The sequence below is a fragment of the Benincasa hispida genome, chromosome 5, assembly GCF_027475165.1.
Source record: "Benincasa hispida cultivar pf3 chromosome 5, pf3_genome.v1.1, whole genome shotgun sequence".
Classification (NCBI taxonomy): domain Eukaryota; kingdom Viridiplantae; phylum Streptophyta; class Magnoliopsida; order Cucurbitales; family Cucurbitaceae; genus Benincasa; species Benincasa hispida.
The window spans coordinates 20,764,358-20,836,446 of NC_143482.1; the positions used below are offsets into that span (position 1 = coordinate 20,764,358).

Here is a 72,089-nt window from a genome sequence, read left to right on the forward strand (position 1 = left end):
TTATATTCACTATTTCATAAAGAAAAATCAAACAAATCACTGTTGGACAATATTTTCGGATAAATATAATTCACCGAATGAACTTGATTTTAAGTATAATAGGTACAATCTCTAGTATATGCTTTCTTGATCCTTTCTTTTGAACATTGAATAGAGTATTAATCTCTTAACTCTTCAAACTTATAATCTTTAGATAGATTAGAATTTTAGTCTTCTGAAATTCGTTTTAATCTTTCAACTCCTCAATTTTTATAAAATTGCAATCTTGACATCAATCAAAGCTTCAAAATCTTGAAAGCTTGAGAGCTTTAATTTTCAAGTCTTCAAGGCTTCAACACTTCGCCTTAAGTTCTTCCAAACCCTCAAAAATGAAGGGATAAAGGTTCTATTTTTAGATGTTTTCATAGGTCTTACATGGGACTATGGGCCCACCTACTCTTGGGCCAAAGATTGGGATTGGGCTTAAGTTCGACTTGGGCCATTTCTTTTTTCTCCAAATTTTCATTATGGTACTTTTGAATTGGATTGGACTTTAAACTCGAGCGACTTTAATTACTCAACCCAATTCAATTTGTAATTTCAGGCCCACTTAGACCTCACCCAAATTTTTCGGTTGTGGTCCACACACTTAATCACCATTGAATTCGATAAGCCTATTATTATGATTAAATAACCAAAAAAGAGACACGTGACATCTTTTAGTTTGCCATTCATTTGTCTCCAAATTCTAATTTAGGGATATAGTTTTTAATTTTTGACCCTAAATTTAATAAAATTGACTTCCATTGTAATGATGTGATAGAATTTGATTTGCCAAAATTTCTTCTCCAACAATAACTATATACTTTTAAAAAAAAATATTAGTACTGTTACAAACCTATCTTTAATTTTTAAAATATTAATTCCTCACATCTGGTGAGTTGCACATAGTTTTAAATATTTTAAACTATCGCTTTCTGACAAAATTATCTCAACTGCCATAACACAAACAATATAAATCTTAAAGTTAAAGAGTTTAATTCTCTTCCCCATATTGTTAAAAAAAAAAAAAAAAAAAAAATCACTTTTCACTTTAAATTAAAGCTATAAAACTTGTGGTGTATGTATAATCTATAATCTATAATCTATAATCTATATCTATATCTATATCTATATCAATATCTATACTTTATATAAAATGAACTATGTCCTTACATTATCATTTTGTCCTTGCATCTTTTAATAAATACCTATTTTGTCCTTCGTTACAACTATGTGGATTGAAGTTGGTTATCTCATGGATGTGTATGATCTAGATCTCAACAAATATGAAATATCACGATCTAACTATGGATATATTTGAGTTGGAGTGATTGTAAGATGAAGTAGTATATCCTTTTATGTATGGGTATGATCTAAACCATATATATGAAGTATCACAAATCTCACAATAAAAATACATTTGAATGGACAATCACGACTTTTGCCTCATTGCAACAATTCAGGTCGAAGTAATGTATTTTTTCTCTCTCGTGTATGAGTGTGATTTAGACTATACATATGAAACATTAGGATCTAATAATGGAGATATATTTGAACGTACATCTTTTTCATTTAAAATTTCATAAGTGCCTTTTTTTTCCTAAAATAGTTTTTTTTAGTACAATAGTTACAACTATGAAAATCTTTTTAAACTATTTTTATGTACTAAATAAAACTATAAATGTCATGTATATCGTATGTGTTATGGACTAATATATTGGTTATAAAGGAGAATATTTTGTTTTCTCTTTTGCCCCTACTTTTTTTTTAATAAATTTCTATTTTATCCTAAGTATAGGTGTCTGTCAAATCCAATATAATTGATGCCTACGAGATGCAACTCTTCAGAACGTGGAACATGATTCTTCAAATATTTGTTTGTTGAGTTCCAATACATACAATTTGATGTTAATGAGATGCAATTGTTCAAGTGGAGGTGGTTACATATCGATTAGTATATCATTTATATATAGGTGACCAATCGATACAAAAGAACAAAAAATTTAGAGATAAAAAATGTTAACACAAAAATTTATAGAAAACAATGAAGTAAAATAAATATTTTTTTATTGAAAAAATTATTAATTAAATTTACGAATATAGAGAGTAACAAAAGTTTGAAAGAAAAAAATTTACAGAGACAAAATTAGAAAGAGAGAGTAATATTTGTGAGAGGAAAATACAAAGATAATTAAAGAAAAAGATTTAGATTAAAATATTAAAACGAGATGAAAAACTAGAGAAAAATAAGATTTAAAAAAAAAAGAAAAAAAAAAGAGTTAACCTAGAGAGATGAATAAATTGAGTTACTGTTATGGATATTATTTTACTTATCTTATGACATCAAAGATTATTTACATTCCACATTTACTCTAGGTAAATTTGGAATTTAAGATGTTTATAGTTATAACATAATTATATTTCTTATAGTTTTGAGCATTACAGTTTTTGCTTTATTCAGTAATAAAACATGAGTTTTGTTTTTTGTTTTGTTTATTGCATTATAATTTTAGAAAAGACAACATTTGTATAAGTTATATCATACATTTGCATTATAGTATTTGCTTTTAGATAATTGAATGTTATTTTTAAATTTTAAGCAAAAAAATTAGACATTTATATAGATGATATTAAATATAAACATAAGAATAGTGAAGTTAAAAGAAATAAATAATAAAATAAAGGAAGAAATGTCTTTTATCTTGAGGTTTTAGGTTTGCTTTTAAAATCATTTTTAGTCTAAGTTTTGGGCTTGAGTTTAATTTAGTGTCTGAGTTTTTAAATGTTATAATTATTTATCTGTAAGGTTTGAATTTTGTTTTAATTTGGTTCAGTTTCAAAATAACACTTTTAACCTTGATTTTGACTAATGCTCACTTTCAGTCTTTAGTGTCAATGTATATTACCTAATTTAAAAGAATTGTAATTAATTAAGACCTTTTTCGATAACCATTTTATTTTTTTTTATTTTTGAAAAATAAGTCTATTTCGTCTCACTTACAATAAGTTGAATACTCTTAAGTTCAAGAGTTGAAATCTTAACCAAATTTCAAAAACAAAAACTAGTTTTATTTTTTTATTTTTTTTTTATTTTTAAAATTTGGCTTAGTTTTTTAAAATATGATAAAAAATAGGTAACAAATTAAAAAATTTAGAGATAGAAGAAGTATTCATAAACATAATTTTCAAAAACAAAAAATAAAAATAAAAATCAAATGATTACTGACCAAGAGTTTCACTATTTTTTTTCATCATTATGAATGTTGTTGAATTTGAAATCTAAGATAAAAGTTCAAAAAATAAAAGTAAATAAATAAAATAAAAACCATTATATATACTAAAGACGATCGAGGGCCTAACTGAAAAGTGGCAACTGTCACACGTAACCCTTCATGATATCACATAATTCCCCAACCAAAGACAACGCCTATAAACTGTATTTCCCTAATTCCCCTTCCCTAAATTTTCAACCAAAAATGACAAAAACATACGCAATTCTACAGAAGAAACTCCAAGAACTCGAACTACAACTCTCTCACAACAACCTCACCACCATTATTCATCCTTCCCTCTCCCAAGAATTCCACCAAAAGTTGCTTTTCGTCGCCAATCTCCTGTCCGCCGAGATCGCCTCGTGCCCGACCAAGCCCCGACACTTGAAGCACATTGCCCGCCGCCTTGCCCAACTCGAGGCTGCGTTCCACAACTCGGACTTACTCAACAATGACGACCATGTCGATTATTCGTCTACTTGTTCATGCACCGAGTCATGCCTGAACGACGACGGCGAGGTAACGAGTCAAACGTCGAGTAGTTGTTTGGAGGATGAGATGGAGGGTGGTGGGGAGTATTTTTATGAGTGTGTGGAGGGTGAAAAAGAAGAGAAGGAAGAGATGATGATGATGAAGAAGAAGGAAGAGATAAAATTCGTGGGAGTTGGAAAATTGTGTGGAGCAATGGCTAGTGGGTTTCTCATTGGTATGTTTCTAATGGGTGTTGCTGTTTTTTTCATTGAGTTTTTTGGTTATTTTCAAGTCCAACAAAATGGAGCCTTTGTTACTCCAACTTAGAGTCTTTTAATTACATGCTTAAAAATTTATACTAGTTTTAGCCATTGTTGCTGCTTTATGTTAATTACTTTGAGAGTTTAATTATTTGTTATTTTGGGTTGAAAGAGAGGAGACTAATGATATGATTCTTAATGTAGTGCAACTTGTAGAAAATGGTTGTACATGATTAGTGTGTTTGATTATATTTTTGTTAATAAAAGAGGAAATTAACCTTTTCAATTTGATTTTTTTAAAAAAGAAAAAACTTTAGCAACCAATTTGATAATATTCTATTATTTGTTGTATAAAATTATTTTGATATTCTTTTGTCTTTAGTAGTAATGTTGATTATTGATAATAATTTAAATTATTGTAAATCTTGTTGCATCCAGGGGTAAAGAGTACTTTAGATACTATTTGATAATTATTTCAATTTTTTTTTTTTTTTTTGGAAAAAATAATGCATGGTTGATAAGTATATATCTCTGGTTCTTCTATGTTCTATAGTTTTGGAAAATAAGAAACAAAAATATGTTTTAAAATTGATTTTAGTGTTATGCTTTTTATAATGAAAAAAAAAAAGTTAAAAAATACTTTTAGTCTCTAAATTTTTATGGAGGTAATAGTGTAGTCATTCAACTTTAGTTTATGACAATTTAGTATTTATACTTCTAAAATTGTAACAATTTAATCTTTATACTTCTAAATTCGTAACAATTTAGTCACTAAACTTTAATAAGTATCAATTTTTAATCCTTATACTTTCCAATTTGTGATGATAATTTAATTCCTACCATGAAATATATAAATAAAATTTAATGAAATTTCTTACACAATTAAGGATCAAATATATTTATAAATTATAAGTACTAAGTCATTACATTATCAAAATTAACAAAGTTTAATTAGATTTTTCATAATAAATTGACATTGTTTAAGGAAAAAATTGTTACAAATTTGAAAGTATAGTAACCAATGGTTACATACTAAAGTTCAATAACTTAATCATAACAAATTTGAATTTAAGGACGATAGTTGCTTAATGTTTATGGACAAAAAGTGATTTTGAACAAATAAATAAATAAATAAAACCATTTCTATAAAATTTTAAATTTAAAAAAATTTGCAAAAACTACTCCTAAAGTATGGTTGTGATAATAATTATACCCTTTAGAAATTAAACCCACAAACTTTAAACAGTGTAAAAATATACTCTAAACTTTCAAGTATAAAAATTAAACCCTCAAACTATGGTAAATATAAAACTAAAATCCTCAAACTCTTGTAGATGTAAAATTTCTCTCATATTTTTTTGGAAGATTTTGTTATTTGTCGTTTAATGGATTAGTTGTTATCAAACATGCACATAGAATATTTGTATGGTTTGATGAACACTCAAAAAATTAAAAGAAATTATAATTTCATAATTATAGTATGTTAAATTAAAGGCAAATCTTAAAAATCGCCTATGAAGTATGATGTTGATGGTAACATTTACATCTTTAATCTTTCGATCGTAAAAATTAAATTCTCAGACTTAAAATAAAATGTAAAAATTGTACTCCTAAATTTGCAAGTGTAAAAATTAAAACCTCAAATTCTGATGAATGTAAATTTAAAACTCTTAGAACTCTTATAAATATGAAAATTAGATCTATTTTACTCAAAATCTATCTCCTATTTCTTCTTTCTTGCTTTTCTTTCTCCCTCTACCAAATGTGACATTTGGATACAAATTTAAATCCTCAAACTCCGATAGATGTGAAAATAACTAAATAAAACATGCCTAGTAGCTACGTACATATAATAAATGGTTGAATTTTTCGACAAAATATTAGAAATGTAGGTTGTTCAACATTAATTTAATTGATGAATGGGATGGACTCCAAGCTTATAAAATTACAAAAAACATTTGGTTACCACTCGATTTAAAAACATTCATTTATTTTCCCTTTCCCACTTTTCTAGATAAATTTCTTAATAAGATTGAATATATATATGTATATATATATATCTTAAATGTTATAATAACTAAATTATAACTAATTAAATGTTAAGCATTATTTTAACGCAATAATCAATCAAAATTATCTATCTTAAAAAAAATACTTAGAAATTTCAAACTAATTTGTTCAAGTTAAAAGATAATGAACCATGGATAATGCGATTATAATTCAAGGAAGACAATAGATATAAGGAAAAAGTGCACTAAATTAAGATCAGTAAGGGTTTTTTTTGTGTGTAAAAATAATTTAAAAATTAAATTATGACAATTTTTATTTTAATAATAAAAATAACTTAACACATTAATTATATATTTTTATAATACTTTTAATTGACAAAAATAACTTAACTAACATAAAACATACACTCGACCAATAGACAGACCAATAGATTCAAGTTTTTGTGTTACATACATACATACATATATATATATAAGCCCATATTTAAATTTAAATATTTTTATTTTATAATTTAACTATTACACTATTTAATTAAAATAATAATAAAATGACCTATTAAATTTCAATCTTATAAAAAATTGGAATGAAAAATCAAACTAAAAGAGAAAAAAAAAACTCTATCATCAGTGTGTTTAATGTTGGATATATATAGGGAAAGAAAGTGAAAGTTTGGTAAAAATTTGAAATATAAAATAAATTTAATTGTGTAGATTAAATTAATTATTTAGAAACTTTCAAATTGAATTGAAATTTCAAATTAAAATGATGTTTTATGTGCAAATTTAATATGTATGAAAGTTAAATTTGTAATTTTTTTAATTTGAATGAGTTATATTTGATTTTTGTCAATTAACTACTCAATTAGGTTAAATGTAACAAATGCTTCAATTTTTGTATTTATTTGATTTAATTTTGTAATTTGGAAAGTTATCAAATTACTAGCCTATAAATGGCAATTTGGTTCTTCATTTGTAGCATTCCATTCCAAATTGAAGAGTTCTCTCATTTCTTTCTTTCTTTTGTTCTTGAGTTGAGTTGAGAGCAAGTATTCAAAAGTTTTGCTAGATCCGAGTAGTTCGAGGTTGCAATTCTACTGGAGTTAGTCGTTGTATCCTACTGAGACGATTGTTGTATTCTGCTTGCCATCTATAAAGCAAATAATTGTCTTTAGGACAACGCTTACCAGAAGTATGTCTCGACTACGTTTTGAGTCTCCAAAGGTTTTGAAGTTCTTTCAAGTCTTTGATTATTTTCATATCTAAGTCTTGTTACATCATGACTTTCTTTTGAGTTTCAATATTATACATTGAATGTATTGTTAATATATTGTTTCAAGTAATTGAGATATAATCAATTTGCTAGTGTATTCAGTTTTATATATATCATTTCCTCTCAACATTTAATATAAAAGAAAAAGGGGGGAAAGGAAGAAAAAAATTGCAAAATTGTCACACGGGTACATTAAATATGTAAAATGTACATAGAAATGTGGTCTCTTGAGGAAACAATTTCGTCCTTTTAAGAGATTACCTTGCCTTGAATATTGAATTTTGAAGAAAGTCGTATCGGCTAGATGATTTTCTTTAAAATTATAATATTTTCTTAGTAAATTTTAGAACTTATATACACGACGTCTATTGCACGTATTGTGAAACGTTTAAAAAAATAATTTAACAACAAAAGTCTAATAATACTACTTTAATCTGTGAACAAGAGATGGCTTTGTTTTCTAAATAAGTCATGTAAAAAATGTTAATAAAAAAATTGAAAATTGAGAGTAAAAATAGTAGTTATTTTATATTAACTATTACTAATTAAGTTTAAAATTTATTACAAAGAATTTCTAAAAAAAAGTTTTTAAAAGAATATATAAATTAGGCACACATACAAGAAAACATTTTGGATTAAATTTTAGTTTTAAAGTAAGCAATTCGTTATTATTGTAAATTAGTAACCATTTAGTTTTATTTTTTATTTTTGAAAATTAAACTTATTTATTCTCAATTGTTGCATCTTTCGTTAGTAAAATAGTTGAATTCTTAGCCAATTCAAAAAACAAAAACAAGTTTTTAAAAGGGTTGTTTTTAAATATAGAAAATTGAATCAAAATATTTACAAAATATAACAAAATTTTAGAACTATCAATGATAGATACTGATAGTGTCTATCAGTGACATTGATAGACACTAATAGAAGTCTATCAGTGTCTATCAGCGTCTATCAATGATAGTTTTAAATTTTGCTATATCTTGTAAATATTTTCAACAGTTTTACCATTTGAAATAATTTTCCTTTTTTAAAAATTATTTTTTTAGTTTTTCAAACTTGACTTAGTTTTTGTTAGTATTGGTAAAAAGTAGATAACAAAGCAATAAATTTAGAGGTGGAATGTGTATTTATTTTCTTACTTTTCAAAAATAAAAAATCAAATTAAAATAGTGATAGACAATGATAGATTATGATCAACAAGTTGATAGATATTGATAAATAGATTATGATCGACAAGCTAATAGACATTGATAGGTGGGTGATAGAAGACGATCATTGACCTAGTTAGTAGAAAGAAGCACAAAACTTGGTAAACTAATTTTGTGCAATATCACGTATGTCTAGAGGCAGTGTGCCCAAGGAAAGATAACTTCACTAATATGAAGTTAAGCAAATTAAAGTGTTTTACTTTTATTAAAGAAGAATCCACTGTGAACGAGTAGCCTAACTTTAGTGAATAATGACTCAGGCCCCTCATAAGTGTGAAACTCCCTCTCAACTATAATCTTGATCTTTCATTGTCTCATATGAAATACTTTTTGTTAGAGTTTTGCTAGTTGGCTCTATATTTTCTAAGGCTGCTTGTGGTGGTTTTGTAGTGGTCACAAATGTTGTCTCAGCAGATGTCTTAAAGATGTTATTTCTGCAGTATAATTTCTTTTCTTATCTAAAAAATTATGTAGCTTTATTCTACCGGATATTTTCCTTGTTCAAGACTAAGCTTGCTTTTTTCAAATGAGGATTTTGTTTCTTGGCCATAGTTTTTAAAAGAAAAGTGGTATTCATTTAGGGTTGCTGCATCTGATTATTGATTGAGTGTGATTTTGTGCTTGGTGGTCGAGCTATGTAACATTTTAGTTTTCTTATTTTTGCTCACTATATTCCGCTATGCGATTTTGTTAATTGAAAGGTGCAAGACCTAAAAGATAACTTTTGTCTTAGGGAGAGCCTAAGGCATTGTTTTTTAGAAGGAATTCTCGGTCTTAGGGGGAGTCTAAGACTTCGTTCTCGAGAAGGAGTTTTCCATCTTAGGAAAGACCTAAGATTCATCAGTGAAAGGAGTCCATGAGAAAAAGAGAAGATGATACTATGTTGGATGTATGCCTTAAAGCCTCATAGTTATTTGTTATTTGAAATGATGGTTAATTATTTTATATATGCAATAATCCATTAAAGAAAGATCCAAGGTTATTTTATGTAGATTATGTTAGGATTGGTATCTTAAATCTCTTTGTTCTCGTAGTTTGTAAACTTGCATAAATAAATTATTATTAATAAAACAAACGTTATTTTATATATGCATTAACTCAATCCAATAAACTAAGATCCTAGGTTATTTTATGTAACTTAAACATGTATGTGGTTGACATACAAGTGGATCATGTTTAAATAATAACTTAAATGATGTTAGGTTGTATGTCTTAAAACTCGCAGTTTGTAAAGTTTAAACATTTTCTATTATCAATAAAGATGTTGTTTGACATTTATTCAATAAAGTTGTTATTGAATTTGTAAATTGCACTTATAAAGACTAAATCCAATAAAATAAGATCCATGACTATTATATGAATATTTGAACTTTATGTGGAGACATTAAGATGAATCAAGTTCGAATAAATAGCCAAAACAATCTATAATATATGAATAAGGTTGGGTGCCTTATTCTGGTAACATTATTAGATGCGACCCACTCTATAGTTGTTACAATTTGTTGAAAAGTGCTACAAACGAAGTGATCTTAATTCCTTCATGTATTGACATGAGGAGTGAGGGCGTCATATGCAATGAGTTTGCATAAGATCGGACCAAGAAATAAGTCACTCTTACTTTATAACGTTGTTTACTGTTTAAAACTGACTATTTCGCTTAGATGACCTAGGTAAATCAATCCTAATTCTGAGCTAACTATGAACTCCTATTTATTTGAGGTTATCCTTAGGTTTACATAGGTGAGGGTTGACTCAACAGCACCGGCTCAATAAGCCTCCCAATTGTCACACCCCGCCCCAGACCACCCTCCGAGCCTGGGAAAGGGTGTGATTGATAGTAGTTATCAACCTTTTGGTCGATACTTATTGCCTAATAACTCTTGCGGAAATAACCCTGATACCAATATACAAATTCATATATAGCCGACCGATTAAGTCAAGGAGGCAAACTACAACGATTTAAGTAGGCCCATTTCATTACACCAATGTAACGTTTATACAACTCTAAAACTTAATTACAAGTTTACAACAACAACCGTAAAACCCTCCGGGAGTGTAACTGTGGCATGTGGCAGACCTTGACCATAGCAGCACCCTAAAACTCCTCACCTTTCGCTATCTGGAAAAAAGAAAAACATTTGGAAAGCATGAGTTATAAAGTCCAATGAGTTACCAGAAAATTTATTTTTATCAGAAGAACTACCCCACACTTGGGTACTTTTGCTTAGATACCATCTCAACTGTGTCCTTCAGTATCGTGCTACTCGGATACCTTCTCAAATGTCCTTCGGTATCGAGTTTTAAGTAAAACTAGTCATAAAATAACTTTCTTTAATAAAACTTAGAAAACATGTCTTTATCTGAAAGATATTTCTTTAGCACATGGTTTCTTAAGACATTGAAAACATTTTAGTCACTCACCTTGATCGTTTAGGAACCTTCCTGTCTAGAAGTTCCTTTGTCACCTCGGGCTCCTTTTTGAACCCTAAAATCCATATTCAATTTAAAGCTTAGATTACTCATAGTTATAGTCTTTATCTAGAGATACTTCCTTCTACAAATATTCTCTAAAATGTCTCAGAAATCTTACCATAAAATCTTAGCTCAGACCTTCTCGTGGTTTGGCCAGAATCATCAAAATATTTAGACTGGCCCAGCTTACTCGACAGCTCGACCCTTCTATTTTTTCCTCATTCTCCAGCCCGATTCCTTGGAGCTTCTTCTCCGGCAGCCCCACCATGAAAACTAGACTCCTTTATCTTTCTGATGGCTTTAGAATCACATCAAACGCACAAGTATTCTGGGAGAACTCCTCACTCCAAATTGATGCTACTTTCCAGACTTCACTGTCCAATGCGTCCTCTTTGAACTTCTATGTCCAACGCATGGATTTTGCTCTCAACGCAAGGTTTCCTCAAATTTCCCACCCTTCTTTATGTATTTTGAGTTTTGATTTGAAGAATTAAGTCTTTGGTCCTATTTATAGGTGTCCAAGATTGCTCCATGGCCGACACCTCCTACTTGGCCGCATGACCAAGTGTCTCTTCCTTACACTATCAACGCAATCTTGCATCAGCACAACCCAATGTGTCTTCTTCTCCTTTCACCAACGCATGGCCCTTACCTTTGTTTGTCTTCTTATGTTGCCACCCCTTTTACTTAAGGCTTAAGAATTCTTCCTAACAAGCCACATGTCCAGATGACATCCTCCATGAGTTCATCCTTCATATGCGTCCACAAACTCTTGGATGTTCAACGCATCACTTCCATTTTCTTTCCTTCAGCTGCATGCCATCACCAACAACCCTTCCAATGCATCAACATGACTTCTTCCAACGCATTGGTCCCTTCCAACGCATCAACACAACTTCTTCTAACGCATTGGTCCCTTCCAACGCATCAACACAACTTTCTATACTTAGCCAAATTTCCAAATTTTTCCTTTTCCCAAGTACTCTTTCCAAGATCTTGTGGTCATTGCATAGCAATGCCTAGTCCAACACTTAGTCAATTTTCAGGGATTTAAGCTTAACCTAAAGCTACTCAAGAAAAATATATTCAACACTTAGAAATTTCCTTTTTCTTCAACATAGGATTTAACTTTCTCCTAGTTAATCCCTTAATCACCTGCTTAAGTAGGAAAAATGAAAATTCGGGTTTCACATTTTAGGGGTAAGACTGGTAGATAGCTAGGGATATAGGGTGCAAGATAGAATTTACGCCTACCCGATTCAAGGATAGGAGAAAGATTGTTCTCTCAAGTATTGAATCCAGGTCTTGAACAAAGGGCCCCACCCTCTCATTGGCCCAAGAAGGATCCGATTTAGTGATTGGATCACAAACCAATTGTTCATTGGAGGATCAGTGAAACTTAAGAAGCAAGATGTAATTTTGGGGGTAAAACAGCATATTGACCCAGTCGTTATTATGAACAGCCTGTGAAGGGTCGACTTACTGATTATGGTTAAATCAAGTGGACACAAAGATATCTACAATGAGAAGATTGCAACTATCTGATTGAACACGAGATATATGCAGCGGAAAAAGGATCGAATTACACTCTAATTGCTTTTAATTTAAAGAAAAAATGCATGCATTTGAAGGAAAAAACAGTAAATTAAAAGGATAGGATACAACCTTTGTAGCTCCCGAAAACCGCTTTTCCTCATTGAATCTTAACCCTAACTCTTCTGGACCACAAGTAGAGTTGACCTACTATCCTCTGGACTCAGAACCGGGTTGTGGGACCCGATGAATGAAGAAAATCGAGAGAGAGAAAAATATGAAAAAATAAGAATGAATTTGAGTTTGAGTTTTTAATTTTTCAGCCCAATTATGAAAAATAACTTTTTGCAAAAATTGGCAAAAGTCTTTAATCCATAATTGAAAGCTCATTTTATAGAAAAAACCATGCAACATTTGAATGAAGCAAATCCATAAAAACCCAACACCTAGAATCCACTATCTAAGTGGGTTTAATGTCTCCAAAATAAGCCAACACCTAGCCCACTATTTTGTTATTGGAATTATCCAACAAAAGTTTGGATTTTCCCACTAACTTTAGTCAAAGGGCAAAATAGTCATTTGGTCAAAGTCAAACTTTGACCAAAAAGTCAACATTTTTTACTTTTTATGATTTTTTTCGTATTGACTCATTTTGACCTCCCGAGCATGAATCCGCATTCATTTTCTCGAAATTCAAATCACATTTGAATATAATGTTGGTCAAAATTTGACTTTCCAAAGTCAAAAGTCAACTCTTTGATTTTTTCTATCTTTGACCATTTCCATTATTTTCGAGCTTTCGAACATGAACGTATTCATATTCTTGATATTTAAATCACATTTAAATATTAAAACTGTATCTCTAAACTGAAAAATTTGACCACTATATCACATATACTTGTCAGTTTCTTTCTCTTCACCTAATTTGAACAATTCGAATTATTCTATCATACTGTTCTAATTTTATTCCATATGAGCTAGTAGGGGAACCTAATGAACCTACAAATCATGGGCTCCAACAATCCGAGATTAACTGGTAAAACTCTTTGACCTAATTAATCAACATTTGTTAACTAACGGGTCATTCCACTAAAGTTCCATAGTTGCACTCCCCTCACTATAGATATATTTCTATCCATTTGATATAACCATAATCAGTAAGCTAATCCTTCACAGGTTGTTCGTAATCTCAGTTGGGTCATAAAAACCGTTTTACCCTCAAGACCACATCTTGTTCCTTAAGTTCCACTGATCCTCTAATGAACAATTGGTTTAAGGTCCAACCTATAAACTGAATCCCTCTCGGGCCAAGGAGAAGGTGGGGCCCCTTGTTCAAGACTTAGATTCAGTACTAAAGGGAACAAACTATCTACTTTCTCTATAATGGGTAGGAGTGAATTCTGTCTTGCACTCTATGTTCCCAGCTATCCACCTGATCTTACCCCTGAAATGAGAGGCTTATTGGGCCAACGATGATGAGTTGTCCTCACCTATGCAGATCTAAGGATAATTTTGAGTGAACAGGAGTTCATAGTTAGCTCAGGATTAAGATTAAGTTACCTAGGTCATCAATTAATGAAATAGTCAGTTTTATACATAAAATGACATTTAGAACGTAAAAAGTGACTATTTCATGGTTCAGTCTTATGCAAACTCATTGCATAGGATACCCCCACTCACATATCTCTATATGAACGATTCAGGATCACATCGTTTGTACTAACTACAAAGTGGGCCGCATTCATAGTGTCCCCAGAATAAGGCGCCCAACCTTATTCATATACTATAGACCATTTTGGCTATATATTTGAACTTGATCCACCTTTATGTCAGTACATAAAGTTCAAACTACATTAAATAGCCTCAGGACCTTAGTTTATTGGATTCAAGATTACAATTTCAATAACAACTTTATCGAAAAACAAAACAGAATATATTTATTAATTTACAAACTACGAGTTTTAGGACATAAAATCCAACAAACTCCCACTTAGACTAAAACTCTTAGTGGAGTATCACAATGTTGAATTTAAGTGAGAAACATATGAGTACAATATACATATAGATAAAATAAACTAGGGCATATACCCAAAAGTTCTCCAACTTGTCCTAGTTTACAAACTTTGTAGACCTAAACTCTGTAGGTGACCTTCAAATATTTTAGCCATGAGGGCCTTTGTAAAAGGATCAACAATGTTTTGCTCAGAAGATATCTGGGTTACTACAACGTCTCCACGATGTACAATCTCTCGAATCAGATGGTATTTGCGCTTAATATGCTTGCGGCGCTTGTGGCTTCTTGGTTCCCTTGAATTTGCAACTGCACCACTATTATCATAATGTAGGGTGATAGGCAGATGCCTATTTGGAACGACTTCCAAATCTATCAAGAATTTCCTCAACCATACTGCTTCCTTTGCTGCTTCGCAAGCATCTATGTATTCAGCTTCCATTGTGGAGTCAGCTATACAGGTTTGTTTTACGCTTCTCCACACTACTGCTCCTCCGTTAAGAGTGACCACTGATCCAGATGTAGACTTTCTAGCATTTTATTAGTTTGAAAATCAGAGTCAGTGTATCTAGTAAGGATCAAATCCTTAGTACCATACAATAGCATGTAGTTCCTTGTTCTCCTAAGATACTTGAGGATATTCTTAACGGCAGTCCAATGATCATATCTAGATTGGACTGATACCTACTCTTATCCCTACTGCATAGCATATGTCAGGTCTAGTACATAACATTGCATACATCAGGCTCCCTACTACAGAAGCATAGGGAATGCGTCTCATATCCTCAACCTCTTGAGGCGTCTTAGGACATTGATCATTTGACAAATGAATTCCATATCTTTAAGGTAACAGACCTCTTTTGGAATTCTACATCTTATACCTAGGCAACATTTTATCTATATAAGTTGCTTGAGACATAGCTAATGTTCTGTTCTTGCGGTTCCGAATAATCTGAATCCTTAGAACATACTGCGCATTTCCCAAATCTTTCATTTGGAACTGCGTTGCTAGCCATTTCTTGATGTCAGTTAGGTAATCTACTTCATTCCCAATGAGTAGAATATCGTCAACATATAAAACTAAGAATGCTATAGTAGAATTATGATCTTATTGTAAACACAAGGCTCGTCAACATTCTGTTCAAAGTCATAAGATTTGAAAGCAGTATCAAATCTTATATTTCAAGATCAAAAAGCTTGTTCAACCCATAAATGTATTTTTGAAGCTTATAAACCTATTGTTCTTGACCCTGTGCAATAAACCCCTCTAGTTGAGCCATATAGATACTCTCCTCAAGATCGTCGTTTAAAAAGGCTATCTTAACATCCATCTGCCAAATTTCATATTCATAAAAGATGGCAATGGATAAGAGTACTCTAATCGACTTAAGCATGGCAATGGGAGAGAAAGTTTCTTCATAGTTCACTCCCTCTCTCTAGGTATAACCCTTTGCCACAAGTCGAGCCTTAAAAGTCTGTACTTTACTGGCTTGGTCTCATTTTCTCTTGTAGATCCACGTACAACCAATTGATTTTATATCATTTGGTTGATCTACAAGTTCCCAAATAGAATTGAAGTACATAGACTCTATTTGAGGTCCATGGCTTTGACCCACTAATCACGGTCCATATCTTTTATCACTTGTTTATAGGTCGATGGATCCTCTATGCCGTCATCAGGTATAACGGCTTGTGTTTCTGTTAAACCCAAGTAACGGTTAGGCTGATAAATAACCCTCCTACTATGTCGAGGCATTCTCAACTCTTGAGAAGGATATGACCGACCAGATGTACTAGTTTTATCTACTACTTTATTAGAGGAACTAGTTCTATCTGTAGCGTCTTTGGAAATTTCATTCAATACTAGTCTATTGCGAGATTAATGACTTCTTATGTGGTCTTCCTCTAAGAATGTGGCATTTGTCGATACAAATACCTTATTCTCTTGAGGATCGTAAAATAGACCACCTTTTGTTTCTTTTGGATAACCTATAAATATGCATAGTTTTGAACGACGTTCCAATTTTTTAAGATTTTGCACCAACACGTGTGTCGGACATCCCCAAATCCTAAAGTGACATAAACTGCCTTTACGCTCTTTCCATAGCTCATAAGGTGTTTCTGAAACACTTTTAGAGGGAACGTTATTCAAAATATAGACAACAGTCTCTAATGCATGTCCCCAAAAGGAATCAGGTAACTCAGTAAAGCTCATCATTGAGCAAACCATGTCCAACAAGGTTTTGTTTCTTCTTTCAGATACACCGTTCTGCTATGGCATATTAGGTGCAGAAAGTTGTGACTTGATTCCGTGTTCTATCATATAGTCCTGGAATCTTAAGTCCATGTACTCCTCACCTCGATCTGATCGTAGTGTCTTAATTGTTTTACCTAACTGGTTCTCAACCTCAGCCTTATATTCTTTGAACTTTTCAAAAGAATCAGACTTGTGATGCATTAGGTAAATATGACCATACCTTGAATAATCATCAATAAAACTGATGAAATATTCATATCCACCTCGAGCTTTGACATTCATCGGTCCATAGAGGTCCGAATGTACGAGCTCTAAGGGTATTGTGGCTCTGAGGCCTTTTCCAGTAAAAGATCTCTTAGTCATTTTTCCCTCAAGACAAGACTCACGTGGAGGTAAAGTATTGTCTTCTAACTGATTTAGGAGTCCATTCTTAACCAATCTCTCAATCTTTTTGAGATTTATGTTGCCAAGTCTTAAGTGCCATAAATAGGCATTAGAAGAAACTTTTTGTCTTTTATTCTGAGTTTCAGCTGTTCTAAATATCTCAGTATTTAAGAAAAATTTTGCTTTAGTTGGTATTAACTTATATAAGTTATTTTCAAGTATAACAGAACAAATTTGAATACCTTTTTCTGAAAATGAACGCTTCATTAACTTCAAAATATATTTTATACATTTGTTCCAATATACATGTGAGAGACATTAAATTTCGTCTCGTTTTAGGAGCATACAAAACATCTTTAAGTATGATATATCTATCGTTGAAAAACAATTTCAAGTCTCCCACTGCTTCGGCCAAGACAACCTCTCCTGTTCCAACCTTGAGGGTGATCTCGCCTTCTTCAAGATTTTTCCAGGAACTAGTTTCATGAAAAGATAAGCAAATATGATTAGTGGCTCTTGAATCCAATATCCAAATTGAGGTATCACACTCTACTAAACATGTTTCAGCAACTAGTAAATCATATTTACCTTGTACCTCTTTCGAGGCAGGGGCCTAAGGACATTCCTCAGTTAAGACAAATCTCAAGTCATCTATTATTAGTGTTGAATTTAGATTTTTTTTCCATGTTGAGTAGTTTTTGCCGTTATGTTTTTCAGAAGCTAATAGTTGATCTAAAGAGCTAGTCATGCTGAAAAGAAAAACACATCCTTTCTAGTAAAAACATTAATCTTTTAAATTCAATCAAGTTTAGCAAAAAAAAAACTAATAATGTACCTTTCATTATTATATTTTGCAACGATATTTCAACGGTTTAACATAACCTTCACCGATGGGTGATCGACTATTCCTCCGTGGAACAAAGACTATCTTGACTAGATACTTTCACTAGAATAACTCTTATTCCTATAGTAACTCAGTTATCACTACTTTGGTCAAGAATTTACTAACACTTAGTAATTCTCATGAGTGTGACTCTCCATTTTCAGACCTCAAAGATCGGAATCATTATGCTCCCCAAGTTGGAAAGACAATAGTGAAAACGGACCTGAGAAACCCTATCAATTTCTAAAGTTCGTGGAGTTCCGAATCCTATAATATAACCCTCCGATTGGTAAGGTCGCTCCAGCCCAGACATGCAGGCGCATTATAGGAATCTCACGGTGCGACCTAATGGAAGAGACCGTAGGATGTGTTGACACACTTCCTTCTCCCACTTACTATGAACAACTTCCCCTATTCACCTTGGTATTGACTCATGCAAACACTCTCCGAATGGAGTCCGCTCCCAGGGCAGCTCAAAGCCAAGCATGAATCTCACGGTGTGAACTCTTAGGGACACTAGAGCTAAAAGTACATTACTTCTCTCCAGCTGAAGTGTTCTAGACGATTAGGGTATAAAATACTTAGCGATACATTTTGGCTAACTAAACATATCCTAAGTCTAGGTGATTCATCTAAGTATAACTTTTATACTAGATTTTTAACCTATGATGTCTAGGTGATAAAAGTAAAGTGCAATAAAAGTAAACCTAAGCTATGATGATACAAGATACAGGTTACATGATACAAGATACCGAGGTTGAGACTGACTATGAAGATTATACAAAGAATCGTGTTATGCAATGGCAAGGCTTATGTGCCAAGCAGAAATAGAAAAGATAATTAATATAAACATCGCAAGTTCCTTAATTTCTTTAAAGAGATAAGTGTGGTTCTGCTTTCCCTTGGCGTACACCTCTCAGTGATCGACCGTGTTTCTCACATCTCTGTGGTGAAGCAGAGATGAACATACTGAATGCAAGGTTGCTTCCATCTCTAGAATTACTTCTCGCTTTAGTTAACGTATTCTTTTAACCTTCTCTCGACAGATCAGAATGGCATCTTCACTTCTGCTCTCACAGGTGAAGATGTCGTCTAGCATGCCTTAGCTAAACATCTTTATTTATTTAGCACAGATTAATTAACTTGTTTAATTCATATTAATCGCCACATGGAGAAAGCGATTAAGGGAGGAACGGAAGTAGACAGGAAAGTGGAAATGAAGATGATCATGACAATTAATTATAAAATCAAGCGTCTGATATATGGTTGTGAATGATTTAGACTAAGAAGATGAAATATAATTGATGAATGAGAGTTAGAAACAAATACAAATGAGTGCCAACATCTTGACACAAATCTGGATGGAGAAATCGCTTGCCGGCGTAGATGGAGTGAATGGAAGGATGAGTTTCCCTCTTAGGCTTGCTCAACATGTAGAAGGGATTTAAGCACAGAGCTTCACGACGGGGATTTGCCTGAATTGCGCTGAGACTCATCTCTTAGCCTTATCTCTTTTCTTCCCGGATCTTCTCCCATCAGCACTCAGATCAACCTCTCTCTCAATATACAGATATCAGAATAGCCTCATATGAAGTATATCCTTCAGTGAATTCTATGAGGGTATTTATAGGCTGAAGGCTTTGACTCTCTGACTTGTGGTCCCCACTTTATTGTTATGGAAATTCCGAAAATGGTGGAATAAATATTCCTTCTGTTATGCAATCAGTTCGTCAATAATGCACAACGGTTAATTGTACATGTGTCATAATCCTCCGCGATTACGTTGCTCATTTGTATCTTTCGATTGTGTTTTCGCATGCGATGTTGTTTTTATTACCGCATGCGGTTGAAGTTCAGCTCTGGATCGACTGTTGCATTGCGCCATCATTGCGTTGATCGTTTTTTCATTGTTGATTGACGGGCGCAATGCGACGGAGATGCGTTGTTCAATTTCTCTCTGAGCCTTGATCGCAAGTGGTGACTTGATTTCCTGCAAAACAGACTTGAAATATTCTTTTCTACCATCTTGATGGTGTTAGTGGGTGTATTGGCGATAATTTACAATTATTGTATTTCTTAGCCAATTTCCATACAATCGGCGCATATTTTCTCTCTTTTAACCACAATATCTAAGTAAGGCAGCATAAATAACTTGTATTTCTACAAGTTATCATGAAGGATATTTGAAGAAGTTCTACAAGAGGTATGTCTTGAAACTCACTTTTTATGCAAAAGCATGCTTTATATTTTGCCAAAATTAGTGAATTTGAATGCTTAGATGATCCTTGTGCTTTCAATGTTGTTGATACAATCCTACACTTTTAACCTAGACATTAGCGAGAGCGACACTAAGAGAGAGAGAGAGACATTTACAGAAAAAGTCATAAAAAAATATAAACATGTTAAGTAACTTTACTAGAGAGAATGAGATTAGCGAGAGCGACATTAAGAGAGAGCAAGACATTTACAGAACGAGTCATAACGAGTTATAAACATGTTTAGTAACGTTACTAGAGAGAGCAAGATTAGTAAGAGCGATACTAAGAGAGAGCAAGACATTTATAGAAGGAGTCATAAAGAGCTATAAATGTGTTAAGTAAGGTACTAGAGAGAGCGAGATTAACGAGAGCGATACTAAGATGAGCGAGACATTTACAAAAAGAGTCATAAAAAGTTATAAACATGTTAAGTTAGAGAGAGTGAGACTACCGAGAGTGATACTAAAAGAAAGCGAGACATTTATAAAAAGACCACAATCCATAGAATTCAATCCTGCTGATCTCTCATTATCAACCACGAAAGGATCACACTCTTCTAAAGAACCATAATCCATTGAAGTAAATCCTGTTGATCTCTCATTACCAGCCACGAAAGTGAAGAAACTCTTATACAAGAGTACCTATAAGCGGAAGTGGATTTTTCCAATTTCATTGTGATAAAATTTCCACACATACATTATAACATACAGATATGCATTGAAAACACCAATTATTGGCATGCTTTAAAAGATAAAAACAAAAGACCGAGAGAACGTACCAGTTGAAAACTTTCTTCACAAGGACTCGGTTTCATCGTGAGAGAACTCTTATCACTCTTTCTCGTCCAACAAGCAATCGCCCAGCAACACCACGATCATCTACACGAACAGTAGCGCACGAACAACAAGCAACGGGGACGACACCACCATTCAAAGCCCTCAGTATTCTCGGAGCGAGAATACAAAGGGTGGACTTTGATGAAATTGATAGAGGGGAGGAGGAAAGATGATCGTGTACTACGAACAAGCAAGTGGGAGATAAGGAAGACTATTATATAGTTGGGTGCTTGATCGTCTGGGTCGGGGTACACGATCATGTAGTAATTGCTAAGTGGTCGTCTATTAAAAGGTAAGCGATTGCTTAGATAATCACGGGCAATCATAGGAAACTCGACGATCGTTTAGTGGGCAGGCGCTATCATATAGACTCTCAAAACTAAGCGATGTAAGACTTTCACACCATGAGCGATTTAGCGTGTCTTTTGAAAAATGAAAACAATTTTCATTTTATTCTTCAGTTACTAGAACAAAATTCAACTTTTCACTTTCGCACGAATTCGAAGAAAAATTCAGCCAATTATCTCATAACTGCCCAATTAATAAAATAATGAATATAATCATATTATATTCTTAACCTATAGTTTGATATCATATATTAACTATAGGTTTTATCCTCTACTTAATATAAATCATATTTATATCTAATTTCCTCCAAAATAATGTATCTCATACATTTAGTCAATCATATCATATATAATTAACCAGTCTAATTATATCATATATAATCGAACTCCCTCTTGTCAATTTGAACATTTCAAACAGACCCAAAAATTGATTCTCAACTTGTATCCAAGCTACCAATGGGACCTTATGGACCTATGGCTCTAAGCTCCAACGGTACGTGAATAGCTGACTAAACTCTTTAGCCACGAGATCCACCATCCGTTAACTGTCAGACATTCCACTAAAGACCGATAGCCGAACTCTTCTTACCACAGATATATTTCTGTGTCCATCGGATATAACTAATCATGAGTACGATAACCTTCACAGATGCTCGTAAGTACAACAGGACCAATTTATCGTTTTGACCCTGTAGTTACATCTCACTCCTTAAGTACTACTGATCCCTTTAATGAACGATACAACATAGTCCAACTATATATGAACACCTCAGAAAGTGTGTGACGCCACATCGTTCAAGCTTGGAATCAGTCTTTAAGGGAGCTATCTATCTACTTACCCCTGCTTCAGGAAAAAAGTTAATTCCATCTTGTGTAGCTGAGTTCCCAGCTCTCAAAATCAGACGAATCCCCAAAGTGGTAGGTTTGAGTTGACGACCTAGCCACTCACACCCATACAAATCAAAGAACCGCTCCCAATGGTAGGATTTCCCAACTCACTCAGGATTGAGGTCATGCTACCTATGGTCATCCTAGTGAAGTGAAATCTCTGTCATGAATGGTGTTGTATAACGAGACATTAACACTTCGTGGTTAAGTATTATACAAACTCTTTGTATAGGACGCCCCCCCTCGCATGTCCCCTACACGAATAATCATGATCAGACCATCTGTGACAAGTCACAATACTTGTAACTATTCCACAAAGCGGGTCACATCCGTAGTGTTACTAGGATAAGGTTTCCCTCCTATATCCATATACTACAAACCATTTTGGTTATCACTCAAGACAAGATTCACTTGTATGTCACCACATATATGCTTAAGTTACATAAAAACAACTAGGGATTTTAGTTTATTGGTTTCATTAAAATGAGCAAAATCAATAAGTGAAGTAAATATCATATATTATACATCATAAGTGTTCGTACAAACTGTTTACATACTACAGGACATGAGACTTTAGGGCATCAACCCCAACAGAAAGGATCACGCTTTTTTGAAAGACCACAATCCATTGAAGTAAATCCTGTTGATCTCTCGTTACCAAGCACAGGTCCGCTACATTGAGTTTCTCTTACCAAGTCCCATGGATTAGTGTCGTCACTGTCTAATGATAATGTTGATGGCTGATTGTTCATAGATAATAGAATATCACCCTCTTCTCGATTAAGTTCATATGATTCCTCATATTGGTTATCTACCCCCGTATCATCATAACTCATATTCACATTTTCTGTCATGGTTCTATTTTAGCATTACAAATAGCTGAACTCTACAAAGATCTTCCCAGAAAGAAGGGAGCGAACATCCCCCTCATTCCGTATGTACTGTGGAGGGACTTTATAGTCAAGCTTATATTTAACTTTCATGATAACATCAAACTCTGAAGAACTTACATTTGTAACCTTATAAATGTGAGCTTTAAGTTCTTCATACTTTAATGTAATAGGCACAATAATTCCTGTTAGCTCGCCTCAAATATACAAATTTTGGTTCTCTTCCCAATCATATCCATATTGAATTAGTACATACCTTTCTGTCATCCTACAAAGCAAGAGAACATTTTTCATTAAGTTGTACAAGTAGATGAATATCATCTTATACACATGGATCTCTTTAACTGTTGCTCTCTCTTACTCCCTCTCTCGTCACTTTCGCTGTCACTACTTCGTGCTCTCATGCTCCCCTGCTCTCGTGCTCTCTCGTTGTTGCTCTCGCTCGAGCTTTCTTGTTGTCGCTCTCTCTCGCTCTTTCTCTCAAAACTCTAACCCCATGGTAATGATCGTTCTCATTCAATAAGAGCGAGATCCATTGTTGCGAGAGCGAGAGCGAGACCAATATTGTGAGGGACAATTCTTGTAATCTCATATCGTGATGACGTCAACAGGGGGTCAATTGACCTTTTTTTAAAAAAAAATAGTTATTTAGCATTATAGGCCCAAATTTTAGGTCATCGGCCTAAATGTCCCTTTATTAATTCGTTTATTTGCTCAATTTATTCTAAAATAAAATCAGGGGTACCCGAATAGTGTTTTCAAGATCTTAATATTTGAATTTTACGTAAAGAAATAAAAGTTTTATTTATTTTATTAAATTTTTCTTTGTCAAGTTTATTCTCAAGCCTATACATGCATATAGTAGACTCAAACTATCATAGAAATTTAGGCCGATACATATTCACCCTTTTGTACCTCAATTTTCTACTTGACACAAAGTAGAAAGGGAGTTTATAATGTCGAGAAAGGGATTTTTTTTTTTTTTTTTTTTTTTTTTTTTTTTTTTTTAAGGTCAAATGAAAAATGGGTACCTTTTTTTAAATTGAATAAAAAGTGGTCTTTTGCTTATGTCAGCATCTTGTGAATTTACTCATTTGACTCTACAACTCATTAGTGTGCTGTGAATTATAAGTTTTCTTGATACTTGATACTCAATATTTGATACTCGATAATCGATCCTCGATACTTGATCCTCAATACTTGATGCTCTACCTCTATGATTTATGTCATATGATTTATGCTATATACTAGCTACATGCTACTTGATCCTCGATACTTGATATTTCATGCTCGATGCATTACATTTTATGCTCTATATTATATACTCTATGCTATATACTAGCTACATGCTACTCGATCCTCGATATTCTAGGCCTATGTTGTATGCTTTATGCTCGATTAAGAAGTTCACTTGATGCTCGATGCTCTAATGTTATATACTCTATGTTTGATGCTCGATTCAAAGAAACACAAAAAAAAAAGTAAAGAAAGGGAAAAAAAGAAGAAATGCACAAAAAAAGAATAAAAGAAAAAAGGAAGAAGAAATGTAGAAAGAAAAACACAAAAAAAAAAGCATTGTAGAAAAAAAGGAAAAAGGAAGAAAAAATTCTAAAAAATGAAAAAAGAAAAAAGAACGTTGCAAAACAAAGAAAATAGAAAAATAATGCATAGGTTAAAGTGATAATTTAATACAATGATAACATAAACAGAAGATCAAATTTCATTGGTTTTCAAAATGATACCCATTTTTCATTTATGTCTTTTATTTTGGGCCATCCATCCCATGTTGGTCCAAATTTTAATTAGGTGAAGGAGGCTTTGCGACAATGTGGCCAGATTCATAAATGTATTCAATGTTATCGAAATTCCCAGGCAGCGAAAACCATCAAAACCACTGATTTAATTTCATCCGAGAAGTGCATGTACTCGAAATTTTAGTTCTTCGCTACTCATTTATGATTGGAATCAAATGCTAATCAATATTTTGCTTAGAACTCAACTATATTTGCTGTTGAGGACTAAATTGTTGCTTATAACTCATGTTTAGGTTCGTTTTGGTTGAAGCTGACTTCGCCAAATAAACCAAGAATGGGGTTTGAGCCGTTTGTTTGGTATTGTCGTCCAATTGTTGGTGGTGTTTGGACAAATGCAGTGGAAAATGCTTTTGGCGCTTACACACCATGTGTCATTGACTCACTGGTGGTTGCTATTTCTCACCTGCTTGTTCTAGGTCTATGTATCTACAGAATATGGCTGATGAAAAAGAATTTTACAGTACAGAGGTTTTGTTTGAAGTCAAAGATATACAATTATGTGCTGTGTTTGTTGGCTGCTTACTGTGCGTTTGTGCCTTTATACAAATTGATCATGGGAATTTCAGTCTTGAATTTAGATGGGCAGACCGCACTTGCTTCATTCGAGGTAGTGTTTACTTACAGTACTTAAGAATTATTCTAATCTTTTATTGCTTTCCTGAAATTTACATGTTCACACACTGCAAGCATAACAAAATGGAGAAGGGACAGTTTCTTAGTACATGGAAATATGCGTTCATTAGGGACTGTAGATGTTTCATTAGTTGCAATTGAAGGGGGAAATATTTGCCTTTACATAATAATTTGTTTAGCCAATTTTTACCTAGTTTACCGATGATGATGAAATGGTTTTGTTAATTGTTGCTTCTTAATGTTGGGAATATTTTTTAAAAAGTTAATAAAGATATGATCTGCAATCTTGGTGGGCCCTCTTTTGAATCCCAATTCTCATCTTTTATGGGGTAATTGGGTGAAAGCTATTCTTTCTGAAATTTGGTTTGAATGCAACTAAAGGGGTTTTCAAGACAAGTCTTTTCGTGGTCTGATTGCTTGGAATTAGCTCAATTTAAACCTTCCTCATGGTGTTCAATTTCCAAGTTGTTTGCATGCTTTTCTATTCATATGTTCAAATTGGAACAGATTTATATTTCCGGAATAGGGTTTATGTTTTGTCAAGTTTGTCTTCTTTTTATTTTGTGCCGTTGTATTTTTAGCATTACTCTTTTTTCATTTCATATTGAAAAGTTTGTTTCCATTTTTAGAAAAAAAAAGATGTGATCTGCAGTCCGATTACAGGGGGTATAGGAAGAATGGTGGTTTAGTTTGTATTACTCTTGAGAACGAAGGGAGATTTTAAGTGTGAAAAAGATTGAGATCTTGTCTTCTTAACTTGATGCACTAGGTAAGAAGTGGTGTACTAACTAAGAAGTAATTTTGTTTAGCTCTGGAGATGATGAGTGGATTTTAGATTGAGTGCTCCAATAGTAAGCCTAAGCCCTTTCGTTTCAGGTTGTTGCCCTTATAATTCAGGCCCTTACTTGGTCCTCAATGGTTGTAATGCTTCTTGTAGAAGCCAAAGTTTATGTTTTTGAATTTCGATGGTTCACCAGATTTGGAGTTGTTTATATATTAGTAGCGGACGGTGTAATGCTCAACCTAATTCTTTCTGTGAAGGATTTGTACAAGAGGTATTTCTTAACCTTTCTTTTCTAAAGGCATATATCCAAATTTTGAGTTACAATCATTTATGAACCTGGATGACACTTTACTGTTATGTTACTGCTGTTGTTTCTTTGAATAATTAGAACTTGTCATGTAAAAAATCCATTATGCCTTTTGGAGACGTGGAAAGAACTAAGAAATACATTCTTCATATTATTTTGTTTGTCATAAAAAAAATGTAAAAAGAGAGAATAAATTAAGATTATTCAACAGAACGTATATCTAGATAATTTTGAAATTTGATGACAATATCTCAAATTGTCAGTTCCTTCGAAAAAAGAAGTTTGTAGAAAATCAAGCTGTAAATTAGGAATAGATTATTTCATTGTATATGTCGTCGAATTATATATGTAGCTATTATTGTTCTTTCCCATATAAGCATAGATTCATTGATTACTTTTACATATTTGTTTGAAAGTCTTCTTCTGTAAATTTCATCATTCTTCACTCAATGAATTATGAAATTATTTTCTCTAATACGTAGCATGAATATTAATATCTTTAATGAAAAGTTGGTTTCTTGTCGTAAAAAAAAAAAAAATTAGCAAAAGACTTGGAGAGAACACAAGGATGATGCTACAAGACGAACTGAACCCAAACGATCAAGCCAATAAAGTGATTTGTCATAAAAAAACCTGCGATTGCATTCATACCAAATCTCAATCAGAAGAGCTTTGATTGCATTGGACCATAACAGCTGAGAGCTAGATGCCAAGTGAGGACCAACCAGAATCTGTAAGATATTCTCTAGGAGTTGCCAAAGACCAAATGAAGATGAAAATAAGAGAATAATTGTCACCAGAAAGATTGGGAATAACAACAATAAAAAAATAGATGCTACAAGTTTTCATTTTGAGCCAAGCTCAAGGGGCAAATAGAGGAAGATAAATTCTGCGTCTGAAACTACATCAAAGGAATTTGAAATCAAATACTTGGGACACCTGATTTATCTTTTGAGTACTAGCCTCTTTCATTACATCAACGAAAAGTTTGTTTCCTTTTAAAAATAAAAAAAAGTTGGGACATCTAATATACTTTCTAGGAACTAAAGTAGCAAGATCCATCCAACAAATAGATTTCAATCACTCTATGAAAGTACACTCAAGATCTCTTAAGAGAAATTGGAATAAGTGGTTGCAAATTAGTTGACACATCTACAAATACTAAACTTGAAGTTAGTTCTGACAAGATCTCTCGAGAGAAATTGGACTAAGTGGTTGCATACTAGTTGACACATCTACAAATACTAAACTTGAAGTTAATTCTGAAGATGAAGTATTTGATCGTGGCAAGTATCGAGGACTGGCAGGTATCGAGTTGTTGTGCCTGTATATGGGGATGCTTATAACTTGGAGAAGCAAGAAACAACAAATTATAGCCCAAAACAGTGCTGAAGCATGTCGAGTTAGATCGTTACTTTATCAATGAGAAATTTGAGACAAACATAAATCATCTAAGACATGTGACTTTCCATCAGCAAGCTGCAAACAAAATAAACAAGGCTTTGCAGTTTGCATTGAACCTGTCATGTGAACCAATTGTCAAGTTTAGAATGACTAGCATATACCATTCTACTGCCCAATGGGTCTGTTTTCGACCATTGGGATATTTTGATACTTTGTCATGGGATATCTCCTTCAGAAGATTGTTGAAAGACCAGAAATTCTTGAATTTGGTCAGGTGTTTCAAATTTTGGCTGGAAAAAAAGTGGAGGCTTGTGATGATTCTTATATTTGGACATTGGATTCATCAGGAAGATATTCAGTTGAATCAGAGTATTTCATATGAAAGAAGACATCCTTCAGCAACTCTTGGACAGCCTTGGTAAATTCCAATTTGCTTGAAGAGTGCTGCAGCCCAAATTCCTGGGATCAATGTTTAAAAGTCTAAAAGCAGCCTCAAGGCGTTTTCCCTTGGAGAGACGAGGCATAAGCCTCGAGGCGGTATGAGACGGAAGCCTCATTTTAAATTAATAAGACATAATTAAATCATAAAATATATACTATTATATATTTATAATGTTATAATATTGCTTAAAAATACCTAACATACTCAAAATTAATCACGACAAAGAAAATAATCCCAATAATTAATCACAACAAAGGAAAACAAATCTCAATGTTCCATCTAAATCTCATTTTCAATATCATTATCATTATCACTACTAGGATCTTCCATAGATTCATCCTCGTATCTAATAGCTTCATCCTCATTTTCGTTGTCACTCTCATTTTCAATATCATTATCATTATCACTACTAGGATCTTCCATAGATTCATCCTCGTATCTACAATCAGTTCTTTCTGTCGAGGTCCATTCCTTGATGAAACGGGAAAGAAGGATCCACCTTATTCCCAATAACATCACTTCTTCTAGGAATAGGTGTTCGCCATGGGGAAGTCAAATATGAGGAAATCATTTAATCAAATTAGCACGAGGATATCTAGAATGGTTGGAAGACTTGTGGTGGTCCCTACCTTAGAAGCCCACCCTCCTTCAAATCCAGATCGGAAAATAGCGTTGATTAAGATGCAACTCTTTGATCTCCACTTGGGTCTGCAGTTTCACTCGTTGCCGAAGACCTTGAAGCTGCTCTACCTTTCGGCATTGCAAAAAACTTTTTACAAAGCAGAGTGAAAGATACCACATCTCTTTATGGGCAGAGGGCGGGCATAGACTAGAGCTTCAAGCTGGCATTACATCGATCTAGGTCTCAAAATCCTATAGATAGGGATAGATTGACAGCAAATAGAGATGAGGAGACAGTGTCAAGTGTAATCATTGACTGAGCTGGACCAGGAACATCAATTAGAGCTCTTTCTTGTTTCCCCTAGCTACAATACAAGAAGAAAACTTCATCCAGCAGGGAAGAGCCGTAGCGGGAGAAACCTCCCTTGCTGCTGCCAAGTTGATTGATGTAGTTGCTTATCCTTCAATCCCATCTGTCTATTAGTGAAGGCTCCATCCCATCTTTCGAAGCTCGTGGAAATAAAGTAAAGGACTTATGCTTAGTTAAGACTACGTTTCTTTTATTAAGCCAGCCAAGGAATTCTATTCTATAGTAGCGACTTTTGACTATTTGCATCTTTCTCTTAGTTGGCACTACTTGGTACTTTCCTCATTAAAAACCTAACAAGTGCACTCGTAAAGGCCGACAAATGGATGGTAAGAGTCTCCATTTTCCAAGCAGCAATGAGAGCTGCAGTTAGTTAATTCCTGCACCTTGAAAGGGAGCGAAGTGAGTCCCGAATAAAAAAAAAAAGAGAATTTTGAACTTTTAGGAGAATGTGGCTAGAATAGAAATCGTTAGCTTCAACTCACTCTCAGCAACAGTCTTCAAGTATAGGGGGACTCGATCGGTCCATCCAGGGCAACATGCCTTCCCTAGTTTTAGAGCTATGTAATGCTAATGAAATTCCATTTGGCGACTGTAGCGAAGGCTTTGTTTTGGAGATTCACAAGACAATAAGATCTCCGATTTCGTGCCAGTCAGCTAGTAGGCTTTTTTCTAGCTTCACTAGAAGAGCAGATGTAGGCCTTACGATTGAACTATTGAGAGTCTCCACCCGCATGGAATTTGATTCTCAATTTAGGAGTAAATAGGAAAGGGCTTTTTGCCAAGTTTCGGGGGGGGGGGCGCATTGGCTATTACACTTTCTTTCTAAAAAGGTTTGAAGAGATCTGACTCTAAAGGGAAGGAAGTACAGATTCAATCCTCTCGGATTAAGAAAGAAGTTCTCAATGCTGAAATCAAACTCTACTGGCCATTTCATCGATAGCTCAAAGAATTCTTTGTTGACCTCTTTATCTCGAGTATTGTAAATCTTTAAATCTTTCTTCTTCTCCTCTTGGTTTTGCTTTAATAGAATCTATTCGATTGGAAGAAAAGCGCACCTTGACTCATGCACTCATGAACTCATATGCACTCCTAAACAGTCGTCGGGAACAAGCGAGAAAAGAGAAGTCTACCTTTTAAACTAATGGCATCCCTTTTCTTGCTTGCTTCGCTAGCAAGGTCTTCCCGATTGTCATCAAACAAAAAGGGGTTGGAGCAAACCAGCTAAGAGATAGATTTGAGATTCCGATGTGACCGCTGTTACAGGACAAAAGACCGGGAAAAGGAAAATCGATATTTACAGGAAAGAGGGATTTGTGTCGTGGACAGCTCAACCGAAGAGAGCATATGAGCCTTTTCCACCCTTTGCAGAAGCAGGAAATCGATCTTTTTAATTCGCTTTTAGCAATCGAGATGGCGAAGTCTTTGATCTTCGAGTCGATTCTCATCATGCCAAATCGAGCAAACAATCAAATATATAACGGGATATGTATGCGACTATAGACATTTTGATGGGATCTTTTCGAAAGGAAGGTTTTTTTTTAGTGATGATGAACTGATCCCTAAGTCTGATAGCGCGCACAAAAACTCCGTTTTGAAGCACAGGTGGTGGTGTTGAAATGAGGGGATCAAGAATTCACGTGATGCAATGGATGCCTGATGGGACAAAAAAAAAGAAGCGATACACTTAGGATCTTGATAAAGTCAAAGAGCAAGACGTTTTACAGCCGGGGTTTTTTATTGTAGTCTGTGGAAGCCAGACTTCTAGGGACAAAGGCATTTATTTATCCATCAAGGGATCGAGCTATGACAGATCTTGCTCTGGCTGAGCCGAACGAGACGGACCTGACACGTGTTGTTTGAAGGCCTGTCCCTATCTATGTGGGTTTGATCGTCATGGATTGTCTTCGTCGCAGGAGAAATTCCAATTCCCAGGCAAAGATTACAGGTTGAAGTAAAAGTACCAGGGAGAGGGCCTATCACGACTTTTCTTCCCATACTAACAAGCACAGCAGAAAGAGATTCACTACCATTGAAAAAGAGACTGTAAAGCTATGGACGTGGATTCGGGAAGCTTCTTCATCCCCAAGTAGCGAACACAGACCAGAAGAGCTTGACTGCCATGGATGAATAGACACCGTCTATACAGGTTCAGTTACGGGTGTACACTATTGAGAACTAGCAGTTGGGATTGAGACAAGAAAGGCCAAGCACCTTTCTCTTCCTTTATTTACAAAAAGCTGGTACATCCATTCTATGCTATTGTTGAACCAGTTTTCCTCAGATCTCGTTACTAGGAAAGTAGATCCACTAATCCATGTAGTGAATCTATCTCTCTTTCTTTGACATTTACATCTTTATCAGGACCGATGGAACTATCAAATTAACATGTCTTTGAAGAGGGAAGGAAAACAACCATGACGTTATATACAACGACTTTTGTTCGGAGGGACATGGAACCATCTTATAACGAGAGGAAGGGACAATTTCCCCGATTGAGGAATTCTAACGCTCCTTCATCGATACCTAGAGCTGTCTATTCCTTATATATGTTGCCTCTTTGGGCGTATGGGCCTGTTGGGTCGTATATGGGAACAGTCTTTATTCACGAGTGACTAGTTCGTGTGTCCTTTGGGAGGACCATGCATCCGCTCCAAATGCATCCCATAGCCTATCTTTCATCAGCATCTGTTACTGATCCAGGCGTACTTCCTTCTATCTCGATAAGAACCCTTTCCTCTTTTTTTGAAAGCTGAAAGCAAGCATTCTAGTCCTCAACCCAATAAAGTAGCTCGGCTAAGAGAGAGAAGACAAAGAAAACGACTTTCTTTTTTCATATATATATGGAGATAAAATCTCAGCAATTTCAATCTTTGTCACCGAGTTCAAATCCCTGGATACCCAAAAGACGCTGTTTTAGCAAGAAGTTCGATTTCAATCATCATCTACGAGGGAAATTGACTTGACGCCCAAAAAGACGGGGGTTTTTCAACTTTCACAATCTTGATGTCTGTCTACGAGCGGAAATACGTTGATACCCATTTTGACGGGGTTTCCTAAAAAATGCAATCCAAAATGATAGTCTACGAAAGAAAAGTCAGTTATGCCCAAAATCACGGGAAAATGAAAGTGGAATGATTTCAATTGTTCACACCTCTGTCCTAAATCAAAGTTGTCCCCAAGGCCTCTACTATTGTGGCTACCTCTACTCTTTTATATGAAACAAAAGAGGAAATAGGATGAATACATGTACGTTTACCTTTACGAAAAGCAATAGGAAGATCATCACCCGTTTCTAGATCCAATGACGAAAAAAACTCTGGTACAGGAAATGGAACTGAAGGAGGTTGTCGTCGAGTATAGACCTTAACGATGGGAGGAAGAGTAGAGGTAGCCACAGGTAAAGATGAATCAGGAAGAGGACCGGAAGGAGAAATAACTGTATAGACAAGGAAATTATCCTCTAATTCCTCATGCTCCCCTTGACTCTTATTCGAAGAGAAAGACGGTGATGAAAAAAAGGGGTATGTTCAAAAAACGTGATATCAGGAGAGACTCAATATTTATTTAGACTAGGACAATAACACTGATACCTCTTTTGGACACGGGAATAACCAAGGAAAATACATTTTAAGGACTTTGGATCCAGCTTGGTATGCTGAGGCCGAACATCCCGAACAAAGCAGGTATAACCAAATATTTTGGGTGGAATGGGAAACAAATGTTGCTTGGAGCATAAAGTACGAAAAGGTATCTCACCCTTAAGAATGGAAGAGGGCATGCGATTTATTAAGAAACAAGTTGTGGAAACAGCATCAGCCCAAAAGGATTTTGGAACATGCATCTGAAACATCAAAGCTCTGGCTGTCTTAAGGAGATGACGATTCTTTCGTTTTGCAACCCCATTTTGAGATGGAGTATCAACACAAGAAGATTGATGAAGAATGCCATGGGCATCTAAATAAGACTTGAGTGTATGAGAGAAATATTTCTTAGCATTATCACTTTGTAGGATTTTAAGAGTACCACTAAACTGAGTTTGAATTTCAGCATGGAAGTTATGAAAATGAGAAAGTAACTCAGAACGACTTTTCATTAAATATAACCATGTAACACGAGAATAGTCATCGACAAATGTAACAAAATACCTAAACTCTCCTTTGGACTCAACAGGACATGGATCCCAAACATCAGAATGGATTAATTCAAAAGGAGCACTAGCTCATTTATTGACTCGAGGATACGAACTCAAACGATGAAATTTAGCAAACTGACATGACTCACAATCTAAAGAAGACAAATGTTGAAGTTGTGGACGAAGACTCTTCAACATAGAGATAGACGGATGACAAACGACGACGCATGTGCCTACACGCACCGGCGCGTGGACGGACAGCAGGTTGGAACAAGCGATGCGTGAGCCTCACGCACTGGTCAGATGGAAATCGGACTTTGGAGTTTTGTAGATTGGCGGCTGGACTCCTCGTTGGATTGGGCAGTGTCGAAAAAAACAGCTTTTTTTTTTCGGCAGCGGCGGCAACGACGGCGAACGAACCAAAGACGGCGACTGTGAGCAAAACTGTAAACTCACCTCTCCACAAAACCCTAAACGTATCACAAACGGGTTCTAAATTCTCAAACCCCTGTTCACAAAACCCTAAGTTTGTTTAGAGAGCTCTGATACCATGTAAAACTCTTAGGTTTGAGAAAGAATGAGAATGATCTATTCATTCACCAAAGATATGAATATATACAAGTGTACAAAGCATAGAAAAGGAAAATATCACAAAATATTTACAAGGATGGAAAACCATAACTATAGAATTATAACACTAATGTTTTTCAGGTTTTCAATGTTCAGTTGCAATAGTTAATCTCCTTAATGTTTAATAGGTTCACTTTTCCTGCATATCAATTTGTTTTGGTGGCCATTTTTGAGTGTTGAAACAGGTTTTCGATGTTCAGTTGCAATAGTTGATCTCTTTAATGTTTAATAGGATCACTTTTCCTGCATATCAATTTTTTTTTGGTGGCCATTTTTGAATGTTAAAACAGTATTTTTGCTAATCTGCTATACATAGCTATATAACTTAATAACCCCGAAGGAATTTAGATAATGGAATTCATGTGAACTTTCTCTATTTTCCACTTCTGTATTTTAACAAATTTACTTGTTTTTGCAGTTAAATAGTTTCATATTGAATAGCATTCCTGTTTTGGTGACTGTGACTGCTTTGGATTATTTACGGCTTGTGGGGGAGACTTGACTCCATCTGGGGCATTTACGTCACTTTCATTATTTGCAGTGCTACGGTTTCCTCTACTCATGCTTCCTAATATAATAACTCAGGTTCTCTACTTATATGCTTTTCAAAATTTTGTTCTTCAGAATTTCCGGCTTGGATATGAGCCTTACATTTACTTGTATATAACCTATACAATGATGGCTTTAGTTGTTGACACTTGCTTGTTTTCTTATTTATTTTTTATTTTTGAAGTATGGATTGTGTATATATTTACTGATTTGTGTACAAAATATAGGGAAAGATATACTTTTGGACTTTGAGATTTGACTTAGGTTGCATTTGGATTCCTGAGTTTTCAAGCTTAACACTTTAAGCAAAAGGCATAATGATGTTATTGTTTTATTTTGATTGTGTTACTTAAGTTGCCATCGATTTTCAGGTGGTAAATGCAAAAGTATCCCTAGAGGAGCTGCTTCTTGCAGAAGAGAGAGTTTTGCTTCCAAGCCCACCATTAAATCCAAAACTTCCGGCCATCTCAATCAAGAATTGAAACTTTTCCTGGGATCCAGAGGTGTACTCTCTCTTTACCAAGGATTTTTTTATTTTATTATGATATTATTATTATTTATTTCTTTTTTCTTTTTGCTGTATATTGTGTGTGTATTTGGGTAGGCATCAAACATATTTTTGATTAATTAAATCTAACTTTCATATAAAGTAACGTAATAAACAAACTACTATTAATATGTTTAATCTTATTGCTGGACTTCATCATTATTAAAATTACTTAATGAACACACTACTACAAAGAGTCTTAATTCTTATTCCGGCACTGCATCATTAGTTGAGGTAGCTGCGGGTATTCTCTTTAGGGGCCTTAGTTGGTGATCGGGCTTTTCCCTCAAGTAGGGGCAAATAATTCTTAATTATTGGAACCAGAATAAAGCAGCAGATCTAGAAGCCTGGGCCGCAACAAGGGCTCAGTCTCATTAAATCTTATCTCAGTTGAGCTAAGCCTGGACTTTGGTATCATTAAATCTTATCTCAATTAAGCTAATAACTTTGCACACTGATAGAAGCTTGCCTACAAAATGCCTTAGTACCAAAGAGAGTTATGATTGAATGAGATTCTTTTCTCGGATAAAATTCTAGAGATCGTTTTCATTTCAACATGTACTTTCTATATATTGCTTTCCTATGGTTCAATTTTTCATCTTGGTCATTGTATTACTTCTTAACTAGGCTGAGAAGCCCACATTATCAAACATCAATTTGGACATACCAGTCGGTATCTTAGTCGCAGTTGTTGGAAGTACAGGGGAGGGAAAGACATCACTAATATCAGCAATGCTCGGAGAACTTCCAGCAGCTGCAGATTCTAGTGTTATTATTTCAGGAAGTGTTGCATATGTTCCACAAGTTGCATGGATTTCTAATGCTACAGTAAGTTGACATAACTTGCCATAGGATATTTCATGCATGTACGTATGATTTAAGTTTTTAATGTGCTCGAAAATAATGACGCTTATAATTTTGTCTTTCTCAGTATGCCACACATTTTCTAAACATTTGTTTAATGTGGTCTAAGGTACCTTTCTAGCTTCTTTTATGGGATTGAATTTCTAGTTTTATTTAAAAAATTTTCTTTTTAATAAAAAAGAAAAAAACAAAATCTATTTGTCATTACTTCAGACTGTACATCCTAATATCGTGTTGGTTGCAAATATATTGATTATTTTTAAAATCATTCAGGATATTATGTTATTCTTGTTAGGATACTTTCCTTTTATATATTTAGCCTTTCTCCTATGTAAGAAGGCTTTATATTTTATGGTTAATTCATTGGAATGCAAAAATATTTGACTCCATTCAAACTTAGATGATATCAGATCTAGGAAATAAAAAAACCGTAGCTTTTTCAACATCAAACTAGGGGTGGAAACGGTTTGGTTCAGTTTGGTGGTCAATTTTCTAATATGTGAGAATGATATCAAATTCCATCCCTAGGAAGTATTTCAAGGTTCCTAGGTCTTTAATTTGGAATTCATTAGCTAGCTTGCCTTTGAAATTGTTTATCTCAGCTTCGTCATCACTTGTAAGAATGATATCATCAACATAAACTATTAAAACAACCATTTTATCATGACTAGTATGTCTATAGAAAATGGTATGAACTGCTTGACTCTGATGAAAATCATAACCTGTCACTGCTTTCTCAAATCGCCCAAACAATGCGCTAGGAGATTGCTTAAGACCATAAAGAGATTTCTTTAACTTGCAAACTTTGTTGGTTCCAAGGGTGGCTTCAATCCCCGGTGGTAAGTTCATAAATACCTCCTCTTCAAGCTCACCAATAAGGAAGGCGTTTTTTACATCAAGATGATAAAGATGCCACTCATAATTAACTGCAATAAATAACAATACTCTAATGGAATTGATTTTTGCAACAGGGGTAAATGTTTCATGATAATCAATCCCATAGGTCTGTGTAAAGCCTTTAGCAACCAGCCTTGCTCTGTATCTTTCAACGTTCTCATCAGCTTTTCACTTTATAGTAGACATCCATTTACATCCTACTATTCTCTTATTTTTTGGAAGCTCAACAACTTCCCACGTGCCATTTTCTTTTATAGCACTCATCTCTTCCATAATTGCTAAGTTCTAATTCGGATCATTCAAGGCTTCCTGTATATTCCTTGGCACAAATAGATTTGTTATTCTAGATGTGAAAGCTCTATAATCATCAGACAATCTATGGTAAGAGAGAGAATGCTACTAAAAGGAGGTTCAAAAGTTGCAGCCGTTCAGCATCCCCTCTGAAAGGTGCCAAAGATTTATTTCAAAAGAATTTGTCAATTGACTCTTCATATTCTCACCAGGAAGACAAAACGGCACCAATCATTAATGAATTGCTTGACTCACGCATTTAGAGTGGCTACTCCAAGCAAGCATCATCCTCGCTTTTTGAAGTCTCTAGCCAACCCAAAAGTGAAGAAATCAGACCAGACTCTCTCATTAAAGAACGCATGGAATCAGGCCTCAATAAAATCTCCCTTCTCATTACTAATCAGAAAGTTTTTACAAAGTAGCAGAATCTTGCACCCCTAATCTAGGATATACAGAATTGTAATAAAGAACGACTATACATATTAATTTAAATATATCTTATAACAAAAATAACCCCTTCATCTATCGTTACCTGATGTAAACGTGATAAATCCAAGGGGATTTGAAAAGTCTTTTAGAAGTGTATAAGCATTATGCAAAAGGCTCATCCAATAACTTATTTCCTTATTATTGTTAATAATAATTGTTATTAGCATGGTAATCAACGTTAAGGACAGCAGCCTTAGTAATCTTCAGTTTCCTGTTTTCCCTATTTTAATTGGTGGTAGATTCAGTTTGGTTATTATTTGCACTCAGTATTCTTTTTCTTATCATTTACTATTATACTCTCATGTAGCTATCCTACGATTGACAGGTTTTTGAAAAATGCATTAGGGGAGATCTAAGAGGGAAAATGAGAGTTCTTGTGACGAATCAACTGCATTTTCTTTTGCAAGTTGACAGAATTATCCTTGTTCATGAAGGTGTGGTGAAGGAGGAAGGAACATATGAGGAACTTTATGAAAATGGCAAGTTGTTCAAAAGGTTAATGGAAAGTGCAGGTAAAATGGAAGATACAAGTGAGGAAAAGGAAGATAGTCAAACCAGTGATAATAAAAAATCACCCGATCTTCCTGCTAGTGGGATGGCTAAGGATTTTGAAAAGGATGCTAATCCTTCAAAGAATTATAAAGAACAAAAACCTGTTCTTATTAAGCAGGAAGAAAGAGAAACAGGTGTAGTCAGTTGGAATGTTTTAGTGAGGTGGGAACTTTTTACCATGAGTATCATCATCCAGTTTTGTGTTTGTTATAATATATATTGATTTACGTAAATCTTTTATTTTATTTTATCTTATTTGCTGTAAATATTGTGTTAGATTCTTTTTTTTTTCTGTCAATATTTTCCTTATTTCATTAAGTTTGTACTCTATTTAAATTAGGGACATTGTACTCTTGTAATATGAGAAAAATAATACATTTTACACATATATATGTAGTTCTTACTTTTCTCGTCAAATTGAGTGTGCACCTTAAGTAAGTAATAATAGAAAATCTTAGTTCAGTGCGATATTTTTCTGGACATAAAATAAAACTTTTCGATGAAAATAGACTAATATGCTCAAGATACAAAATCCACAAGGGAGTGAATGGTCAAGGTCTTGCCAAATCCGTTTAAGGAAGTGAAAATATTGTGTAATTGAGTTAGTTCCTTGTCGTATATCACCCAATTTCAGGTTCAACTCAAACACTTGTGACTGGTTGCCTAAATTAGCATACATCTGAGTTACACTGTCTCATAATTCCTTGGCAGTAGAGTAGCACATGTAATTGGAGCCAATGTCTTCAACCATGGAATTGACAAGCCAAGTCATAACCATGGAGTTTTCAGCGTCCCACCCTGCGGATGACGGGTCATTTGGACTAAGGGCAGTTTTTTCTCTCGTGATGTAGTCAATCTTCCCTTGTCCATGAATATACATCCGAACACTTTGGGACCAATGAAGAAAATTTTCCCCATTAAGTCGAATGGTGGTAATTTGGATAGTGGGACCAGTTGATTGGATATGATTGTCGCAAACTTTTGTAATTGGTGCCTTAGGGTCTGCCATATTGCTGAAAGAAAACACAAACTCAAAGGGAATGCGGCTGTGAACAAAACGGTAGATCGGCTGAGTAGTGGCAGTGGCCGTCGGCTATGAGCAGTAGAACAAGGCTGTCGAACCCACGTCGACTGCGAACCTTGAAAAGTGATTGGACGAGGAGATGCTGTCAATTGCGAACCCTGAAAATTGACGAACCCAGCGAAAAGACGACGAACGGCGGTCTCTGAATGCTCGCAACAGCAATGAACAAGGGAAAAGGTCGGCGGCGGCAGCAACACTCCTAGGGTTTTTCTTTTTTTAGGTTTGTTAGAAAATTAGGGTTTTAGGGCTTGAGTATAATTATTCTCTGATACCATATGTAAAATATATTCTTTTTCTCATATTACAAGAGTATATTGTCCCTAATTTAAATATAATACAAACTTAATGAAATAAGGAAAATATTGACAGAAAAAAAAAGAATCTAACAAAATATTAAGATCAAATAAAATAAAATATTTTCATAAATCAACAAATATCTTCTACATAACCAATCAAAATTGAGATTTCATTATTCTTTGAATGTTTATAAAATAATGTATGATCTGCTTGACTTTGAAGAAATTCATAACTGGACACAACTTTTCCAAAACGCTCAAACCAAGCTCATGGGGAATGTTTAAGACCATAGAGAGATTTTTTTAATTTGCAAATTTTACTACAGCCAATCTCCTTCTTAAAACCTGGTGGTAAACTCATAAAGACCTCTTCCTCAAGATCACTATTCAGAAAAGCATTTGTCACATCAAGTTGGTAAAGCGGCCAATCTAAATTAACTACAAGAGACAAAAGAACTCTAATAGAGTTAATTTTTGCAACAGGGCAAATGTGTGAAACCCGAATTTCAATTTTTCCTACTTAAGCATGACATTAAGGAAATTAACTAAGTATCAGTTAAATCATATGTTAAGGAAAAGGGAAATTCTAAATGTTGAATAGATTTTCTTTGAGTAGCTTTGAGATAAGCCTTAACTAGTAAAAGTTTGGCTAAGTATGAAGTCAAAAAGAAACCATGTTTGGTGTTAGGAAACATTAACGCATGAGACTCTAATAAAACTAAGTTTATAGAGGTTATGCGTTGAGCTTGTGAGGTTTGGACGCATGTTGGCCGAAGCATTGGCAAGAGGCGTTGCCAAAGGTTGCTCATGCGTTGGGATGATACAAGGATGCGTGAGCAAGAGCGAGAGGGCAAGACAGTGAGCACAAGGCGCATGGCATTGAGGCTGGGCATGCGTGCTGACTAGTATGCGCAAGGTGTTGTGCGTTGGAGTGATGCACGCGAATGATCGTAGCTACATGCGGCGCTAGACAATAGCACTAGACGATAGCGCTAAACGATGAGCTGGGGCACGCTAGACGATAAGCGTGGACGTTAGGCGTGGGCGCTGGGCGATAGACACAAGAGCTACATGATGGGCGCTACACAATGAGCGTGAGCACTACACGATAGGCAAAGCGCTAGACGATGGCCGTAGCGCGGTAGACGTAGACGCTAGACGATGGCGTTACACGATAAGCGGACGCGCTAGACTGATGTGTGTAATGCGTTAGACGATAGGCATTAGAGCTACGTGATGAGCTAGAGCCACGCGATAGCGAGATCGTTGAGAGCGAGAGATCACTAGACGATGAAGCTATGCGATGGGGTGTAAGTACTATGCGATAGGTGCAGGCGCTATGCGATGGGCTATGCGTTGGATGATGAGCGACAACGAGAGATTACTAGATGATGAGCTAGGCGATGAGCGAAAGAACTAAACGATGAACTAGATGATGAGCCAAGCCATGGTAGCTGCATGGTGAAGTGTCTATGCGTTGCAAAGGCTTGCGGTACATAAGGCTTGCACAGTCAGATTGCGTTGGTCTTGAGCAAGAGACTAAGGACGTTGGAAAGCAACAAGGATATACTAACGTTAGTCATGAGGTACACGTTAGCAAGAGGCTAGGTGATGGTAAGACAAACCATGAGGCATTGAGCTGAGACTTAGTTTGACCCAAGGGTTGGTATGTGTTGGTAATACGCTATGCACTAAGGACCTACGAGGGCATATGGGCGCATAGGACAAGGCTGGAGCAAGCACTATGCATTGGAAGATTACGAGGGTCATAGGCCTAGTGTAGAGCGCATATGCCAAGAGTAAGCCATGTGAGAGAAGAAAGGTATGCGGCCAAGAAAGGACTTGCGATGTCTTGATAATTAGTACGGCATAGGTGGTGCGTTGATAAGAGACCTAAGGGCTGATAAGGTTTAAGTCGTACGGCCAAGCAAGCATGCAACCAAGTTGAAGGGTGATGCGTTGATGAGGTAGAACTTGGAGGACAAGTCGGAAGTACCAACTCGTCTAGACATGTGACGAGCTGGGGAATCGGAGATCTCATGCAATTGAAGTGGACGGCTGAGGATGCATGCAAGGAGAGACTGGTACATTAGCTAAAGGAAAAGAAGACACTTCAGTGTCGTTGTGGCAAGGGGTTGCATTGGCAACAAGAGGAGAAGACGACTGGCCATGCAGTCAAGCAGGAGGTGTCGGGCTGGGGGAGATTTTGGACGCCTATAAATAGGGGGCTTGGGACGAAGAACTCTTTTAACTCACTCGGGCCATTTGAGTGAAATCAGAGCGAAAATATTCGGAGAGGACTGTAGTGAGGGATATCGGGCTTCTAATGCGTTTGGGGTGCTAAAGAAGAGGGAACCTGCATTAGAGGTAAAGTGGTCCAGTGGCATGCATAGGTTGTCGCCAGCAGCCTTGTCATGCTTTTCCGCCAACCCAGCGTGTGCGCTTTCATCACCAGGCAGACACACGCCGCATCGTCCACGCGGTTAGCTAGACGTGCGCCCAGGCGCCCACTGTTGTCTGTGCAGGAACAACTGCCCAGCGTGTCCCTCTGCCCATCTGCGCGCACCGACACGTCCCTCTGCTTCCCAATGCCTCCCAAAGTGTCAAAATAACCTCTAAGAAGCTATTTTGAAATAGCTCAGTCTATCTTTGGGTTATTTTAAGTGGGTAAGCTGGTTATCATGATTTTTAAGGTTATTTGTGAATAAATTGAGATTATTGAAAAAATAATGGATTAATTTGAAATTCTTGGAAAAAGGAGGAATCCAAGGAGCAAGACAAGGAGCTGCCTAAAAGAATTCTTACAGGAGGAACTTTGAGTGGTTACTCCATTGTTTGTATGATTCATTTCTATATATATGTATATGAATGATATATATATATATGTATTTATTTATAGGTTATATATCAAATGTTGGCATGATTAGGAAATGTATTTTGTCTGGATTTGTTGTTGTGTTATTATAATGCATGAGTAGTTGTATTGAGAACTAGATTTGTACCCGGAATATTGTTAGCATGCTTTGTGGTTGCTTGGCTGGGATTGTCAGCATACCCAACATGTTTAACAGGAAATGTCAACATGTGCACATTCGGTGGGTTATAGGGTGTTGAGATTTATCCCACATCGGCCCTTGCAGGTTATTCGCGGAGAATACCTGAGGGTTGGGATTACATGATCATGCTAGGAATATCCAGCTGGCAGGCTGGGGAGGTTACATTTATTATTATGTGATTTATATTTGATTGTGGAATTGTTTTCCCAAAAATGAATTTCTATAGTTAAGTTTGATTCCTTATAAAGGCACCACTCACTGGGCTTATAACTCACGTTTCCCATGTTTTGTTTTCTTTCCCCTCTCAAGGTTGCAGAAGCAGATCGGTTGGGAGAGCCACCAGAGGTCTGAATTAATTTTATCTCACAGGGCGGGACTTGGATCATGTTAATTGGAAGTCATTAGGATAGTTAGGATAAAAACATATAAAACAGTATGTTTAATTATTTATATTCATTATTGAGTTATAGCAACCTAGCTTTCAAGCTGATAGGGTCGAGCAATTGATGTCACAAAAGGGTGGTGTTGGCTGTCTTCACATCCTCTTCCAGTCTGGGTGATAAGGCTCGGGAGGGGGTGTGACAAAATGTTACCTGATAATCAATTTCATATGTCTGAGTGAATCCTTTAGCTACCAGTCTGGCCTTGTATCTTTCAACATTACCATCAGCATGACATTTTATGGTGAACACCCATTTACACCCCACTGGTTTCTTATTCTTAGGTAATTCTACTATTTCCCAAGTTCCATTTTGTTTTAGAGCATTCATCTCCTCCATTACTGTTAATTTCCAATTTGGATCATCTAAGCCTCATGTATATTCTTTGGGACAAACAAGTCATCAATCCTGGATATTGATATGACATAAAGTTTGCAATAGGATGTTTGGTACAACTGTGAATACCTTTGTTGAAATTGTAATTTAGCCCTAAGGGCGTTTTGGTCTTTTATGGGTTTTTACAGTCTAGGGTTTCTTATTATTTGGTTATTTATACATGTCCCTATAATGTGTACTGTGTATCTGAATTAAAAATAAAAACTCTTATCGTGGTTTTTTCTCCCTTATCTAGGGTTTTCCACGTAACTCTGGTGTTTTCTTTTCTATCCTAACTTTTCAAGATGGTATCAGAGCATGGTGATGAGAATCTCGCTGGAATAGAAGAGTTAGTCATTGACTCTAGCAAGGGATGGAACTTCAAGGGAAAATTCTCACAGTGTTGAAATTAGGGCTGTTGTCGACCAATATCTACGGTCATTACTTGGATCGATTCAAATCCAACACACGGGACAACAACTTCTCGTCGATCCAGCCGTCACTGCCATCGGAGGACCTCCATCGCTACTGGAGACTCGTATTTGGTCCGATCCAAAATGATTCTACGACTTCAACCAGACTCGAACATCTTCTGCCGGTCCAGCCCAGACACGAACGCTTGCCGTCGACGATTCCGTCGTTCCAGCCGCTAATCGTTAACGATCGCAACCCAGACACAATTAGTGGAGATTTTCCAGGTCAGTTGTCCTATCATCTTTCGTCCTTTCCCCCTTTGTCTTCTTTGCCTAATTCCTCGACCTTCCATCCCTCAATGAATTCGAACCAGACCTCTGCCTACCTTGAACTACCCAGCCTTCCGAACTTGCCCGGCCTCTTGATCTACCACAGCCCACCAAACCACCCGAACCAGTCGGTCCAGAAAAACCAACCTGTCCAGCCGAACTTGGTCCACTCGAACCCGTTCCAGCCGAGCCCGGTCCAATCAAACCCGGTCCAGCCCAACCCATTACAGCAAGCTTTTTTCTCCCACTTTTTACCCTCTGGTCAGCCAGCGGCTCAAGTTGGTCTTCCCACTCCGGCAGAAACGATATCATCAGGGGTCTATGGGCAAAAACAACCTACAACAATTTTTAATTGGACTGTTAGCGTTTAACAGCAACTGGCAAATTTGCAGCAGCAGATTTCTACGCTTGGGGCAGCCGTTAGATCTATGGCCAATCCGTCAACTGATTTTCTACTAGATACATACCCGGGAGTTCCATTATGTTCAGAAACTCGGTAACTGCTTACCCTACTTTACCTTTCACAAACATTATGTCTGGGTCTGTAGGCAATTCTGCAGGAATTTCTATTGGCGAAGAACTTAATGGCCAGAACTATTTTGCTTGGTCACAATCTGTGAGGATGGTTCTCGAGGGACGGCACAAGTTCGAGTATCTAATAGGGGAGATACCCAGACCAAATCCTGGGGATCCTCAGGAACGTATATGGGGGGGGGGGGGATTCTCTCCTCCGCTCAATTTCAATAAACAGTATGGACCTCAGATCGGAAGCCTCTTTTTTCCTCAGCTTCCGCTTGGGATATCTGGGAAGCTGTCCAGAAACTTTATTCGAAGAGGCAGAATGCTTCACGCCTTTATACATTGAGAAAACAGGTGCATGAGTGCAAGCAGGGGACTCTCGATGTAACATTCTATTTCAATAAATTATCACTATTATGACAAGAAATGGATCTGTGTCGGGAAATAGTTTGGAATTGCCCAGTCGATGGGGTTCAGTATTTGAAGATTGAGGAGGTTGACCGCATATATGATTTTCTGACTGGCTTAAACTCGAAATTTGATGGTGTTCGGAGCCGAAATTTGGGACAAAGATCAATGTCGTCCCTGATGGAAGTTTGCTCAGAGGTCAGATTGGAAGAGGATCGAACTAGTGCTATGAATGGTACAACGCCTAATTCCCTTGACTCTGCTGCGTTTGGAGTCAAGTCATCTGGATCAGAGAATGACAAACAGAGTGGAAAGACCCCTCCAATTTGTGAACATTGTAAGAAACCGTGACATACGAAAGATCGATGCTGGAAATTACATGATCGACCTCAATTTGACTAGTGCGTGTGGCAAAACCTGAGTGGTTCGCGAACTTCGGCGGTTGGACGGATGACACGGCGTTGATGACTGATCGGACGAACAACGGTGATGGTGGCACAACTGTAAGCGGCAATCAATAGATCGCAATGCGACTGCAATTAGCAGAAAACTGATATGGTGATGCTACCTCAATTGACAGCAAGAACTCACGGCGACACTTAGTAGCAAAAAAGGACGGCCAATGATGCAGACAAGGTTGGAACGCGAAGAGTTGGACGTTTGACAGAAGTGCGACCAAAAATCACGTTCGCCGGAGACAACCTTCAGCGGCCGTCCGGCGGAGATTGACGTGTGGCGGCGATGCTTCTGGTGACCGACGGCGGAGAACAAAAAGAGGCTGATCGCGGCGACAGAAGGTAAGGTTTTAGGGTTTCAAAATCTTTAATGCTCTTATACCATGTAGAAATTAGAGGAATAGAAATATTAATCTCCTCTTTTTCTTATTCAATATGTGCAGATTAGGTCTTCTTATATAGGAGAAAAACCTTTTACAAATATGAAAATAATAAAGACAATAAAGGAAAAAGATAGAATAAAGATATAAAGGAAAAAACATTCATATACAAATATAGAAATTCCAACAAAAGGACGGCTTAATTCTAGCTCATTTGATTGAGAAATCTTTAATAAAAATTGAGGGTTTCCTCACCTGTCACCTCAATGTATAAGAAATACCTCTCATGCATAACTTCAAAATAAAAAATAAAAATTGAACTTACAAAATTTTTTAATCAAGTTAACGTTTTTATTGTCGTTCTTCTTCCTCAAAAGCTTAGATTGGTTTATCTATTCTTTCAAGCTTGCGAGTGACAAATTGTTTATTCCACATTATTTGGAACTTGAATTTGATCCAGGATTCTTGGATAACATATATTTTCTGAATTTGGTCAATTAATTTAGATTGATATATTATTATCCCATATCAATACAATCCCAAGCTGTCATTTAAATCTGTAAAGTAAGTTCTTGGTAATGGCTTGGTGAGGATATCTGCTTACTGTTGCTTGGTAGGCATATAGTTTAGTTAAACTACTTCATTGTTAGCTTTCTTTGAGTTGAAATGTTGATCAATTTCAGCATGCTTTGTTCTATTGTGGTGAAGTTGATTCTTTGCAATGCTTATTGCTACTTTATTGTCATACATTATTTGAATGAAGCTTAATTCACTCGGCTATGAATTAGGAATTGCTCAGATTGTTTCCTGGTATATTTTGTGTGTCTTATAATCTTTCCTTTCCATATAAGCTTAGAATGACTGCTTAATTCTAATCAGCACATTTAATTGAGAAATCCCTGGTACAAATTTGAGGCTTTCCTCGCCAGTCACCACTCAAGGAATAAGAAATACCTCTCATGCATACCTTCAAAAATTAAAAATTAAAAATTAAAAATTGAGCTTACAATTTTTTTTAATCAAGTCACTGTTTATTTTCTTTTTAGGTATAATAATATAGCATTTTTTAAGCTTTGAACAGTGGGCATATATTCAAGGGCCAACCGTTTTTTTCTCACTCTTTCTTTTTGTCCCTACAGAGCACAGCTCGAGAAGTAAAGCGGCTAGAGTCTATAAGTAGATCTCCAGTTTATGCTCAATTTGCTGAAGCTTTAAATGGCCTTTCAACTATTCGTGCATACAAAGCTTACGATAGAATGGCTGAAATTAATGGGAAATCCATGGACAATAATACTAGATTTACCCTTGTGGACATGAGTGGAAATCGATGGCTTTCAGTCCGTTTAGAAACCATGGGTGGTCTTATGATATGGCTTACAACCATTTTTGCTGTGATGCAGAATGGCAAGGCAGAAAGCCAGCAAGCATTTGCATCCACCATGGGTCTTTTACTTAGCTATGCTTTAAATATTACCTCTTTGCTTAGAGGTGTATTAAGGTTTGGAAGCATAGCTGAGAACAGTTTAAATTCTGTTGAGCGCATTGGGACCTACATAGATTTTCCTTCAGAGACTCCATCAATTATTGAGAGCAATCACCCCCCTCCTCAATGGCCTTCATCTGGACTTATAAAATTTGAGGGTGTCGTCTTACGATATAGACCTGAGCTCCGAACAGTCTTGCATGGTCTATCTTTCACAATTCTTTCCTGTGAAAAGGTTGGAATTGTCGGACGAACAGGTGCCGGAAAATCAAGCATGATAAATGCCTTATTTCGTATGGTCGAATTGGAAAGGGGCAAAATATTGATTGATGGTTTCGATGTTGCAATGTTTGGGTTACTAGATTTGAGAAAAGTTCTTGGCATTATACCACAGTCACCCATTCTTTTTTCAGGTTAGCAATCTATAATTGTCAAAAAATTTGTATCAAAGTAGCATATAGCACTTTCTACTTCGTTCATCCTCTTGTATTCCATGTAAATCAAATTCCATTAATATATTGCCTGGCTATCATTATGTTCATTTTCTTTCTCACTTTGTCTAGGAACTGTTAGGTTTAATCTCGATCCATTCAACAATCATAATGATGCTGATCTTTGGGAAGCTTTGGAGAGGGTACATTTAAAGGATTTCATAAGGAGGAATACGTTTGGTCTTGATGCTGAGGTATGTTTTTTGAAGTTTGTGGGAAATGTATGCGTTTGGTGATGGGAATCAAATACTTTGGTCAAGCTTTTATTCGACAAACATGAGGTGGATGATCACTCATCAAACATAAGCTGCAGTGCATTTAGCTTTTGGTGAAAAACTTCAGATGGAACATTAAAATCGCGATAAACAATAATCGGACGTTTTTTAAAGAAAATTTTAAATTTGATTTGTATGACTATTACCAATGCAATATCCACGGTTCTTTTTGGCTTTGTTTGGGCTCCTGTTATTCAGTTTTGCCATGATATTTAGCTTCTTTGGGTTTTGCTTTGAATGTGAGATCTATTCCCTCCTTTTGTGGAGAATCCTTGTGGTGGATGGTTTTGTATACATTATTGTCATATGAATTGTTACAACTGGTTCTATTTTGATTTTACTTAGACTAGTACAAGAATACTACAATCGGAAGAACAATAGATTTGTTGAGTGAAGTAACTTTTTTGGTTTACTTGAAGCTGGTCGGGTATGTTCATGTGCTAAAAGATTATAAATTGCAAAAAAGTTCTTTCATTTAGCATATTGTTTCAAGTTTATCGATCCAAGTTCCTATTAATATTACTGTTTAGGTTTTGGAGTATAACACTCCGAAAGAACTGTTATCAAAGGAAGAAAGTGCTTTCTCAAAGATGGTTCAAAGTACAGGAACTGCCAATGCGCAATACTTGCACAGCTTAGTACTTGAAGGTGAAGGTGAGAAAAGGTTTGGATTAGAAGAGAAGATTTAGATGGATGGATAGAGGAGATTGCTTGCTTGCTCATGTTGTAATTTGATGATATTACATTGTATTGGAATGACTGGATTTTTGTACTACACTTATATAACATACATCTCATATTTCGTATATTAGTTGGATTGATTTGAGAGAAAAATAAAACATATCAATAATATTATTGATATACCAAATATAAAGGCTATCATTCAAAATGATACTTAAAATATAACATTGGTATTTCAATTGTATATTAATATTAATTCAAAACAAATTTCAAGTACATCATTAGTGTATCATTGGATACATCATAATTCATTCAAAATGCAATACTAAATATTGGGGGTATCAGTAGTTTATCATCACTAATTCAAAATTCATTTAAAATATAATATAGATGTATTAATAGTATATGAGTTGTCATTAAAAATTCATTTTACATACATCATTAGCTTATCAATAGTAGTATTAACACTTATGATCTAAATTCATTTCTAGTATAATATTATTGCATCAGTAGTATATCAATACTCATCTAAAATGTAATTCAAGTATCTCAATAGTGGATCCATAATATATTTGCACTCATTCAAAATTCAATTCATTCAATTTAAAAAATATATAGTATTTGTGTATCAGTCGTTCATAGCCACTTATTCAAACTTTAATTAAACTATAAATTAGTGTATCAATATTGTATTAATACTCACTAAAAACTAATTTCATGTATATCAATATTCCTTCTAAAGGAATTTCAAGTATAACATTGGTGTATTAGTGTTATATCAACATTAATTCAAAATTCATTTCAAATATAACGTTTGTGTATTGTATGTATGAGTACTTAAAAATACATTTGTTCACGTATATTAGTATATCAACACTTTTTCAAAATTCAAGTTCAAATGAGACATTAGTGTATCAATAGTTTATCAACATTCGGTAGAATGATTACCAACAAGTTGGATTGAACCATTATAAGTTCATTATAGTGTACTAGATAGATAAGATTATATAACAAACGAACAAGGATTCAAATTAAGTCCACAAATGATAGTAAATGCACAAACACTTATTGACTAATAAATATGGTTTATGAATGATGAATTTAGTATATTTATTTTATAACTCATATGCTTTATATTTGATATATCCGTCAAAGCCTACAAATAATAGTAAATGCACAACCATTTGTTGACCGACAAATATTGTATATAAATGGTAATCTTGATATTTCAATTATATAAATTATATACTTTATGTTTAGAATATTAGTCAAGTAAAATGGATTAAGCCAAATTAAAATAAAGCCTATTTAATAAAAGATTGAATTAATCCTAGGTCTAAAAGTTGGGCCCAAAGTCAACTAAACTGAAGTCCATGCATAGCCTCCAAAACTATATAATTAGAGGAGGTTACTCTTCATTTGGGAAGGGAGTCAGAGATTGAGGATTCAAAATTCAAATATCCAAGTCGACAACAAGTCAAAGGTCTCGATTAATAAGCCAAAGGTCGATCAACAAGTCAAAGGTTGATTAATAAGCTAGAGGTCGAGCCAAGTCGATCAACAAGTCAAAGGTCAATCAACAAACTAGAGGTAAGCCGATCAACTATGAAGCACAGATACTTCATGTGAGGCAAAGAATCAGTATCTGACACGTATCGGATACCGATACTTCCAGATACTTTCCAGATACGTATCTGATACGCGATTTGACGTATATATACTTTCAGATACTTTCCAGATACGTATCTGACAAGCGATTTGACGTATCTATTTCTATGCGTACTTTTTTTTTTTTAAGAAAAAAGACAAGTAACTCATCTAATCTTTCCCAATCTAAAATTAGTTAACCTATTTAAAAAGCTCACTACTTGAGTCCAAAACTAAAAGAAAAAAAAAATAACGGACCGAACCTTAGACTAGAATCATCTAATCTCCATCTTCACATTTGAATCCCCACAAAGTTCATCAAAATATAAATCATTTGGATATTTTCAACAATAAGTTCTTCGTTTATCTTCATACTTCTCTCTCTAATCTTCTTCTTCTTCTTTGCAATATGAGTCACTTTTCTATTACATTCTATTGTATTTCAACATTTTAGATTTTTTTTTTTGTATTTTATTTCAATGTTTGTATTCTATTTTGTGCTATTGTTATTAACTTGTATGCCAAATTTATCTATATCCTAGATTTTTTAAAATAAAAAAAATTATCTTCAACGTATCAGTATCCTTGTTTTTTTAGAAATATATATATTAAAAAATATTAAAAAAATGACGCATCCTTAGACGTATCCGTATCTTTGTTTTCTAGAAATTAACGAATCATCGTATCCGATCTTATCCGTATCGTGTAGTCGTATCTGTGTCTATGCTTCATAGCTGATCAACAAGCAAAAAGTCAATCCAAATTGATCAATAAGCTCAATGAGCAACCCAAGGTCAATTTGAACTAATCAACAAGTCAAAGGCTTATCCAAATTGATCAACAAGTTAGAGGCAGATTCAAACTAATCAACAAGTCATTTGAAAAGATCAACGAGTTTAAGGATTACAGTTGATCCCCAAACTCATGCATTTGAGCGAAAGAATCAGAAGACCCCCAAGACAAACTGACTAATACCAACACCATCCATATGCTTGGCTTACATTTTCACAGTGGCTGGATAGGAATCACTTTGGAAAGAAGAGACTTTGCAACTTGAACTCTTGATCAATGGTCGATTAAGTCAAGCCTTTCATATGTGCACCGGTGGATTTGATCGATTAAGTCAAACCTCCAAAGTAGGCTTGTCGTCGACCGAGAACAAAAATAAAATTAGTAAAAAAAGATGAAAACTGAAAAAGATGTGTTTGAAACAACAGAAACTTCAATAAATCGAAAGTCATGAGTGGTTATTTTCATCCCATTTACTATTGAACAAAACTCTTAATTGTTGAACAGCCATAACAAGAAAGCGTTCGGTAACTGAGGATGAAGAAAGCTAAGGTTACGTATTGTATTCTAATATTTTTGTTTGAAACAAAAGGATAATCAATATAACGTTCAAAATAATTTAGAACCTATGGATCTTTATTAAGATTAATAGAAAGTATAATAAAAATAACAAATCTCAGTTAGGATAACTAATATAATATGATATTTAAATTTCAAAACAAGATTTGAAAATTAGTTGATGTAAATATTCGAAAACTCAAAACAACTATTAAATCTTATTCGAAAATTCAAAACTATTAAATCACGAGATTTGTGATAAATTGTCTGCTTGAAATGATGATATTAGTTGACGTTGAAAATCTAGTGGGATATTTAGTTGATTAATAAAGATGTTGAATTAATTATACTACAATTAAAAGGGACAATGAGGGCATTTAGGATTTCAGAAAATTGGACTCACGTGACATTCATGCATTTTTGCTTTAATTCAAAAGGATCTTGCGTTTTGCTATTTTTTCAAATGGTAGTGTAATTACTGTTATATACCTTATTAATCCTAAAATTCTTTATTATTTCCGCAAAGAGTGATAGGGAAAGGACTGCAAGTAGTTATTATGGAAAATCTATCCCGTATAGGTCTATAAAAGGCGGCATTCTCTTCCCCAAATCATCATTATTCATTCCTAAAAGAAAGTCTCGAAATTTTGAGCATTTTTTCTTTTCTTTTTCCATATGAAAACTCTAGGGCAGTGCTTCTTCGATCCTCTCTCAATTTATGTACAATCTTTTTCGAGTACTTGCTTTGAAAGAACACGTGCAAGGGCCTTGTTTATTTCAAAACAGATTGAACCTACCTAGATTTAGGAGCAAATTGGAGAGTTTTTGGTTACTCGTTTTTTCTTCCATTGTTCTTGTAATTTTCTTTCTTATAGAAATTTTAGTTTATGTTTGTAGCTATTATTTTCCTTTTATTTTACATTGGAACAATTCTTGTACCCTTTTCGATGAGTACTTTCATTCTTTACTCCTTGTGTTCTTTATTTTCTATTAAGAGCTAAACATTCTCTTGGGATTCAAAGATGTAGATACCCTAAGGATGAAATAAAATCTTCATACGTGTCTCTTTACTTTCGCTCAACACTTTGTGTACACATTTGCTTTTATTGATTTTATTGTTTATTGTTAACTTAGCTTGATCACCTAGGTTGGAAAATAATATTTATAAGAATATTTGGTATATTACTGTATTTCTTTTTGTATATTTGAATGGTGAAATACATGGGTATTTATACCCATAGAACTATCTAAGAATAGGCATAACCTCCCAATAAGTCTCACAACAAATACTCAACAATTCTTATAACAAATTAACATCCCCCTCAAACTCAAGGTGGTAGAGTAGAAACCAACTTGAATTTGCTGATAGAGTATATTAACGTGCAATGAAGGAAAAACAAAATCATTAAGCACTCTAATCATACTTAATTTGAGTTTAAACATGCTTCAAGTAACCTTTACAAAAGAGGGTTTGCTGAATAATACCTTTGAAGTGTGCTCTTCAAGTCTAGCTGAGTTCCACGTGAAAGAGCTTCAATCTTTAAGTAGACAACCACCAAGATCTTCTCTAATATTCTCTTGCAAGGATTGTATGGTGGAAACACTAAATTGAGCTGGAAGTATATAAGATATGAAGAGGGTTTGGTGATTTCTACAGAGTTTCTATATTGAAGTTATTAGTAAGCATGAATCATAATTCATTTCAGCACTTCAATTTATAAAGCTTTCACCATGCAAATACATGGTTTGCATGAAGGACAACTCCTACTTGATGGAGAAAATGGAGAAGTGAAGAATAAGGAAGTTCATTGCATAGTGGAGATTTCCAACATTTTGGAAATCTCCACTTTGAAAAATAATTTTCAAAATGATTTTCCTAAAATGATTTCCAAAATCAAATTTTGTAAATTAAACTTATTTAGTTTTATTTATTCGTTTTACAAAATTAATTCAATTAATTAATTTTAAAAGAAATCTAATTAATTAAACCTTTTAATTAAAAATAATTAATTTAATATCTAATATTAAATTCATAAAAACCAATTCCATCAAAATGAAATTAATATTATTCAATTAATATTTAAATCATATTTAAACATTAATTGTTTCTCCAATTTCGTTTAATTTCGATAAAATTAAACATTTTAATTGTATCGAATACAATAAATAGAAACCCTAATTGAATTTGCAAATTCAAATCTTATCAAGATTACTCAATTTACTAATCCAAATTATGAGCTAGTAGAGGGACTTTATGGATCTACAGATCATGAGCTCCAACGACTTGTAATTAATTGGTTAAACACTTTAAACTGAATTAATCATTATTCATTAACTACCAAGACATTTCACTATAGCTCGATAGTTGCACTCTCCTCACTATAGAAATATTTCTATCCATTTTAACCATAATCTGTAAGTCAATCCTTCACAGGTCGTCCGTATTTACAGTTGGGTCAAAGATTACCATTTTGCCTCTATAAATATATCTTGCTCCTTAAGCTCCCACTGTTGGGTTTTATGTCCTAAAACTCGTGGTTTGTTAACAACAAGACCCATGACTATTACATGAGTATTTGAACTTTATATAGAGACATAAAAATGGATTAGGTTCGAGTAAATAGCCAAAATGATCTATAGTATATGAATGAGGTTAGGTGCCATATTCTGGTGACACTATTGGATGCGGCCCACTTTGTAGTTGTTACAAAGAGTTGAAAGCGCTACAGATAATGTGATCCTAATTCGTACACGTTGTGACATGAGAAGTGGGGGCGTCCTGTGCAATGGGTTTTGTACAAGATCGAACCACGAAATCAGTTACTCTTACTTTATAACACTGTTTACTATTTAAGACTAACTATTTTAAAGCGATGACCTAGGTAACTTGACCTTAATCCTGAGTTAACTATGAACTCCTGTTTATTTGGGATTATCCTTTGATTTGCATAGATGAGGGTTGGCTAAAAAACACTGGTTCAATATACCTTCATTTTACGGGTAAGACCAGGTAGATAGCTGGAGACATAGGGTGCAAGATGGAATTCACTCTTACCCGCTTTTAGAGATAGTGGAGAGGTTGTTCCCTTAAGTGTTGACTCTGAGTCTTGAACAAGGGGCCTCACCCTCTCATTGGCCCGAGAGGGACTCGGTTTGTTGATCGGATCACAAGTTAATTGTTCATTAGAAGATCAAGAGACTTAAGGAACAAGAGGTAATATCGGAGGTATAACAAACATTTGACCCAATCATTATTACGAATAGCCTATGAAGGGTTGACTTACTATCATGGTTATATCGAGTGGACATAATATATCTCAGTGAGGGGAGTGCAACTATCGGCTTTAGTAGAGTGGCCCATTAGTTAACGAATGGAGGTTAATTTGGTGTAAAGAGTACCAATTAATCTAAGATCATTGAAGCCCATGATATGTAGATCAGCAAGTGAAAGAGTTGAACAACATGCAGCGGAAGTATCAAGGATCCATAAACATTCTAATTCACTAATTTTGGCAAAAACTAAAGCATGCTCTTCTTAAAAAGTGGGTTTTCAGAACATACCTTTGATGAATCTCTAAGAAAACTTCTGTTCAACTACTGTCTCCACTTGATATCAATGCAAACCACCTCAAAGCCTTCCTTACTATGCTCTTGGAGCTTTAGGCAGAGTTGTGGGACTCAAGAACAGCTTGAAGATGTGAAGAAACAAGAAAAGCTCACAGCAGCCCGACTGAAGAAGACAGTTTCTTTTTCAGAAAATTTTCTCTCAAAATTTGGTATTCTCCTTCTCCAACAACTCCAATCTTCTTTATATATATTAGATGAACATGCAAAGAGATGGAGTGCATGGCTTGCAGCTCATGCTTAGAGAATCAAAGGAGAGAAGATAATGGTTTTTGTGTGAGCATAAAGATGATGGTAATGGAGAAAACTCATTTTCCATTTTGTGCAACCATGAAAACAATTATCCATTTTCTTTTTAAAACATAAAATGATTTTAAACCATTTTAATTCAAAAATTTATTTTCTTAAATTAATCTCATAAATTAATTTAAAAAATTAATTAATTTAATATCAAATATCAAATTAATTTTTGCACAATAATCATCTTTATATATTTAAATTATATTCAAATATTTATTCTCTTGTTCCGTTTAATTTGAACGTTTCAAATTAATTTCTCAAACTACCCTAAAGCTATCCATTTAAGAGCTAGTAGGAGGACCTCGCGGACCTACAGATCATGGGCTCCAAGGATTCGAGATTAATCGGCTAAACTCATTAGTTCGATCTAACCTCCATTCGTTAACTAATGGGACACTCCACTATAGCCCATAGTTGAATTCCCCTCACTGTAGATATATTATGTTCACTTAATAACCATAATCAGTAAGTCGATCCTTCACAGGTTGTTCGTAATCACAGCTAGGTTAAAAATACCGTTTTACCCCTGTGACTACATCTTGTTCCTTAAGTTTCTACTGATCCTCTAATGAACAATTCTGATTCATAATCTCTATGAATCAAATCCTTTCTCTATCATGAGAAGACGGGACCCCGATTGTTCAATACTTGGAGTCAGTACTTAAGAGAATAACCTATCTGCTAACCCTAAATAGGGTAGGAGTGAATTCCATCTTGCAAGGCTATGTCCCCAACTATTCATCTGGTCTTATCCCCAAAATGGTAAGCTTATTGAGCAGTGTTGTTGAACTACTCTCACCATTTGCAGATCAAAGTATAATCCCAAACAAATAGGAGTTCATAGCTAGCTCAGGATTAAGATCGAGTTAACCTAAGTTATATAATAAATGAAATAATCATTTTAACAGTAAACAGTCATTATAAAGAAAAGTGACTATTTTCATGGTCCAGTCTATATGCAAACTCATTGCATAGGATGCCCCCACTCTCATGTCTCAACATGAACGATTTGTGGATCACATCGTTTGTAGCACCTTACAACTTCTTGTAATAACTATAGAGTGGGCCTTATCCAATAGTGTTACCAGGATGAGATACCTAATTTCATCCATATACTCATTAGACCATTTAGGCTATATACTGTCAACTTGATCCTCTGTATGTCACTACATAAAGTTACAACATTCAGACTATAGCCAAGGATGCGTTTATTGAATTTTCATAATAAGATGCAAAATCAACACGTCATTGTTATGATAGAATGTTTAACACGAACTACGAGTTCTGGGACATTCCCAACAATCTCCCACTTGGACTAAAACTCTAGTGAAAACAAATATATACAATATAATGTTGAGATACATAATGGAAAAAATAAAATAAACTAGGGCATCTACAATACCATAGACATTCTCCCGCTTGCCCTAGATTACACTACTCGGAGTCCTAGTCCCACTAGGTGGCCCTCGAAAACTTTAGCCGAGAGGGCCTTGGTGAATGGATCAACAAGGTTGTCTTCAGAGGCTATCTTTGTGACGAGCACATCTTCTCTGTGTATGATCTCTCGGATGAGATGGTACTTTCGTTCAATGTATTTTCCACGCTTGTGACTCTTGGGTTCCTTTGAGTTAGCAACTGCACTACTGTTGTCACAATACAGTGTGATAGGCAAGTGCATATTTGGAACGACTTCCAAATCAGCTAAGAATTTGCGTAGCCATACTGCTTCCTTAGCAGCTTCACATACAGCCATGTATTTCGCTTCCATGGTGGAGTCAGCAATACAACTTTGCTTGATGCTTCTTCAAACTATAGCTCTTTTGTTAAGAGTGAAAATTGATCTTGAAGTAGATTTCCTAGAATCTACGTCAGTCTGAAAATCAGAATCAGTGTATCCCATAAGGATCAAATCCTTAGGTCCATACACAAGCATATAGTCCCTCGTTCTCCTAAGATACTTGAGGATATTTTTTACAGCGGTTTAATGACCGTGTACAGGATTAGATTGGAACATGTTAATGATTCCAACTGCAAAACATATGTCGGAACGTGTAGCGTACATCAAACTCCCAACTGAAGAAGCATATGGAATTATGTTCATCTCATCAACCTCTTGAGGTGTCTTAAGATATTGTTCCTTCGACAAATGAATTTCATGCCTGAAAGGTAATAAACCTTTCTTGGAATTTTGCATATTATACCTTGACAACAGCTTGTCAATATAAGATGCCTGACACAGTGCTAATGTTCTATTCTTTCGGTCTCGAAAGATCTGTATTACTAGAATATACTAAGCATCACCCAAATTTTTCATTTGGAACTGTGATGTTAACCATCTATTTACGTCAGCTAGAAAGTTTGTCTTATTCCCAATGAGCAAGATATCATCAACGTACAGAACTAAGAATACTACAGTTTTGTTGACTATCTTCTTGTATACACAAGGTTCATCAACGTTCTGTTCAAAGCCATAAGATTTGATCGCAGTGTCAAATCTTATATTCCAGGATTTGGACGCTTGTTTCAATCCATAAATTGATTGATTAAGCTTACAGACTTTCAATTTTGCACAACTATTAGTTGTACACGTGTCTCAATCCTCCGCTCTTGCGTCGCTCAGCTGTATCTTTCGATCATAGGTTCGCATGCGGTGTTTGTTTTTATTACCGCATGCGGTTAAGGCATAGCTTTGGACCGACAGTCGCATTACGCCGTCACTGCGGTAATCGTCTCTTCATGGTAGATCGACGGGCGCAATGTGACGGAGATGCATTGATTAGTCTCTCATGAGCCTTGAGCGTAAGCGGTGACTTGGTCTCCTGCAAAACAAAGTAAAGTTTGGCTTGTCTTCCATCTTTTTTGGCGTTAGTGGGTGTAATCGCAAACATTTACAATTATTGTCATACTAGGCTAATTTTCATACAATTGGCGTATAATTACTAACTTTCGGCCGCAATATCTAGATAAGGTGGCATAAATAACTTGTATTTCTACAAGTTATCACACCCCCAAATTTAGATATGTGCATGTCCTCAAGCATATCTTCTACCAAGGCAATCATGCTCCATTCCTATCCTATATTTCTGCGATGATTGGTTGCTCCGAATATTGCACTTAGGCACATTACCTGACATCACACTTTTCTTCTATCCTTGCTAATTCTTAGCAAGCCCTACTTTATTCTTCTATGTAACAAAATTTTGCTCAAAGACACTTTTCTAGTTTTCAAAATAGAATGTTTATCTATTCTTTATCAAAACCACTTGATGTATCTATATGCGGTGAGCAAAACGTTGCGTCATTTATTCACTTAGAGACAACTAGTCATGGTTACACTCTTTGTTTTGGCTTGTCCCCACGGGTGTCATGCGAACATCCAACTACGGTTGTGTGCCAGTTTCAACTTTAACTCATGATAATCAGAGGAGTTGTCCCTTGCATTCTGTTATTATTATTATTTTTTCTTTTGGTTTATACTATGTTGTTCTTGGAAACCCACCTTCGTTTTGGCTTGCTCCTACGGGTGTCATACGAACATCCAACTACGAGTAGGCTCCTAGGTTGGAAACAGTTTTGAAATTTTTCCTTGCGCTGACATTGGAGTTTTGCATAATTTTTTTTTAAAAGGATGTATTTTCTTAAATACTGCATATTTCTGATCTCATCTGCTTAGACCTTCTCCACCCCCAAATTTAAAGATGAGCAAGGTTCTCATTGCGTTGTTTGGATACACTAGACAAACACTTAGAAGAAAATCTTAAAAAGAAGGTTTGAGAAAAACTTTGAAAGATAAAAGGTAAAGTACTGCTAAACTAAGAGTTAACTAAGTGTTAGTCAGAATTTATTAAGTATGGGAAATGTTTCTAAGTGTAACACATAATACATCATAGCAACGCAATGAAGATCATAAAAATAAAAGAGTAAGAATATAACAAAGATTAACAAAGGAAGATAAAGAAAAAGGCACGGGCAAAGAGTAGAGTGAATTATGTACACTGATTATATTGACTATTAACAAAGTATGCGAATATATTACAAATGAACGCATTACAAAGATTTTTCTATTGCCTGTTACAAGAGTCAAAGAATTTGATTAACTTACACATTTGGTTCAGAAGGGTGCATGATTTGAAATTCCTTCCATGCTTCCAATACATGCAAATACATTTTTGCTGAGGACGGGCAACATACTTCCCCTCAACACATCCCTTAACTAAACACATTCCTGGAGGATACCTCAATATGGTGCATTTAACTAAGGTCGGGCAAAGGATGTATACGTGTGCAACACACCCCTCACCGCAATGCATTTGGGTGTACTAGATGCATATCTTCTCTTATTTCCACTTACTACACCCATCCTCTCGTTACATACCAGTTTATTTTCCTCTCTTCATAATTCATCAAAAACGCAGGTCGAAAAGACCTTGTAGTAATTTATCTCAACATTCACAAAATCATGCAATCAACACTACTACATTTAAAGTATGGAACATACTTGACATGAAATTGCCAGAACATTAAAGACTAATCCTACTAAATAATAATTACGGAATTAAGAGAACGATAAAAGACAGCTGTAAAAAAAGCAAATAAACATAGATGGGGAAGGTTGATTAAAAGAAGTTCTTAGGGTTATCGCAATCGCTTTCCCCGCAAGCGATTTAATCCTACTTTCTAAAATCAATGGTGTCCATCCACCGATCGAAGTCGCCTTCATAGTAGGGCTTGATTCGTTGATCATTGACTTTGAATGCGCTGTTCCCGTTTAAAGTTGTTAATTCTACTGCTCCGTGAGGAAAGATGGTCTTGATTTGGAATGGCCCAGACCAGCGAGACTTCAACTTTCCTGGGAACAGTCGCAGACAGGCGTTGAATAGTAATACCTGCTGACCTTCGGTGAACGTCCGGTTGTTTATGCAGTCATCATGCCATTTCTTCGTCTTCTCCTTATATATCTTATCATTTTCATAGGCATCCCTTTGCCATTCAACCAACTGATCCAATGCAGCTTTTGGACTTTCCCCACACTGGCTAAATCAAACTTCAGCTTCTTGCAAGCCCACACCGCCTTGTGTTCCAACTCAAGTGGCAGATGACAAGCTTTCCCAAAGACTAGGACGTACGGAGACATGCCAATTGGTGTTTTGTAGGCAGTTCTGTAAGCCCATAGTGCTTCGTCAAGCTTGGTGACCAATCCCTCCTGGTGGTATTAACTACCTTTTCCAAGATAGTTTTGATCTCTCTGCTAGAAATCTCTGCCTGCCCATTAGTCTGTGGGTGATAAGCTGTTGCAATTCGATGACTGACGTTGAATTTAGTCAACAAGTTAGCAATTATGCGGTTGATAAAGTGAGAGCCCTCATCGTTGATTAAAGTTCGTGGCGTCCCATATCGAGCAAAAATGTTTTTCTTCAGAAACTTCGCCACAGTGGCTGTGTCATTCTTGGCACATGCGATGGCCTCAACCCATTTCGATACATAATCAACCGCAACCAGAATATATTGATGACTTTCGGATGGTGGAAACGGGCCCATGAAGTCAATTCCCCAAACATCAAATGATTCAACTTCTAAGATTGACGTCAATGGCATTTCCTTTCTTTTAGACATATTCCCTGTCCTTTGACACCTGTCGCATTACACAACATGGACATGGGCATCCTTAAATAGAATTGGCCAAAAGTAGCTGCACTGTAAGACTTTAGTTGCAGTCCTTTGCCCCCAAAATGACCTCCATATGGAGACTCATGACAGAGCTCTAAAATGTTCTTGGCTTCGTGCTCAGGAACGCATCGACATATTATATGATAAGGTCCTTGTCAATATAGGAATGGATTGTCCCAGAAATAAAATTTTGCGTCATGTCTTAGCTTCTTCTTCTACTGGTATGTGTAATCATCTGGTAGTTGACCATAAACTATGAAGTTTACTATGTCTGTGTACCAGGGAACATTAACGTCTACTGCCATTAGCAGCTCATCGGGGAATCTTTCTTCAATATCTTTTTCTATCCCTTGAACCTCGCAATTTTCCAATCTTGACAAATGATCTGCGACTTGGTTCTCGGTGCCCTTTCGGTCTTTGATTTCTAAGTCAAACTCTTGCAGGAGCAACACCCACCGTATCAACCTCGGTTTTGCGTCCTTCTTCGTTGTTAGATATTTAATCGCAGAATGATCCATATACACCACCACTTTAGTTCCGATTAAGTATTGTCGGAACTTATCTAGTGCAAATAATACTGCGAGCATTTCTTTTTCTATGGTCGTATAGTTCTCTTGCACGTCGTTCAGTGTTTTGCTCGCATAATAAATAGGATGCAACACCTTTTCCTTGCGCTGACTCAAAACTGCGCCCACAGCATAGCCGCTAGCATCACACATTAATGCAAATGGTTGCATCCAATCAAGCACAATCAAAATTGGTGCGGAGATTAGTGCCTCCTTCAAGGTGTTAAATGCTTTGGTGCAGTCGTCATGAAAATTATACTCGCGGTCAGCTTCTAGAAGTGCACTTAAGGGTCTTGCGATTTGGGAGAAGTTGCGAATAAATCTTCTATAAAATCCCACATGTCCCAGAAAGCTCTAAGTGTCTTTACATTCTCAAGTGGGGGTAATTTGGATATTGCGTCAATTTTTGCCTGATCGACTTCCAATCCTGCCTTGGAGATTTTGTGACCAAGAACTATTCCTTCTTCCACCATAAAGTGGCATTTCTCCCAGTTCAGGACAAGATTTGTTGCCACACATCTCTTCAATACTTTTTCGAGATTAGTCAAACAGAAGTCATAATTACTGCCGAAGACTGAGAAATCATTCATGAATACCTTGACTGACTCTTCCAAGTAATCTGAAAATATTGCCATCATGCAACGTTGGAAAGTGCCTGGTGCATTACAAAGTCCAAATGGCATGCGTCGGAATGCGAACGTACCAAATGGGCACGTGAAGGTTGTCTTGTCCTAGTCCTCTAGTGCAATTGCTATTTGGTTATACCCTGAATAGCCATCAAGAAAACAGAAAAATTCATTCCCAGTAAGTCTATCTAACATCTGATCAATGAACGGGACTGGAAAGTGGTCCTTTTTAGTGGCCAAATTCAACTTGCGATAATCCATGCAGATTCTCCATCCTGTAGTTGTCCTTGTGGGAACCAATTCATTCTTGTCATTAATGATGACTGTCATCCCCCCTTTCTTCCGAACACATTGCACTGGGTTCACCCAACTGCTATCAGAGATCGGGTAGATGACTCCGGCATCCAATCACTTTACTATTCCCTTTTTTACAACCTCCTTCATAGCAGGGTTCAAGCGGCGTTGCCTTTCTACTGATCCATTCTTTCCTTCTTCCAGACGAATCTTATGCATGCAATACGAGGGACTGATTCCTCAAATGTCTGCCAAGGTCCATCCTAAGGCTTTTGCGTTATTTCTTAGGATCCGTAGGAGAGCATCTTCTTTTTCCTTACTCAATGATGCAGAAATAATAATTGGTAACGTGTCGTTACTCCCTAAGTAAGCATACTTTAAGTCCACCAGCAACGGCTTTAAGTCTAACATAGGAGGCTCTTCTAAAGATGGCTTAATGTGCTGCGCTGTCCATTCAGATAACTTGAGCGGTTTGAGATTAGATTCAGCATGAATTGCGGCACAGTCCTCTTCCAATATTGCGCTTCCTTCCAAATCTTCCTTCTCTATTTCCTTCGGGGGTTCATGCCACTGTTCTCCCTGCAGTTCTTCGATATATTGGCAGTTCTCTTTATCTCCTGGGTATTTCAACGCATTGAGTACGTTGAACTTTACTTATTGATCATCAACCCGGATGGTCAATTATCCTTTCTGCACATCGATCAATGCTCACCCTGTGGCGAGAAATGGTTGTCCCAGGATGATAGGAATTTCTTTATCTGCCTCATAATCCAATATAACAAAATCTACGGGGAAGATAAACTTGTCCACCTGCAAGAGAACATCTTCTATTTTGCCCTTCGGAAGCTTTATTGATCTATCGGCTAGCTGTAATGTGATCGTGGTTGGCCTGGCTTCGCCGATGTCCAGCTTCTTAAAAATTGACAAGGGCATCAAATTTATGCTCGCCCCTAAATCACACAGTGTGTTTTCGACCATCTTCCCTCCTATGGTGCAGGGTAATGTAAAAGTCCTAGGATCCTTCATTTTAGCATGGAGATTGTTTTGAAACAGAGCGCTACACTCATATGTTAGTGCAACTTTTTCATTTTCCCCAATCTTTCTCTTGTTGGCGAGAATATCCTTGAGAAATTTCATATAGCTCGGCATCTGATCTAATGCCTCTATTAAGGGAATATTAATATGTAGTTGTCGAAGAACGTCTAGGAACCTCTGAAACTGCTTACTATCGTCTTTCTTTTTTAGCCTGGACGGGAAAGATGGAGGATCTCGTCGTGTTTCTTGCTCACTTTGCTGCTTGGTGAGGTCCTGTGCTTGTTGTGTGTCATTAATTGGAGGTTACGTTGATTGAGAATTCAAGTCTTGAGAAGCTTCATCTTTTGTAGATAATCTTGCTTCTAAATTGGGGTTGCTTCCATTATTCCATAACTGGTCATCAACAATAGTTAAATCTGCTAGTGTTGTTACCGCGTCTGGTACCTTTGGTATAATGGGGGCTGTTGTTCTGCCACTCCACAATGTCACTGCATGACATTGTTCTTTACCTTTTTGCCCCATCGTTCCTAAACTTCCCTGCTGTGTACCAGGCATTTTCTTCTTTAATTCCCTTGCAAACTGATCTAACTGGTCTTCTAATTCTTTGAGAGAGTCAGCTTGCGATTGACGCGTCGCCTCACTCTTTTCAATATAATACTTTAATGACGTCTCTAGAGACGAGGTACTGAAAGAGGTATCATATGCGAACAGTTGGTCACATGGTTGCATACCTTGAGCATTGCTTGGGCTGCAGTCTAGGGTAGTGAAGACCAGAGGATTGCCTCGATCCTCTTGATAACTAAATTGATAGAAACTATGGCCCTCATGATTGAGGTTCTCATCCAAACCGAAAATTGGGTGACCCCCCCAACCAAGGTTGTGGTTGTTGCCATATGATTCATCATAAATAGCATATACGGGTTATTGATCCCATGGGTAGGTGTCTACTGGATGTACCTCTTCCCATTGAGTGCAATCCATAGCGGTCATATGAGTCATCGCATGAACTTGCGCTGTTCCTTGGGAAAGAGTTTTCTGCTGATTAGTCACTGTCTGAAGGAGTGATGTCATCATGGTCATTTGCTCGACCAATGCGCTCATTGTGTCCGTTGGCACATCGGCCCTTTCTACTCTTGCTGGCTCCAGACATCTCACCTCAAGCCCATTATCAATCCATTCGTCAGAATGTTGCGATATGCGATCCAATATGTTCTTTCCTTTCGTATATGATTTATCCATTAATCCTCCCTCTACGGAGGAGTCGGCAACTTCTTGCGTTGATGGATCCATGCCATTGTAAAAGGTTGCCATCAAGATACTATCAGGAATCCCGATATATGGACAGTTCTTTATTAACTGCCAGAATCGCATCCAAGTGGTGCTCAGGGTTTTGTAACCCTTTTTGCTCGAAATTCAACACCTCTCTTTGCCTCTTTGCGTTGACGAATGGAGGGAAGAATCTGTTCATAAACCTATCAACCAACTTCTCCCATCCATGAATTTCGCCCGGCTCTAATGCTTGAGCCCACCTCTTTGCTTCATCCCACAATGTGTACGGGAATAGATACAGTTTAAGACTTTCTTGAGTTACACCAGGCATGGAGAATGCGTTACACATGTATGCGAAATTAGTCAAATGTGAGTGTGGGTCTTCTCCCTATAATCCTCCGAATTGCCTCACATTCTGAATCAATTGAAGCATGATAGGTTTTATTTCAAAGCTTGCATTCCCCTCAACTACTGGCCTTGAAATCCCTGGTGAAAAATTATAAAAAGATGGTGCTGCATATTCCCTCATAAGGATGTTCTGGTCAGCAGTAAGAAAAACAGGATCTTGCACTGGTAAATCTCCCCTCAGGTTTCTAGTAGGTGCCATATTCTCTTCAGCCATACTTCTTCACCAATTAATTAAGCCCTGATAAACTCTACGTGAAGAATATACTTGATCTCTGGGTCCACTTAGAGTTATTAGATCACCCAAGCACTCCTAAGTCGTCAGAATGCTTTCTGCGTTGAACAGTCAATACAAAGAGATCTATCCTGCACATATCATGAAAATATTCAACATTACCCGTTAACCAGTTTCCCCGGCAACGGCGCCATAAACTTGTAATGGTTCTAGTATGTATGATATAAAGTGCTCACAATGATGCGATACTACTTCTATTTACGTGTTAATTATGGGTGTTCACGTAGTATGCTATGCGTTGTCACAAGTTTCCTTACGATGGAACCAAGTGTAATTCTACCGCAAGTTTCTCGGTGTGATCCGAGGTCAAACACGGGGAAATGGTTTAGGTTATTTTGGTACGTTCATGGTAAATGCGACCAGGTTTTCAATATTTTAAAAATGAGTTGGTACAAGTATGTAAATTGCGATAAAATAGAGGAAAGCAGTAAAGATGCGATAGATCATAAAAATACAATAAACCTAAGCTAGATGTTACAAGATACAGACTTCATGTACAAGATGCTAGGATTAAGGCTGGCTGTGAAGTTTGTGCAAAGACGTGGGACGCGGCAACAAGTCTTGTGGATAGAATAGAAAGAGAAAGACAAATAATACAAACAACGCAAGTTCTTAATTAGATTGAAGGTACAAATACTGTTCCGCTCTTCTCTTGGCGTACACCTCTCAGTGATCGGTCGTGCTTTCACATGTCTGTGGTGAAATAGAGACTAACGTAATGAATGCAAGGTTGCTTCCATGTCTGGAAGTACTACTCGCTTTAGTTAACACACTCTTTTAACCTTCTCTCGATAGATCAGAATGACATCTTCACTTCTTCTCTCATAGGTGAAGATGTCGTCTAGCATGCTTTAGCTAAACGTATTTTATATCTTTAATACAGATTAAGTTCTTAGTGATTCATATTGCTCATCAGAGGATTAAGAAGACATCATGAAGAAAGTGACTAACGGGTGAATGGAAATAGACAGAAAATGATAAATGGAATCTATCAAAACATTTAATATTTCTACTAAGTGTTTGATACATGATGTGTGAATGAAGAGATAATGAAAACATGAAATACACAATGAAGGAGAGATAGAACAGATACAAACAAGTGCCAATGTCTTGGCACAGATTTGATGGAGATCTTCTTGCTGGATAGAATGGTTTCGATGGCAGGAAGAGCTTCCCTCTCAGGCTTGCTCCACCAGTAGCAGAGATCTTTGCACAGAGCTTGGATCGGGTGTATGGCAGATTGGATCTGAGATTCACCTCTCGGCCTTATCTTATTTTCTTCTCAGATTTCTTCTCTTGAGTACTCAAATCAGCCTTTCTCTCTAAAATCTTGCAGCACTTAGCCCCGTATCCAATAGCATACCTTTTCTTTGAAATCAATGGGGTATTTATAGGTGCAGATCTTCAACTCTGTCTTTGTGGTCCCCACTTGATTGTTATGGTAATTTCGAAGATGGAGGGATAGTATTCCTTCTGTTATGCAATCAGATCATCAATTTTGCACAACCATTGGTTGTACACGTGTCTCAATCCTCCGCTCTTGCGTCGCTCAGCTGCATCTTTCGATCATAGGTTCGCATGCGATGTTTGTTTTTATTACCACATGTGGTTGAAGCATAGCTCTGGACCGACAGTCGCATTACGCCGTCACTGTGGTAATTGTCTCTTCATGGTTGATCGACGAGCGCAATGTGACAGAGATGCGTTGATTAGTCTCTCATGAGCCTTGAGCGCAAGCGGTGACTTGGTCTCCTGCAAAACAGAGTAAAGTTCGGCTTGTCTTCCATCTTTTTGGCGTTAGTGGGTGTAATCGCAAACATTTACAATTATTGTCATAACTAGGCTAATTTTCATACAATTGGCACATAATTACTAACTTTCGGCTGCAATATCTAGATAAGGTGGCATAAATAACTTGTATTTCTACAAGTTATTAATGATCTACTAGATAGTTATGGAATTTTAAATCCATATACTCACTACCTCGATCAGATCGAAGTGTTTTAATTCTTTGAACTTTCCAAGAGTTTCAGACTTGTGACTGATTAAGTAAATATAGCCATATCGAGAGTAATCGTCAATAAAATTGACGAAGTATTGATATCCTCCTTGAGCTTTAACATTCATCGGACTACAAAGGTCTGAATGTATAAGTTCAAGAGGTTCTTTGGCATGAAGACCTTTATCAGAAAAAATATTTTTTCGTCATTTTTTCCTGAAGACATGATTCACATGGAGGTAGGGAATTGTCTTCTAACTGATTTAGATGACCGTTTTTTTACTAATCTCTCAATCCTGTTGAGATTAATGTGGCCAAGCCTGAGGTGCCAAAGATAGGCATTAGGAGAAGTTTTCTGTTTTTTATTATGAGTTTCAGCTGTTTTAAACATCTCTATATTTAAAATAGCTTTTGCTTCCATTGGTTGTAATATGTATAAGTTATTTGTAAGTCTAGCAGAACAAATATGAACACCTCTTGAATAAACAAACACTTCATTATATTCAAAAGATACACTGTACATATTCTCTAAAAGACAAGAAATGGAGATCATATTGTAGAATTGTATCAACAACAACAGAAGCTCAAGGATCATCTAAGCACTCAAATTCACTAATTTTGGCAAAATATAAAGCATACTTTTGCAGAAAAAAAAATGGGTTTCAAGACATACCTCCTGTAGAACTTCTTCAAAGCTCCTTCACCAACTGCTATCTTCTCCAAATCTTATCGTAGACCACCTCAAGATCTTCTCCACTATTCTCTTGGTGCTCTAAATTGAGTTTTGGGACTTAAAACAAGCTTGAATCAAGGGTAGAAAGAGAAAAGCTCATTGCAGAAAAACAGCTGAAGAACTCTTTCTTCAAACTAGTTTTTCTCTCAAAATCTCTATGGATTGCATGCCCGATTTTCACTCCAATCTCTTCATTATATTGCAGATCAACATGCAAAGAGAAGAGTTGCATGAGTTGTAGCTCATACTTGGAGAAGACAAGACAAATATAATGCCATTTGAGTGAGCTACTTGGTGATGGATAATGGAAAAACTTCCTTTTCCATTTTAAGTGTTTTGTTTTCCAATTTTCCAATTTTATCTAAAAATCAAAATTTGATTTTATAAAATCTATTTTTATTTTTTGATTTTATAAAATCTATTTTGATTTTAAAAATGAAAATTTAATTAATTTCATAAATTAATTATTAAATAAAACTTAATTAATTTAATATCAAATATTAAATTAATTTAAACAAATATCCATCTTTATATATTTAAATCATATTTATATAAATTCTCCTATTCCGTTTAATTCTAAAATTAAATATATAATTATATCTCATATATTTACTAATTCCCTTTATTCTAATTTGAACGTTTCAAATTAACTTATCACGCTATTCTAGAGCTAGTTCGTTACAAGCTAGTAGGGGGACCTTGTAGACCTACTGATTATGGGCTCTAACGATCCGAGATTAATTGGCTAAACTCATTAGAACAAATTAATCCTCATTCATTAACCAATGAGTCATTCCACTAAAGCCCATAGTTGCACTCCCCTCACTATAGATATATTATGTCCACATGATTTAACCATAATTAGTAAGTCGACCCTTCACAGATTATTCGTAATAACGGTTGGGTCAAATATCTGTTTTACTCCCAAGATTACGTCTTATTCCTCAAGTCCCTACTGATCCTCGAATGAACAACTGGTTTGTGATCAAATCACTAAACCAGACTCTCACAGCCCAGTGAGAGGGTGGGGTCCCTTGTTCAAGACCTGGATTCAGTACTTGAGAGAACAACCTTTCTCCTATCCCTAAATCGGGTAGGCGTGAACTCCATCTTGCAAGGCTATATCCCCAGCTATTCATCCAGTTTTATCTCCAAAATGGTAAGCTTATTAAGTAGTGCTATTTGACTACTCTCATCGTTTGCAAATCAAAGGATAATCCCGAACAAATAGAAGTTCATAGCTAGCTCAGGATTAAGATCGAGTTAACCTAGGTTATATAGGTGAAATAGTCAGTCTTAAACAGTAAACAACATTATAAAGTAAGAGTGACTTATTTCTTGGTCCTAATCTTATGCAAACTCATTGCATAGGACGCCCCCACTCCTCATGTCATAACATGTACGAATTAGGATCACATCGTAGGTAGCACTTTACAACTCTTTGTAACAATTACAGAGTAGGCTGCATCCAATGGTGTTACCAGAATAAGGTACCCAACCTTATTCATGTACCATAGATCATTTTGACTATTTACTCGAACCTGATCCACTCTTATGTCTCCACATAAAGTTCAAGTACTCATAAAATAGTCATGGATCTTAGTTTATTGGATTTACAATTTATGAGATCAATAACAAGTATATTGATAATAGAAAATGTTTATTATTTTACAAACTGCGAGTTTTTAGGACATAAAACCCAACAATACTCCCACTTGGACTAAAACTCTAGTGGATCAATATATACAAATATATACAATGTTGAGTTTGCATGGAGAGAATAAAATGTACAAATACAATAAACTAGGGTATTATAATACCCATAAATTGTCCCACTTGCCCTAGTGATACAAAACTCGTAGACCTAGTCCTACTAGGTGACCCTCGAACACTTTAGCCGAGAGGGCCTTTGTAAATGGATCAGCTATGTTTCTTTTGCTGATTTGCTCGCAGCTACATACTTAGCTTCCATTGTGGAGTCCGCAATACAACTCTGCTTGATGCTTCTCCACACAACTGCTCCTCCCTTAAGAGTGAATACTGGCCCCAAAGTTGATTTCCTCGAATTAATATCGGTTTGAAAGTCAGAATTTTTGTATCTAGTAAGGATCAGATCCTTAGGACCATACACGAGCATATAATCTCTCGTTCTTCGAAGATACTTGAGAATGTTTTTAACAGCAGTCCAATGGTCATGACGAGGATTGGACTGAAATCTGCTAACAATTCCTACGACCTAGCATATATCGGGACAAGTACACAGCATTGCATATATCATACTCCCAACCGGAGATGCATATGGAATTCGATTCATCTCCTCAGCCTCTTGAGGTGTCTTAGGACTTTGTTCCTTAGACAGGTGAATTCCATGCCTGAAAGGTAAAGATCCTTTCTTAGAATTTTGCATTCTGTTCTTACGATTCTGAACTATTTGGATTCCAAGAACATACTGTGCTTCTCCCAAATCTTTCATTTGGAATTGTAAAGCCAACCATCTCTTAATTTCAGCTAGATATTCTACCTCATTCCCAATGAGTAGAATATCATCAACATACAACACCAGAAAAGCGACAGTTTTGTGACGATCTTTTTGTATACACAGGGTTCATCAACATTTTATTCAAAGCCATAAGATTTGATCGCAGTGTCAAATCTTATATTCTAGGATCTAGAAGCTTGTTTTAACCCATAAATAGATCGATTAAGCTTGCAAACTTTTTGCTCTTGACCCTGCTGTATAACCCTTCTGGTTGAGACATATAGATACTCTCTTCAAGATAGCCATTCTGAAAAGTTGTCTTGACATATAGTTGGCTATGGACAAGAGTATTCTAATAGACTTTATCATTGCAACTGGAGAGAAGGTTTCTTGAAAATCTAACCCCTCTCTTTGGGTAAACCCTTTTGCCACAAGTCTAGCTCTGTAGGTCTGTACCTTACCAACTTGGTCTTGTTTTCTCTTATAGATTCACTTGCAACCGATGGGGTTTACACCAGATC

At 35.7% G+C, this 72,089-nt stretch overlaps 1 protein-coding gene across 4 annotated transcripts; it reads left to right on the plus strand.

Moving 5' to 3' along the window:
* Positions 1 to 25,552: 25,552 nt before the first annotated feature.
* Positions 25,553 to 49,440, plus strand: LOC120077247 (ABC transporter C family member 2-like). Of its 4 annotated transcripts, XM_090314203.1 has the most exons (8): positions 25,553 to 25,691; positions 26,695 to 26,772; positions 34,826 to 34,992; positions 35,328 to 35,459; positions 36,131 to 36,331; positions 47,492 to 48,248; positions 48,399 to 48,520; positions 49,132 to 49,440. In XM_090314203.1, exons 5-8 carry the CDS (start codon positions 36,236 to 36,238, stop codon positions 49,288 to 49,290), a joined length of 1,134 nt encoding a protein of 377 aa, XP_090170329.1. In that variant the 5' UTR covers positions 25,553 to 25,691; positions 26,695 to 26,772; positions 34,826 to 34,992; positions 35,328 to 35,459; positions 36,131 to 36,235; the 3' UTR covers positions 49,291 to 49,440. The 4 variants fall into 4 exon arrangements, with proteins under 4 accessions (XP_090170329.1, XP_090170330.1, XP_090170331.1 ...); XM_090314204.1 differs by lacking the exon at positions 26,695 to 26,772 and having other exon boundaries at positions 25,555 to 25,691; XM_090314205.1 differs by lacking the exons at positions 25,553 to 25,691; positions 26,695 to 26,772; positions 34,826 to 34,992; positions 35,328 to 35,459 and adding exons at positions 38,370 to 38,758; positions 43,342 to 46,314 and having other exon boundaries at positions 36,165 to 36,331.
* Positions 49,441 to 72,089: the final 22,649 nt, after the last annotated feature.

Excerpts from the sequence above, each read along its gene's own strand:
- LOC120077247 (XM_090314203.1), top strand. The coding sequence starts at position 36,236 with ATGCTCGGAGAACTTCCAGCAGCTGCAGATTCTAGTGTTATTATTTCA. Across the intron at positions 36,332-47,491 it reads CATGGATTTCTAATGCTACA|AGCACAGCTCGAGAAGTAAA; the intron begins GTAAGTTGACAT and ends TTGTCCCTACAG. Across the intron at positions 48,521-49,131 it reads CGTTTGGTCTTGATGCTGAG|GTTTTGGAGTATAACACTCC; the intron begins GTATGTTTTTTG and ends ATTACTGTTTAG.